This window comes from Oryzias latipes, chromosome 17 (genome assembly GCF_053564925.1).
Source record: "Oryzias latipes strain Hd-rR chromosome 17, Olatipes_Hd-rR_3.1".
In the NCBI taxonomy this organism is placed as follows: Eukaryota; Metazoa; Chordata; class Actinopteri; order Beloniformes; family Adrianichthyidae; genus Oryzias; species Oryzias latipes.
Genome location: NC_136253.1, coordinates 13,619,344 through 13,691,432, shown reverse-complemented (window position 1 = coordinate 13,691,432; position 72,089 = coordinate 13,619,344). Strand labels below are relative to the sequence as shown.

The 72,089-nt window shown below is 42.0% G+C and overlaps 1 protein-coding gene and 1 long non-coding RNA gene across 4 annotated transcripts; both read left to right on the top strand.

The window, feature by feature from the left end:
* The first annotated feature begins 41,408 nt into the window (after positions 1–41,408).
* LOC144986705 (uncharacterized) lies at positions 41,409–47,194 on the top strand. 3 transcript variants are annotated; one of them, XR_013650556.1, is made up of 5 exons: positions 42,121–42,606; positions 42,865–43,028; positions 43,163–43,305; positions 46,629–46,843; positions 46,925–47,194. It is a non-coding gene; the product is annotated as an uncharacterized LOC144986705 (long non-coding RNA). The 3 variants fall into 3 exon arrangements; XR_013650557.1 differs by lacking the exon at positions 42,121–42,606 and adding an exon at positions 41,409–41,533 and having other exon boundaries at positions 46,629–47,194; XR_013650555.1 differs by having other exon boundaries at positions 42,114–42,606; positions 46,629–47,194.
* A 927-nt stretch (positions 47,195–48,121) lies between these two features.
* On the top strand, positions 48,122–61,525 carry LOC144986704 (uncharacterized). Its single transcript, XM_078934479.1, is given in 14 exon segments — positions 48,122–48,388; positions 50,878–50,977; positions 51,114–51,217; positions 51,287–51,562; positions 51,671–51,764; positions 51,844–51,911; positions 52,017–52,235; positions 52,424–52,489; positions 52,568–52,690; positions 52,782–52,847; positions 52,956–53,036; positions 53,132–53,197; positions 53,413–57,977; positions 57,979–61,525. Coding segments are annotated over 13 exon segments (8,961 nt in total). The 5' UTR covers positions 48,122–48,388; the 3' UTR covers positions 61,112–61,525.
* The last annotated feature ends 10,564 nt before the right edge of the window (positions 61,526–72,089 follow it).

The window sequence follows — 72,089 nt, the reverse complement described above, 5'->3', positions numbered from 1 at the left end:
TCCATATTGTGTAAAAACGCGAAAATCTCAAAATGGCAGATTTTGGCACAAAATGGCCGCCAAACCGTAGGTCGTGTCGCCATCACGTAATGATTTCAAAACTTTGTTTGGATATACCCGACAAAGTTATCTGGGTTTCGCTAGCCGATTCTTAAAAAAGAAATCCGATTTATTTATTTTTTGCTGAGTTGGCACTTTTTTTTGCGATCGTTTTTTGTTTACCACGGCCACATTCCTTTATCGATTTTTTCGTATCTGACATCGTTTTGTTCAGTGTGGGCCAGGGAATCGCATATTTCATTTTCACGACATTCCGTTAAAATATGTGCAAGCTAGCTAAAATGGCGACGGTTGCGAATTCGCCACGCGCACGCGTTTCAAAATCTACAACTTCTAATTCCAACATTTTGTCCACAATTGATTGCCATTGATGCCCAAGAAGTTTAAAAAAGATCGATGAAAATTCCTAGGACGAGTTTTCGTTTGAATACCTTACTAAAGGTGCTTTTATTTGAAAATTCAAGATGGCCGCCTCTTCCCAAGGTCAAAGGTCAACGAATCTTCTCTGGTAGTTGTACAATCGTGCTAGTGGCATGTGTGTGCAATTTCGTAAAAATCGCTCAAACAAAAGTATCGTTTTCCCATATTGTCAAAAAACACGAAATTCGCCATTTCTCTGAGTTCGCCACAAAATGGCCGCCAAGCCGTAGGTCGTGTGGCCATCCCATAATGATTTTATAACTTCTTTGGGATATCTCCAACACGCGTGTTTTGGTTTTATACCTGTACTTCGAAATATTTTTTTTTGGCCCCATAAGCGATTTTCAGCCCATTCATTTTTTTTACGGGAACGCTCGCCGTGATGTCATCAACTTCGGGGGGGTGACGTTCTCTTTGCCGAAAATTCATTTCACATTTATCCTAGGTGTGTGCCAATTTTGGTGAGTTTTCGGGTATGTGGCGGGGGTCAAATTTGAGCTCAAACTGTCCGTTAGAAACCAGAAGAATAATAATAATAATAATAAAAAAACTTTCGAAAAACAATATAGAAGTTTTTGCAGTCAGGTGGCCTATGTATTTCAATGCGGCCTGTCTTTTACTATAGGCTGGGCATATCTTTTTGGCTTTAAACCCTTCCTTTGAGGGCTTTTTGAGGCGTTTTCGTGTCTTTGTCGTCATTTTTGCGACTACAATTTTGAGGTTTGTGCGGTGGTGTTGTGCGTGTGTGTGTATATTTTTGTTGCGTTACACAATTGTCGTGTCGTTTTGTGTTTTGGGCGACTTTTGACCCTGTTTTTTGGCGTTTTGACGCGTTTTTTTGACGTTTTGGACCTTTTTGAGTGTTCGACCCTCGTACCAGTTACAATATGGTCCTTGCACTCTGTGAGTGCTGCGGGCCATAATTAAAGCCGCAAGCGGCGTTGTATGGCCCGCAGACGCAACCCGCCTTCCACGCCCAACTCTACGCACCACCGCCCTCAACGCCCTCACCGCCCTCACCACCCTCACCGCTCAAAAATTAAAAGCTAGTCGAGGCTGCATTTGCTTATTATGTTAACTATGCTAACAATGCTAATGTCGCTTAAAGTGCTAGCATAGCGATCAGCATCATCAACCCTCTCAGAAAAACACATTGATCAAAATGCTAATTATGCTAACAATGCTAACTATGCTTATGTGGCTAAAAGTGCTAGCATAGCGATCAGCATCATCAACTGACTCAGAAAAACACATTACCTAAAATGCTTATTATGCTAACTATGCTAGCTATGCTAATGTGGCTAAAAGTGCTAGCATAGCGATCAGCATCATCAACTGACTCAGAAAAACACATTACCTAAAATGCTAATTATGCTAACTATGCTAGTTATGCTAACATAGCTAAAAGTGCTAGCATAGCAATCAGCATCATCAACTTATTCAGAAAAACACATTCCTCCATTGGTGAGAGCTATATGTCATGAGTTCATAAAAAACCCACTTTTTCCAAAATGGCGGCTTTTCTGTTGATTTTATCTCCATAGCAACCATTTTATGTTTTGGTCCCCTCGAGAAGACGAACAGATTGACGTCAGTTTCGGACAAATCGGTAAAAGTAAACTTTTTGTTGTCCTTAGCAACAGGGGTTTTATGCTAACCACGCCCACATTCCTTATATGTCCATATCCAGTGTTTTTCAATGTATTCAGTTTCAGGCATTAATGCATGCATTCAATTTTCACTGTATTGTATTGAAATGCATGGGAGTTATAACAGTGCGCCGTTTTTGCTAGCTTGCCACCCGCACGCCGTTCAAAATCTACAACTTCTAATTCCAACATTTCTTCCACAGTAGCTTACCATTGATGCCCAAAAAGTTTCGCGACGATCGATAAAAATTCCAACGACAAGTTTACGTTTGAATCCGGTGGCAAAGGTGTTTTTTATAGGAAATTTAAGATGGCCGCCTTTTCCCGAGGTCAAAGGTCGATGAAACTCCAGAGGTAATTGTAGACTTATGCTACGGACATGCGAGTCAAATTTCGTGAAAATCGCTCGAAAAAAAGTTCATTTTTCCATATTGTGTAAAAACGCGAAAAACGCAAAATGACAGATTTTGGCACAAAATGGCCGCCAAACCGTAGGTCGTGTCACCGTCCCGTAATGATTTCAAAACGTCCTTTGGATATCGCGGACAAGGGTATATTGGTTTCGTTAGTCCATTCTCAAAAAAAAAGTTCCGAATTTTTTCGTTTTTGCCGAGTCGGCACATTTTTTTGCGACGGTTTTTTGCTTACCACGGCCACATTCCTTTATCGATCTTGTCGTGCGTAGCATCGTTTTGTTCAGCGCGGGCCAAGGAATCGCATATTTCCTCTTCACGACATTCCGATGAAAAATGTGCGAGCTAGCCAAGATGGCAACGGTTGCTAGCTCGCCACGCGCACGCCGTTCAAAATCTACAACTTCTAATTCCAACATTTTGTCCAGAGTAGCTGGCCGTTGGTGCCCGAAAAGTTACGAGACGATTGATGAAAATTCCAACGACGAGTTTTCGTTTGTATCTGGTGCTAAAGGTACTTTTTTGAGAAAATTCCAGATGGCGGCCTTTGCCCAAGGTCAAAGGTCAACGACACTTCTGGGGTGTTTGTAGAGTGGAGCTGGCAGCAAGTGTGTGCAATTGCGTGAAAATCGCTCAAACAAAAGCGTCTTTTCCCCATATTGTGGGAAAACACGAAAATCGCCAATTCTCAGAGTTCGCCACAAAATGGCCGCCAAGCCGTAGGTCGTGTGGCCGTCCCATAATGATTTCAAAACATCTCTGGGATATCCCCGACACGTGTGTCTTGGTTTCGCGGCCGTATTTTGAAGTACATTTTGTTCGGCCCCATACGCGATTTTCGGCCCATTCATTTTTTTGACGGGATCGCTGGCCGTGATGTCATCGTCTTCGGGGGGGTGACGTTGACTTTGTGGAAAATTCATTTGCAATTTATCCCAGGTGTGTGCACGTTTTGGTGACTTTTCGAGCATGCGGCGGGGGTCAAATTCTCGCTGAAAGGCGGCGAAGTCGTCGTTCCAACTGCGAAAACAATATGGTCCTTGCAGTCAGTGACTGCTGCTGCGGGCCATAATAAGGTATGAGGAATAGCAGTGCGCGACTTTGCGAGCTCGCCACGCGGACGCCGTTCAAAATCTACAACTTCTGATTGCAACATTTTTTTCACAGTAGCTTGCCGTTGATGCCCAAAAAGTTTCAAGACGATCGCGGAAAATTCCAACGACAAGTTTACGATTGAATCCAGCGGTAAAGGCGTTTTTTATAGAAAATTCAAGATGGCGGCCTTTTCCCGAGGTCAAAGGTGGACGAAACTCCAGAGGTAGTTGTGGACTTGCTCTAGCAACATGCGAGTCAAATTTCGTGAAAATCGCTCGAAAAAAAGTTCATTTTTCCATATTGTGTAAAAACGCGAAAAACGCAAAATGACAGATTTTGGCACAAAATGGCCGCCAAACCGTAGGTCGTGTCACCGTCCCGTAATGATTTCAAAACGTCCTTTGGATATCGCGGACAAGGGTATATTGGTTTCGTTAGTCCATTCTCAAAAAAAAAGTTCCGAATTTTTTCGTTTTTGCCGAGTCGGCACATTTTTTTGCGACGGTTTTTTGCTTACCACGGCCACATTCCTTTATCGATCTTGTCGTGCGTAGCATCGTTTTGTTCAGCGCGGGCCAAGGAATCGCATATTTCCTCTTCACGACATTCCGATGAAAAATGTGCGAGCTAGCCAAGATGGCAACGGTTGCTAGCTCGCCACGCGCACGCCGTTCAAAATCTACAACTTCTAATTCCAACATTTTGTCCAGAGTAGCTGGCCGTTGGTGCCCGAAAAGTTACGAGACGATTGATGAAAATTCCAACGACGAGTTTTCGTTTGTATCTGGTGCTAAAGGTGCTTTTTTGAGAAAATTCCAGATGGCGGCCTTTGCCCAAGGTCAAAGGTCAACGACACTTCTGGGGTGTTTGTAGAGTGGAGCTGGCAGCAAGTGTGGACAATTGCGTGAAAATCGCTCAAACAAAAGCGTCTTTTCCCCATATTGTGGGAAAACACGAAAATCGGCAATTCTCAGAGTTCGCCACAAAATGGCCGCCAAGCCGTAGGTCGTGTGGCCGTCCCATAATGATTTCAAAACATCTCTGGGATATCCCCGACACGTGTGTCTTGGTTTCGCGGCCGTATTTTGAAGTACATTTTGTTCGGCCCCATACGCGATTTTCGGCCCATTCATTTTTTTGACGGGATCGCTGGCCGTGATGTCATCGTCTTCGGGGGGTGACGTTGACTTTGTGGAAAATTCATTTTCAATTTATCCCAGGTGTGTGCACGTTTTGGTGACTTTTCGAGCATGCGGCGGGGGTCAAATTCTCGCTGAAAGGCGGCGAAGTCGTCGTTCCAACTGCGAAAACAATATGGTCCTTGCAGTCAGTGACTGCTGCTGCGGGCCATAATAAGGTATGAGGAATAGCAGTGCGCGACTTTGCGAGCTCGCCACGCGGACGCCGTTCAAAATCTACAACTTCTGATTGCAACATTTTTTTCACAGTAGCTTGCCGTTGATGCCCAAAAAGTTTCAAGACGATCGCGGAAAATTCCAACGACAAGTTTACGATTGAATCCAGCGGTAAAGGCGTTTTTTATAGAAAATTCAAGATGGCGGCCTTTTCCCGAGGTCAAAGGTGGACGAAACTCCAGAGGTAGTTGTGGACTTGCTCTAGCAACATGCGAGTCAAATTTCGTGAAAATCGCTCGAAAAAAAGTTCATTTTTCCATATTGTGTAAAAACGCGAAAAACGCAAAATGACAGATTTTGGCACAAAATGGCCGCCAAACCGTAGGTCGTGTCACCGTCCCGTAATGATTTCAAAACGTCCTTTGGATATCGCGGACAAGGGTATATTGGTTTCGTTAGTCCATTCTCAAAAAAAAAGTTCCGAATTTTTTCGTTTTTGCCGAGTCGGCACATTTTTTTGCGACGGTTTTTTGCTTACCACGGCCACATTCCTTTATCGATCTTGTCGTGCGTAGCATCGTTTTGTTCAGCGCGGGCCAAGGAATCGCATATTTCCTCTTCACGACATTCCGATGAAAAATGTGCGAGCTAGCCAAGATGGCAACGGTTGCTAGCTCGCCACGCGCACGCCGTTCAAAATCTACAACTTCTAATTCCAACATTTTGTCCAGAGTAGCTGGCCGTTGGTGCCCGAAAAGTTACGAGACGATTGATGAAAATTCCAACGACGAGTTTTCGTTTGTATCTGGTGCTAAAGGTGCTTTTTTGAGAAAATTCCAGATGGCGGCCTTTGCCCAAGGTCAAAGGTCAACGACACTTCTGGGGTGTTTGTAGAGTGGAGCTGGCAGCAAGTGTGGACAATTGCGTGAAAATCGCTCAAACAAAAGCGTCTTTTCCCCATATTGTGGGAAAACACGAAAATCGGCAATTCTCAGAGTTCGCCACAAAATGGCCGCCAAGCCGTAGGTCGTGTGGCCGTCCCATAATGATTTCAAAACATCTCTGGGATATCCCCGACACGTGTGTCTTGGTTTCGCGGCCGTATTTTGAAGTACATTTTGTTCGGCCCCATACGCGATTTTCGGCCCATTCATTTTTTTGACGGGATCGCTGGCCGTGATGTCATCGTCTTCGGGGGGTGACGTTGACTTTGTGGAAAATTCATTTTCAATTTATCCCAGGTGTGTGCACGTTTTGGTGACTTTTCGAGCATGCGGCGGGGGTCAAATTCTCGCTGAAAGGCGGCGAAGTCGTCGTTCCAACTGCGAAAACAATATGGTCCTTGCAGTCAGTGACTGCTGCTGCGGGCCATAATAAGGTATGAGGAATAGCAGTGCGCGACTTTGCGAGCTCGCCACGCGGACGCCGTTCAAAATCTACAACTTCTGATTGCAACATTTTTTTCACAGTAGCTTGCCGTTGATGCCCAAAAAGTTTCAAGACGATCGCGGAAAATTCCAACGACAAGTTTACGATTGAATCCAGCGGTAAAGGCGTTTTTTATAGAAAATTCAAGATGGCGGCCTTTTCCCGAGGTCAAAGGTGGACGAAACTCCAGAGGTAGTTGTGGACTTGCTCTAGCAACATGCGAGTCAAATTTCGTGAAAATCGCTCGAAAAAAAGTTCATTTTTCCATATTGTGTAAAAACGCGAAAAACGCAAAATGACAGATTTTGGCACAAAATGGCCGCCAAACCGTAGGTCGTGTCACCGTCCCGTAATGATTTCAAAACGTCCTTTGGATATCGCGGACAAGGGTATATTGGTTTCGTTAGTCCATTCTCAAAAAAAAAGTTCCGAATTTTTTCGTTTTTGCCGAGTCGGCACATTTTTTTGCGACGGTTTTTTGCTTACCACGGCCACATTCCTTTATCGATCTTGTCGTGCGTAGCATCGTTTTGTTCAGCGCGGGCCAAGGAATCGCATATTTCCTCTTCACGACATTCCGATGAAAAATGTGCGAGCTAGCCAAGATGGCAACGGTTGCTAGCTCGCCACGCGCACGCCGTTCAAAATCTACAACTTCTAATTCCAACATTTTGTCCAGAGTAGCTGGCCGTTGGTGCCCGAAAAGTTACGAGACGATTGATGAAAATTCCAACGACGAGTTTTCGTTTGTATCTGGTGCTAAAGGTGCTTTTTTGAGAAAATTCCAGATGGCGGCCTTTTCCCAAGGTCAAAGGTCAACGACACTTCTGGGGTGTTTGTAGAGTGGAGCTGGCAGCCAGTGTGGACAATTGCGTGAAAATCGCTCAAACAAAAGCGTCTTTTCCCCATATTGTGGGAAAACACGAAAATCGCCAATTCTCAGAGTTCGCCACAAAATGGCCGCCAAGCCGTAGGTCGTGTGGCCGTCCCATAATGATTTCAAAACATCTCTGGGATATCCCCGACACGTGTGTCTTGGTTTCGCGGCCGTATTTTGAAGTACATTTTGTTCGGCCCCATACGCGATTTTCGGCCCATTCATTTTTTTGACGGGATCGCTGGCCGTGATGTCATCGTCTTCGGGGGGGTGACGTTGACTTTGTGGAAAATTCATTTGCAATTTATCCCAGGTGTGTGCACGTTTTGGTGACTTTTCGAGCATGCGGCGGGGGTCAAATTCTCGCTGAAAGGCGGCGAAGTCGTCGTTCCAACTGCGAAAACAATATGGTCCTTGCAGTCAGTGACTGCTGCTGCGGGCCATAATAAGGTATGAGGAATAGCAGTGCGCGACTTTGCGAGCTCGCCACGCGGACGCCGTTCAAAATCTACAACTTCTGATTGCAACATTTTTTTCACAGTAGCTTGCCGTTGATGCCCAAAAAGTTTCAAGACGATCGCGGAAAATTCCAACGACAAGTTTACGATTGAATCCAGCGGTAAAGGCGTTTTTTATAGAAAATTCAAGATGGCGGCCTTTTCCCGAGGTCAAAGGTGGACGAAACTCCAGAGGTAGTTGTGGACTTGCTCTAGCAACATGCGAGTCAAATTTCGTGAAAATCGCTCGAAAAAAAGTTCATTTTTCCATATTGTGTAAAAACGCGAAAAACGCAAAATGACAGATTTTGGCACAAAATGGCCGCCAAACCGTAGGTCGTGTCACCGTCCCGTAATGATTTCAAAACGTCCTTTGGATATCGCGGACAAGGGTATATTGGTTTCGTTAGTCCATTCTCAAAAAAAAAGTTCCGAATTTTTTCGTTTTTGCCGAGTCGGCACATTTTTTTGCGACGGTTTTTTGCTTACCACGGCCACATTCCTTTATCGATCTTGTCGTGCGTAGCATCGTTTTGTTCAGCGCGGGCCAAGGAATCGCATATTTCCTCTTCACGACATTCCGATGAAAAATGTGCGAGCTAGCCAAGATGGCAACGGTTGCTAGCTCGCCACGCGCACGCCGTTCAAAATCTACAACTTCTAATTCCAACATTTTGTCCAGAGTAGCTGGCCGTTGGTGCCCGAAAAGTTACGAGACGATTGATGAAAATTCCAACGACGAGTTTTCGTTTGTATCTGGTGCTAAAGGTGCTTTTTTGAGAAAATTCCAGATGGCGGCCTTTGCCCAAGGTCAAAGGTCAACGACACTTCTGGGGTGTTTGTAGAGTGGAGCTGGCAGCAAGTGTGGACAATTGCGTGAAAATCGCTCAAACAAAAGCGTCTTTTCCCCATATTGTGGGAAAACACGAAAATCGGCAATTCTCAGAGTTCGCCACAAAATGGCCGCCAAGCCGTAGGTCGTGTGGCCGTCCCATAATGATTTCAAAACATCTCTGGGATATCCCCGACACGTGTGTCTTGGTTTCGCGGCCGTATTTTGAAGTACATTTTGTTCGGCCCCATACGCGATTTTCGGCCCATTCATTTTTTTGACGGGATCGCTGGCCGTGATGTCATCGTCTTCGGGGGGGTGACGTTGACTTTGTGGAAAATTCATTTGCAATTTATCCCAGGTGTGTGCACGTTTTGGTGACTTTTCGAGCATGCGGCGGGGGTCAAATTCTCGCTGAAAGGCGGCGAAGTCGTCGTTCCAACTGCGAAAACAATATGGTCCTTGCAGTCAGTGACTGCTGCTGCGGGCCATAATAAGGTATGAGGAATAGCAGTGCGCGACTTTGCGAGCTCGCCACGCGGACGCCGTTCAAAATCTACAACTTCTGATTGCAACATTTTTTTCACAGTAGCTTGCCGTTGATGCCCAAAAAGTTTCAAGACGATCGCGGAAAATTCCAACGACAAGTTTACGATTGAATCCAGCGGTAAAGGCGTTTTTTATAGAAAATTCAAGATGGCGGCCTTTTCCCGAGGTCAAAGGTGGACGAAACTCCAGAGGTAGTTGTGGACTTGCTCTAGCAACATGCGAGTCAAATTTCGTGAAAATCGCTCGAAAAAAAGTTCATTTTTCCATATTGTGTAAAAACGCGAAAAACGCAAAATGACAGATTTTGGCACAAAATGGCCGCCAAACCGTAGGTCGTGTCACCGTCCCGTAATGATTTCAAAACGTCCTTTGGATATCGCGGACAAGGGTATATTGGTTTCGTTAGTCCATTCTCAAAAAAAAAGTTCCGAATTTTTTCGTTTTTGCCGAGTCGGCACATTTTTTTGCGACGGTTTTTTGCTTACCACGGCCACATTCCTTTATCGATCTTGTCGTGCGTAGCATCGTTTTGTTCAGCGCGGGCCAAGGAATCGCATATTTTCTCTTCACGACATTCCGATAAAAATGTGCGAGCTAGCCAAGATGGCAACGGTTGCTAGCTCGCCATGCGCACGCCGTTCAAAATCTACAACTTCTAATTCCAACATTTTGTCCAGAGTAGCTGGCCGTTGGTGCCCGAACAGTTACGAGACGATTGATGAAAATTCCAACGACGAGTTTTCGTTTGTATCTGGTGCTAAAGGTGCTTTTTTGAGAAAATTCCAGATGGCGGCCTTTGCCCAAGGTCAAAGGTCAACGACACTTCTGGGGTGTTTGTAGAGTGGAGCTGGCAGCAAGTGTGTGCAATTGCGTGAAAATCGCTCAAACAAAAGCGTCTTTTCCCCATATTGTGGGAAAACACGAAAATCGGCAATTCTCAGAGTTCGCCACAAAATGGCCGCCAAGCCGTAGGTCGTGTGGCCGTCCCATAATGATTTCAAAACATCTCTGGGATATCCCCGACACGTGTGTCTTGGTTTCGCGGCCGTATTTTGAAGTACATTTTGTTCGGCCCCATACGCGATTTTCGGCCCATTCATTTTTTTGACGGGATCGCTGGCCGTGATGTCATCGTCTTCGGGGGGGTGACGTTGACTTTGTGGAAAATTCATTTTCAATTTATCCCAGGTGTGTGCACGTTTTGGTGACTTTTCGAGCATGCGGCGGGGGTCAAATTCTCGCTGAAAGGCGGCGAAATCGTCGTTCCAACTGCGAAAACAATATGGTCCTTGCAGTCAGTGACTGCTGCTGCGGGCCATAATAATAATGAAACAAAGCAGAAACAATATAGAAGTTTTTGCAGTCAGGTGGCCTATGTATTTCAATGAGGCCTATCTTTTGCTATAGGCTGGGCATGTCTTTTTGGCTTTAAACCCGTTCTTTTGAGGGCTTTTTGGGGCTTTTTTGTGTTTTTGTCGTCATTTTTGCGACTACAAATTTGTCGTTTGTGTGGGGGTGTTGTGCGTGTGTGTGTGTATTTTTGTTGCGTTACACAATTGTCATCTCGTTGTGTGCTTTGGGCGACTTTTGACCCCATTTTTTGGCGTTTTGACGCGTTTTTTTGACGTTTTGGACTTTTTGAGTGTTCGACCCTCGTACCAGTTACAATATGGTCCTTGCAGTCTATGACTGCTGCGGGCCATAATTAAAGCCGCAAGCGGCGTTGTATGGCCCGCAGACGCAACCCGCCTTCCACGCCCAACTCTACGCACCACCGTCCTCACCGCCCACGTTGATAAAGGCTAGTATAAATTGCTCAATATGCTAATTATGCTAACTATGCTAGCTATGCTAATGTGGCTAAAAGTGCTAGCATTGCGATCAGCATCATTAACTGACTCAGAAAAACACATTTTTAAAAATGCTAATTATGCTAATTATGCTAGCTATGGAAAAGTGGCAAAAAGTGCTAGTATTGCGATCAGCATCATCAAATGACTCAGAAAAATACATTACCTAAAAAGCTAATCATGCTAACTATGCTAGCTATGCTAATGTGGCTAAAAGTGCTAGCATAGCGATCAGCATCATCAACTGACTCAGAAAAACACATTACCTAAAATGCTAATTATGCTAACTATGCTAGCTATGCTAATGTGGCTAAAAGTGCTAGCATAGCGATCAGCATCATCAACTGACTCAGAAAAACACATTCCTCCACTGGTGAGAGCTATAAGCCATAAGTTGATAAAAAACCCACTTTTTCCAAAATGGCGGCTTTTCTGTTGATTTTATCTCCATAGCAACCATTTTATGTTTTGGTCCCCTTGAGAAGACGAACAGATTGACGTCAGTTTCGGACAAATCGGTAAAAGTAAACTTTTTGTCGTCCCTAGCAACAGTGGTTTTATGCTAACCACGCCCACATTCCTTATATGTCCATATCCAGTGTTTTTCAATGTATGCAGTTTCAGGCATTATTGCATGCATTCAAATTTCACAGTGGTCCATTGAAAAACATAGGAGTTATAACAGTGCGCCACTTTGCTAGCTCGCCACAAGCACGCCGTTTAAAATCTACAACTTCTAATTCCAACATTTTTTCCACAGTAGCTTGCCATTGATACCCAAAAAGTTTCGAGACGATCGCTGAAAATTCCAACGACAAGTTTACGTTTGAATTTGGTGGTAAAGGTGTTTTTTATAGAAAATTCAAGATGGCCGCCTTTTCCCGAGGTCAAAGGTCGACGAAACTCCAGAGGTGATTGTAGACTTACGCTAGGGACATGCGCGTCAAATTTTGTGAAAATCGCTCGAAAAAAAGTTCATTTTTCCATATTGTGTAAAAACGCGAAAAACTCAAAATGGTAGATTTTGGCACAAAATGGCCGCCAAACCGTAGGTCGTGTCGCCATCACGTAATGATTTCAAAACTTTCTTTGGATATACCCGACAAAGTTATCTGGGTTTCGTTAGCCGATTCTTAAAAATAAAATCCGAAAAAACATTTTTTTGCCGAGTCAGCACTTTTTTTTGCGATGGTTTTTTGTTTACCACGGCCACATTCCTTTATCGATTTTGTCGTATGTGACATCATTTTGTTCAGTGTGGGCCAGGGTATCGCATATTTCAGTTTCAGGCTATTCCGATAAAATATGTGCGAGCTAGCTAAAATGGCGACGGTTGCGAATTCGCCACGCGCATGCGTTTCAAATTCTACAACTTCTAATTCCAACATTTTGTCCACAGTAGCTTGCCATTGATGCCCGAGAAGTTTCAAAAAGATTGATAAAAATCCCTAGGACGAGTTTTCGTTTGTATCCGTTACTAAAGGTGCTTTTTTATGAAAATTCAAGATGGCCGTCCCTTGCCAAGGTCAAAGGTCAACAAAACTTCTTTGGTAGTTGTAGAATCGTGTTTGTGGCATGTGTGTGCAATTTCGTGAAAATCGCTTGAACAAAAGTGTCGTTTTCCCATATTGTGAAAAAACACGAAAATCGCCATTTCTCTGAGTTCGCCACAAAATGGCCGCCAAGCCGTAGGTCGTGTGGCCATCCCATAATGATTTCATAAGTTCTTTGGGATATCTCCAACACGCGTGTTTTGGTTTCGTTGCTCTAATTTGAAATTTTTTTTTTTGGCCCCATAAGCGATTTTCGGCCCATTCATTTTTTTTACGGGAACGCTCGCCGTGATGTCATCGTCATGGGGTGGGTGACGTTCTCTTTGCCGAAAATTCATTTTCAATTTATCCCAGCTGTGTGGCAATTTTGGTGAGTTTTCGGGTATGTGGCGGGGGTCAAATTTGCGATCAACGGATCCGTAAGAAAGAAGAAACGTAATTAAAGCCGCAAGCGGCGTTGTATGGCCCGCAGACGCAACCCGCCGTCCACGCCCAACTCTACGCACCACCGCCCTCACCGCCCTCACCGCCATCACTGCCCACTTTTGATGAAGGCTAGTCAAAACTGCATATGCTAATTATGCTAACAATGCTAGCTATGCTAATGTGGCTAAAAGTGCTAGCATAGCGATCAGCATCATCAACTGACTCAGAAAAACACATTACCTAAAATGCTAATTATGCGAACTATGCTAGTTATGCTAACATAGCTAAAAGTGCTAGCATAGCGATCAGCATCATCAACTGACTCAGAAAAACACATTACCTAAAATGCTAATTATGCTAACTATGCTAGCTATGCTAACATAGCTAAAAGTGCTAGCATAGCGATCAGCATCATCAACTGACTCAGAAAAATATATTATCTAAAATGCTAATAATGCTAACTATGCTAGCTATGCTAATGTGGCTAAAAGTGCTAGCATTGCGATCAGCATCATCAACTCACTCGGAAAAACACATTACCTAAAATGCTAATTATGCTAACTATGCTAGCTATGCTAATGTGGTTAAAAGTGCTAGCATAGCGATCAGCATCATCAACTAATTCAGAAAAACACATTCCTCCATTGGTGAGAGCTACATGTCATAAGTTGATAAAAAAACCACTTTTTCCAAAATGGCCGCTTTTCTGTTGATTTTATCTCCATAGCAACCATTTTATGTTTTGGTCCCCTCGGGAGGACGAACAGATTGACGTCAGTTTCGGACAAATCGGTAAAAGTAAACTTTTTGTTGTCCTTAGCAACAGGGGTTTTATGCTAACCACGCCCACATTCCTTATATGTCCATATCCAGTGTTTTTCAATGTATTCTGTTTCAGGCATTAATGCATGCATTCAATTTTCACTGTATTGTATTGAAATGCATGGGAGTTATAACAGTGCGCCACTTTGCTAGCTTGCCACGCGCACGCCGTTCAAAATCTACAACTTCTAATTCCAACATTTTTTCCACAGTAGCTTGCCATTGATGCCCAAAAAATTTTGAGACGATTGATGAAAATTCCAACGACAAGTTTACGTTTGAATCCAATGGCAAAGGTGTTTTTTATAGAAAATTCAAGATGGCCGCCTTTTCCCGAGGTCAAAGGTCGACGAAACTCCAAAGGTGATTGTAGACTTACGCTAGGGACATGCCAGTCAAATTTCGTCAAAATCGCTTGAAAAAAAGTTCATTTTTCCATATTGTGTAAAATCGCGAAAAACTCAAAATGGCAGATTTTGGCACAAAATGGCCGCCAAACCGTAGGTCGTGTCGCCATCATGTAATGATTTCAAAACTTTATTTGGATATACCAGACAAAGTTATCTGGGTTTCCCTAGCCAATTCTTAAAAAAAAAATCCGAATTTTTTTTTTTTAGCCGAGTCAGCACTTTTTTTTGCGATCGTTTTTTGTTTACCACGGCCACATTCCTTTATCGATTTTGTCGTATCTGACATCATTTTGTTCAGTGTGGGCCAGGGAATCGTATATTTCATTTTCACGACATTCCGATAAAATATGTGCGAGCTAGCTAAAATGGCGACGGTTGCGAATTCGCCACGCGCACGCGTTTCAAATTCTACAACTTCTAATTCCAACATTTTGTCCACAGTAGCTTGCCATTGATGCCCGAGAAGTTTCAAAAAGATCGATAAAAATCCCTAGGACGAGTTTTCGTTTGTATCCGTTACTAAAGGTGCTTTTTTATGAAAATTTAAGATGGCCGCCCCTTCCCAAGGTCAAAGGTCAACGAAACTTCATTGGTAGTTGTAAAATCATGGTCTTGGCATGTGTGTGCAATTTCGTGAAAATCGCTCAAACAAAAGTATCGTTTTCCCATTTTGTCAAAAAACAAGAAAATCGCCATTTCTCTGTGTTCGCCACAAAATGGCCGCCAAGCCGTAGGTCGTGTGGCCATCCCATAATGATTTCATAACTTCTCTGGGATATATCCAACACGCGTGTTTTGGTTTCGTAACTGTATTTCAAAATATTTTTTTTTGGCCCCATAAGCGATTTTCGGCCCATTCATTTTTTTTACGGGAACGCTCGCTGTGATGTCATCGACTTCGGGGGGGTGACGTTCTCTTTGTCGAAAATTCATTTTCAATTTATCCCAGATGTGTGCCAATTTTGGTGAGTTTTCGGGTATGTGGCGGGGGTCAAAATTAAGCTCAAAGACGCCGTTAGTGTGCAAGAAGAATAATAATTAAAGCCGCAAGCGGCGTTGTATGGCCCGCAGACGCAACCCGCCTTCCACGCCCAACTCTACGCATGACCGCCGTCCTCACCTACCTCACCGACCACAAATGAAAAGCTAGTCAAGGCTGGATTTGCTAATTATGCTAACTATGCTAACTATGCTAATGTGGCTAAAAGTGCTAGCATAGCGATCAGCATCATCAACTGACTCAGAAAAACACATTTCCTAAAATGATAATTGTGCTAACTATGCTAGCTATGCTAATGTGGCTAAAAGTGCTAGCGTAGCGATCAGCATCATCAACTGACTCAGGAAAACACATTTCCTAAAATGCTAATTGTGCTAACTATGCAAGTTATGCTAACATAGCTAAATGTGCTAGCATAGCGATCAGCATCACCAACTGACTCAGAAAAACACATTCCTCCATTGGTGAGAGCTATATGTCATAAGTTGATAAAAAAAAAACACTTTTTCCAAAATGGCGGCTTTTCTGTTGATTTTATCTCCATAGCAACCATTTTGTGTTTTGGTCCCCTCGAGAGGACGAACAGATTGACGTCAGTTTCGGACAAATCGGTAAAAGTAAAATTTTTGTTGTCCTTAGCAACAGGGGTTTTATGCTAACCACGCCCACATTCCTTATATGTCCATATCCAGTGTTTTTCAATGTATTCAGTTTCAGGCATTTATGCATGCATTCAATATTCACTGTATTGTATTGAAATGCATGGGAGTTATAACAGTGCGCCACTTTGCTAGCTCGCCACGCGCACGCCGTTCAAAATCTACAACTTCTAATTCCAACATTTTTTCCACAGTAGCTTGCCATTGATGCCCAAAATGTTTCGAGACATTCGATGAAAATTCCAACGACAAGTTTACGTTTGAATCTGGTGGTAAATGTGTTTTTTATAGAAAATTCAAGATGGCCGCCTTTTCCAAAGGTCAAAGGTCGACGAAACTCCAGAGGTGATTGTAGACTTATTCTAGGGACATGCGCGTCAAATTTCATGAAAATCACTCGAAAAAAAGTTCATTTTTACATATTGTGTAAGAACGCGAAAAACGCAAAATGGCAGATTTTGGCACAAAATGGCCGCCAAACCGTAGGTCGTGTCGCCATCACATAATGATTTCAAAACTTTCTTTGGATATACCCGACAAAGTTATCTGGGTTTCGTTAGCCGATTCTTAAAAATAAAATCAGAAAAAAACTTTTTTTTGCCGAGTCAGCACTTTTTTTTGCGATCGTTTTTTGTCTACCACGGCCACATTCCTTTATCAATTTTGTCGTATGTGACATTGTTTTGTTCAGTGTGGGCCAGGGTATCGCATATTTCAGTTTCAGGCTATTCCGATAAAATATGTGCGAGCTAGCTAAAATAGCGACGGTTGCGAATTCGCCACGCGCACGCCGTTCAAAATCTACAACTTCTAATTCCAACATTTTGTCCACAGTAGCTTGCCATTGATGCCCTAGAAGTTTCAAAAAGATCGATAAAAATCCCTTGGACGAGTTTTCGTTTGTATCCATTACTAAAGGTGCTTTTTTTTGAAAATCCAAGATGGCCGCCCCTTGCCAAGGTCAAAGGTCAACAAAACTTCTTTGGTAGTTGTAGAATCGTGTTTGTGGCATGTGTGTGCAATTTCGTGAAAATCGCTTGAACAAAAGTGTCGTTTTCCCATATTGTGAAAAAACACGAAAATCGCCATTTCTCTGAGTTTGCCACAAAATGGCCGCCAAGCCGTAAGTCGTGTGGCCATCCCATAATAATTTCAGAACTTCTTTGGGATATCTCCAACACAAGTGTTTGGGTTTCGTAACTGTATTTCAAAAAAAATTTTTTTGGCCCCATAAGCGATTTTCGGCCCATTCATTTTTTTTACGGGAACGCTCGCTGTGATGTCATCGACTTCGGGGGGGTGACGTTCTCTTTGCCGAAAATTCATTTTCAATTTATCCCAGGTGTGTGCCAATTTTGGTGAGTTTTCGGGTATGTGGCGGGGGTCAAATTTGAGCTCAACGGATCCGTTAGAAACAAGAATAATAATTAAAGCCGCAAGCGGCGTTGTATGGCCCGCAGACGCAACCCGCCTCCACGCCCAACTCTACGCACCACCGCTGACCTCACCGCCCTCACAGCCCGCAAATTAAAAGCTAGTCAAGGCTGGATTTGCTAATTATGCTAACAATGCTAACTATGCTAATGTGGCTAAAAGTGCTAGCATTGCGATCAGCATCATCAACTGACTCAGAAAAACACATTATCTAAAATGCTAATTATGCTAACTATGCTAGCTACGCTAATGTGGCTAAAAGTGCTAGCATAGTGGTCAGCATCATCAACTGACTCAGAAAAACACATTACCTAAAATGCTAATTATGCTAACTATGCTAGCTATGCTAATGTGGCTAAAAGTGCTAGCATAGCGATCAGCATCATCAACTGACTTAGAAAAACACATTACCTAACAAGCTAATTATGCTAACTATGCTAGCTATGCTAATGTGGCTAAAAGTGCTAGCATAGTGATCAGCATCATCAACTGACTCAGAAAAACACATTACCTAAAATGCTAATTATGCTAACTATGCTAGCTATGCTAATGTGGCTAAAAGTGCTAGCATAGCGATCAGCATCATCAACTGACTCAGAAAAACACATTACCTAAAATGCTAATTATGCTAACTATGCTAGCTATGCTAATGTAGCTAAAAGTGCTAGCATAGCGATCAGCATCATCAACTCACTCAGAAAAACACATTCCTCCATTGGTGAGAGCTATATGCCATAAGTTGATTAAAAAAAACCACTTTTTCCAAAATGGCGGCTTTTTTGTTTATTTTATCTCCATAGCAACCATTTTATGTTTTGTTCCCCTTGAGAAGACGAACAGATTGACGTCAGTTTCGGACAAATCGGTAAAAGTAAAGTTTTTGTCGTCCTTAGCAACAGTGGTTTTATGCTAACCACGCCCACTTTCCTTATATGTCCATATCCAGTGTTTTTCAATGTATTCAGTTTCAGGCATGAATGCATGCATTCAATTTTCACTGTATTGTATTGAAAGGCATGGGAGTTAAAACAGTGCGCCACTTTGCTAGCTTGCCACACGCACGCCGTTCAAAATCTACAACTTCTAATTCCAACATTTTTTCCACAGTAGCTTGCCATTGATGCCCAAAAAGTTTTGAGACGATCGAAGAAAATTCCAACGACAAGTTTACGTTTGAATCTGGTGGTTAAGGTGTTTTTTATAGAAAATTCAAGATGGCCGCCTTTTCCCGAGGTCAAAGGTCGACGAAACTCCAAAGATGATTGTAGACTTACGCTAGGGACATGCGAGTCAAATTTCGTGAAAATCGCTCGAAAAAAAGTTCATTTTTCCATATCGTGTAAAAACGCGAAAAACTCAAAATGGCAGATTTTGGCACAAAATGGCCGCCAAACCGTAGGTCGTGTGGCCATCACGTAATGATTTCAAAACTTTCTTTGGATATACCCGACAAAGTTATCTGGGTTTCGTTAGCCGATTCTTAAAAATAAAATCCGAAAAATTTTTTTTTTGCCGAGTCAGCACTTTTTTTTGCGACGGTTTTTTGTTTACCACGGCCACATTCCTTTATCGATTTTGTCGTATGTGACATCGTTTTGTTCAGTGTGGGCCAGGGTATCGCATATTTCAGTTTCAGGCTATTCCGATAAAATATGTGCGAGCTAGCTAAAATGGCGACGGTTGCGAATTCGCCACGCGCACGCGTTTCAAATTCTAAAACTTCTAATTCCAACATTTTGTCCACAGTAGCTTACCATTGATGCCTGAGAAGTTTCAAAAAGATCGATAAAAATCCCTAGGACGAGTTTTCGTTTGTATACGTTACTAAAGGTGCTTTTTTATGAAAATTCAAGATGGCCGCCCCTTGCCAAGGTCAAAGGTCAACGAAACTTCTTTGGTAGTTGTAGAATCGTGCTAGTGGCATGTGTGTGCAATTTCGTGAAAATCGCTCAAACAAAAGTATCGTTTTCCCATATTGTCAAAAAACACGAAAATCGCCATTTCTCTGTGTTCGCCACAAAATGGCCGCCAAGCCGTAGGTCGTGTGGCCATCCCATAATGATTTCATAACTTCTTTGGGATATCTCCAACACACGTGTTTCGGTTTCGTAACTGTATTTCAAAATATTTTTTTTTGGCCCCATAAGCGATTTTAGGCCCATTCATTTTTTTGACGGGAACGCTCGCCGTGATGTCATCATCGTGGGGGGGGGTGATGTTCTCTTTGCCGAAAATTCATTTTCAATTTATCCTAGGTGTGTGCCAATTTTGGTGAGTTTTCGGGTATGTGGCGGGGGTCAAATTTGCGATCTACGGATCCGTTAGAAACGGGAAGAATAATAATAATGAAACGAAGCAGAAACAATATAGAAGTTTTTGCAGTCAGGTGGCCTATGTATTTCAATGCGGCCTGTCTTTTACTATAGGCTGGGCATGTCTTTTTGGCTTTAAACCCGTCTTTTGAGGGCTTTTTTGGGCTTTTTTGTGCTTTTGTCGTCATTTTTGCGACTACAATTTTTACGTTTTTGCGTTGGTGTTGTGCATGTGTGTGTGTATTTTTGTTGCGTTACACAATTGTCGTGTTGTTTTGTGCTTTGGGCGACTTTTGACCCCATTTTTTGGCGTTTTGACGCGTTTTTTTGACGTTTTGGACTTTTTGAGTGTTCGACCCTCGTACCAGTTACAATATGGTCCTTGCAGTCTATGACTGCTGCGGGCCATAATTAAAGCCGCAAGCGGCGTTGTATGGCCCGCAGGCGCTACCCGCCTTCCACGCCTTCCACGCCCAACTCTACGCACCACCGCCCTCACCGCCCTCACCGCCCTCACTGCCCACTTTTGATGAAGGCTAGTCAAAACTGCATATGCTAATTATGCTAACTATGCTAGCTATGCTAATGTGGCTAAAAGTGCTAGCATAGCGATCAGCATCATCAACTGACTCAGAAAAACACATTCCTCCATTGGTGAGAGCTATATGCCATAAGTTGATAAAAAACCCACTTTTTCCAAAATGGCGGCTTTTTGGTTTATTTTATCTCCATAGCAACCATTTTATGTTATGTTCCCCTTGAGAAGACGAACAGATTGACGTCAGTTTCGGACAAATCGTTAAAAGTAAACTTTTTATCGTCCTTAGCAACAGTGGTTTTATGCTAACCACGCCCATATTCCTTATATGTCCAGAACCAGTGTTTTTCAATGTATTCAGTTTCAGGCATGAATGCATGCATTCAATTTTCACTGTATTGTATTGAAATGCATGGGAGTTATAACAGTGCGCCACTTTGCTAGCTTGCCACGCGCACGCCGTTCAAAATCTACAACTTCTAATTCCAACATTTTTTCCACAGTAGCTTGCCATTGATGCCCAAAAAGTTTCGAGACGATCGATAAAAATTCCATAGACAAGTTTACGTTTGAATCCATTGGCAAAGGTGTTTTTTATAGAAAATTCAAGATGGCCACCTTTTCCCGAGGTCAAAGGTCGACGAAACGCCAGAGGTAATTGTAGACTTATGCTACGGACATGCGAGTCAAATTTCGTGAAAATCGCTCAAAAAAAAGTTCCTTTTTCCATAGTGTTTAAAATCGCGAAAAACTCAAAATGGCCGATTTTGGCACAAAATGGCCGCCAAACCGTAGGTCGTGTCGCCATCACGTAATGATTTCAAAAATTTGTTTGGATATACCCGACAAAGTTATCTGGGTTTCGCTAGCCGATTCATAAAAAAAAAATCCGAATTTTTTTTTTTTAGCCGAGTCAGCACTTTTTTTTGCGATCGTTTTTTGTTTGCCACGGCCACATTCCTTTATCGATTTTGTCGTATGTGACATCGTTTTGTTCAGTGTGGGCCAGGGAATCGTATATTTCATTTTCACGACATTCCGATAAAATATGTGCAAGCTAGCTAAAATGGCGACGGTTGCGAATTCGCCATGCGCACGCGTTTCAAAATCTACAACTTCTAATTCCAACATTTTGTCCACAATTGATTGCCATTGATGCCCAAGAAGTTTCAAAAAGATCGATGAAAATTCCTAGGACGAGTTTTCGTTTGAATACCTTACTAAAGGTGCTTTTTTTTGAAAATTCAAGATGGCCGCCACTTCCCAAGGTCAAAGGTCAACGAAACTTCTTTGGTTATTGTAGAATCGTGCTAGTGGCATGTATGTCCGAATTCGTGAAAATCGCTTGAACAAAAGTGTTGTTTTCCCATATTGTCAAAAAACACAAAAATCGCCATTTCTCAGAGTTCGCCACAAAATGGCTGCCAAGCCGTAGGTCGTGTGGCCATCCCATAATGATTTCAAAACTTCTTGGGGATATCTCCAACACGCGTGTTTTGGTTTCGTAACTGTATTCCGAAATATTTTTTTTTGGCCCCATAAGCGATTTTCGGCCCATTCATTTTTTTGACGGGAACGCTCGCAGTGATGTCATCATCGTGGGGGGGGTGACGTTCTCTTTGCCGAAAATTCATTTTCAATTTATCCTAGGTCTGTGCCAATTTTGGTGAGTTTTCGGGTATGTGGCAGGGGTCAAATTTGAGCTCAAAGTGGAAGAAAGAAAGTAGAAGAAAAATAATAATAATAATTAAAGCCGCAAGCGGCGTTGTATGGCCCGCAGGCGCTACCCGCCTTCCACGCCTTCCACGCCCAACTCTACGCACCACCGCCCTCACCGCCCTCACCGCCCTCACTGCCCACTTTTGATGAAGGCTAGTCAAAACTGCATATGCTAATTATGCTAACTATGCTAGCTATGCTAATGTGGCTAAAAGTGCTAGCATAGCGATCAGCATCATCAACTGACTCAGAAAAACACATTCCTCCATTGGTGAGAGCTATATGCCATAAGTTGATAAAAAACCCACTTTTTCCAAAATGGCGGCTTTTTGGTTTATTTTATCTCCATAGCAACCATTTTATGTTATGTTCCCCTTGAGAAGACGAACAGATTGACGTCAGTTTCGGACAAATCGTTAAAAGTAAACTTTTTATCGTCCTTAGCAACAGTGGTTTTATGCTAACCACGCCCATATTCCTTATATGTCCAGAACCAGTGTTTTTCAATGTATTCAGTTTCAGGCATGAATGCATGCATTCAATTTTCACTGTATTGTATTGAAATGCATGGGAGTTATAACAGTGCGCCACTTTGCTAGCTTGCCACGCGCACGCCGTTCAAAATCTACAACTTCTAATTCCAACATTTTTTCCACAGTAGCTTGCCATTGATGCCCAAAAAGTTTCGAGACGATCGATAAAAATTCCATAGACAAGTTTACGTTTGAATCCAGTGGCAAAGGTGTTTTTTATAGAAAATTCAAGATGGCCACCTTTTCCCGAGGTCAAAGGTCGACGAAACGCCAGAGGTAATTGTAGACTTATGCTACGGACATGCGAGTCAAATTTCGTGAAAATCGCTCAAAAAAAAGTTCCTTTTTCCATATTGTGTAAAAACGCGAAAAACTCAAAATGGCCGATTTTGGCACAAAATGGCCGCCAAACCGTAGGTCGTGTCGCCATCACGTAATGATTTCAAAAATTTGTTTGGATATACCCGACAAAGTTATCTGGGTTTCGCTAGCCGATTCATAAAAAAAAAATCCGAATTTTTTTTTTTTAGCCGAGTCAGCACTTTTTTTTGCGATCGTTTTTTGTTTGCCACGGCCACATTCCTTTATCGATTTTGTCGTATGTGACATCGTTTTGTTCAGTGTGGGCCAGGGAATCGTATATTTCATTTTCACGACATTCCGATAAAATATGTGCAAGCTAGCTAAAATGGCGACGGTTGCGAATTCGCCATGCGCACGCGTTTCAAAATCTACAACTTCTAATTCCAACATTTTGTCCACAATTGATTGCCATTGATGCCCAAGAAGTTTCAAAAAGATCGATGAAAATTCCTAGGACGAGTTTTCGTTTGAATACCTTACTAAAGGTGCTTTTTTTTGAAAATTCAAGATGGCCGCCACTTCCCAAGGTCAAAGGTCAACGAAACTTCTTTGGTTATTGTAGAATCGTGCTAGTGGCATGTATGTCCGAATTCGTGAAAATCGCTTGAACAAAAGTGTTGTTTTCCCATATTGTCAAAAAACACAAAAATCGCCATTTCTCAGAGTTCGCCACAAAATGGCTGCCAAGCCGTAGGTCGTGTGGCCATCCCATAATGATTTCAAAACTTCTTGGGGATATCTCCAACACGCGTGTTTTGGTTTCGTAACTGTATTCCGAAATATTTTTTTTTGGCCCCATAAGCGATTTTCGGCCCATTCATTTTTTTGACGGGAACGCTCGCAGTGATGTCATCATCGTGGGGGGGGTGACGTTCTCTTTGCCGAAAATTCATTTTCAATTTATCCTAGGTCTGTGCCAATTTTGGTGAGTTTTCGGGTATGTGGCAGGGGTCAAATTTGAGCTCAAAGTGGAAGAAAGAAAGTAGAAGAAAAATAATAATAATAATAATGAAACAAAGCAGAAACAATATAGAAGTTTTTGCAGTCAGGTGGCCTATGTATTTCAATGCGGCCTGTCTTTTACTATAGGCTGGGCATGTCTTTTTGGCTTTAAACCCGTTCTTTGAGGGCTTTTTGAGGCGTTTTCGTGTCTTTGTCGTCATTTTTGCGACTACAATTTTGTCGTTTGTGCGGTGGTGTTGTGCGTGTGTGTGTATATTTTTGTTGCGTTACACAATTGTCGTGTCGTTTTGTGCTTTGGGCGACTTTTGACCCCGTTTTTTGGCGTTTTGACGCGTTTTTTTGACGTTTTGGACCTTTTTGAGTGTTCGACCCTCGTACCAGTTACAATATGGTCCTTGCACTCTGTGAGTGCTGCGGGCCATAATTAAAGCCGCAAGCGGCGTTGTATGGCCCGCAGAGGCAACCCGCCTTCCACGCCCAACTCTACGCACCACCGCCCTCACTGCCCACTTTTTATAATGGCAAGTCAAAACTGCATATGCTAATTATGCTAACTATGCTAGCTATGCTAATGTGGCTACAAGTGCTAGCATATCGATCAGCATCATCAACTGACTAAGAAAAACACATTACCTGAAATGCTAATTATGCCAACTATGCTAGCTATGCTAACATAGCTAAAAGTGCTAGCATAGCGATCAGCATCATCAACTGACTCAGAAAAACACTTTACCTAAAATGCTAATTATGCTAACTATGCTAGCTATGCTAATGTGGCTAAAAGTGCTAGCATAGCGATCAGCATCATTAACTGACTCAGAAAAACACATTACCTAAAATGCTAATTATGCTAACTATGCTAGCTATGCTAACATAGCTAAAAGTGCTAGCATAGCGATCAGCATCATTAACTGACTCAGAAAAACACATTACCTAAAATGCTAATTATGCTAACTATGCTAGCTATGCTAACATAGCTAAAAGTGCTAGCATAGCGATCAGCATCATCAACTGACTCAGAAAAACACATTACCTAAAATGCTAATTATGCTAACTATGCTAACTATGCTAATGTGGCTAAAAGTGCTAGCTTAGCAATCAGCATCTTCAACTGACTCAGAAAAACACATTACCTAAAATGCTAATTATGCTAGCTATGCTAACATAGCTAAAAGTGCTAGCATAGCGATCAGCATCATCAACTGACTCAAAAAAACACATTTCCTAAAAGGCTAATTATGCTAACTATGCTAGCTATGCTAATGTGGCTAAAATTGCTAGCATAGCGATCAGCATCATCAACTGACTCAGAAAAACACATTCCTCCATTGGTGAGAGTTATATGTCATAAGTTGCTAAAAAGCCCACTTTTTCCAAAATGGCGGCTTTTCTGTTGATTTTATCTCCATAGCAACCATTTTATGTTTTGGTCCCCTCGGGAGGACGAACAGATTGACGTCAGTTTCGGACAAATCGGTAAAAGTAAACTTTTTGTCGTCCTTAGCAACAGTGGTTTTATGCTAACCACGCCCACATTCCTTATATGTCCATATGCAGTGTTTTTCAATGTATTCAGTTTCAGGCATTAATGCATGCATTCAATTTTCACTGTATTGTATTGAAATGCATGGGAGTTATAACAGTGCGCCACTTTGCTAGCTTGCCACGCGCACGCCGTTCAAAATCGACAACTTCTAATTCCAACATTTTTTACACAGTAGCTTGCCATTGATGCCCAAAAAGTTTTGAGACGATCGAAGAAAATTCCAACGACAAGTTTACGTTTGAATCTGGTGGTTAAGGTGTTTTTTATAGAAAATTCAAGATGGCCGCCTTTTCCCGAGGTCAAAGGTCGACGAAACTCCAGAGGTGATTATACACTTACGCTAGGGACATGCGAGTCTAATTTCGTCAAAATCGCTCGAAAAAAAGTTCATTTTTCCATATTGTGTAAAAACGCGAAAAACGCAAAATGGTAGATTTTGGCACAAAATGGCCGCCAAACCGTAGGTCGTGTCGCCATCACGTAATGATTTCAAAACTTTCTTTGGATATACCCGACAAAGTTATCTGAGTTTCGTTAGCCGATTCTTAAAAATAAAATCCGAAAAAAAATTTTTTAGCCGAGTCAGCACTTTTTTTTGCGACGGGTTTTTGTTTACCACGGCCACATTCCTTTATCGATTTTGTCGTGCGTGACATCGTTTTGTTCAGTGTGGGCCAGGGTATCGCATATTTCAGTTTCAGGCTATTCCGATAAAATATGTGCGAGCTAGCTAAAATGGCGACGGTTGCGAATTCGCCACGCGCACGCGTTTCAAATTCTACAACTTCTAATTCCAACATTTTGTCCACAGTAGCTTGCCATTGATGCCCGAGAAGTTTCAAAAAGATCGATAAAAATCCCTAGGACGAGTTTTCGTTTGTATCCGTCAATAAAGGTGCTTTTTTATGAAAATTCAAGATGGCCGCCCCTTCCCAAGGTCAAAGGTCAACAAAACTTCTTTGGTAGTTGTAGAACCATGTTTGTGGCATGTGTATGAAATTTCGTGAAAATCGCTTGAACAAAAGTGTAGTTTTCCCATATTGTCAAAAAACACGAAAATCGCCATTTCTCTGAGTTCGCCACAAAATGGCCGCCAAGCCGTAGGTCGTGTGGCCATCCCATAATGATTTCATAACTTCTTTGGGATATCTCCAACACGCGTGTTTTGGTTTCGTAACTGTATTTCAAAATATTTTTTTTTGGCCCCATAAGCGATTTTCGGCCCATTCATTTTTTTTACGGGATCGCTCGCCGTGATGTCATCGACTTCGGGGGGGTGGCGTTCTCTTTGCCGAAAATTCATTTTCAATTTATCCCAGGTGTGTGCCAATTTTGGTGAGTTTTCGGGTATGTGGCGGGGGTCAAAATTAAGCTCAAAGACGCCGTTAGTGTGCAAGAAGAATAATAATTAAAGCCGCAAGCGGCGTTGTATGGCCCGCAGACGCAACCCACCTTCCTCGCCCAACTCTACGCACCACCGCCCTCACCGCCCTCACTGCCCACTTTTGATAATGGCTAGTCAAAACGGCATATGCTAATTATGCTAACTATGCTAGCTATGCTAATGTGGCTAAAAGTGCTAGCATTGCGATCAGCATCATCAACTGACTCAGAAAAACACACTACTTAAAATGCTAATTATGCTAACTATGCTAGCTATGCTAATGTGGCTAAAAGTGCTAGCATTGTGATCAGCACCATCAACTGACTCAGAAAAACACATTACCTAAAATGCTAATTATGCTAACAATGCTAGCTATGCTAATGTGGCCAAAAGTGCTAGCATAGCGATCAGCATCATCAACTGACTCAGAAAAACACATTACCTAAAATGCTTATTATGCTAACTATGCTAGTTATGCTAACATAGCTAAAAGTGCTAGCATAGCGATCAGCGTCTTCAACTGACTCAGAAAAACACATTCCTCCATTGGCGAGAGCTATATTTCATAAGTTGATAAAAAAAACCACTTTTTCCAAAATGGCGGCTTTTCTGTTGATTTTATCTCCATAGCAACCATTTTATGTTTTGGTCCCCTCGGGAGGACGAACAGATTGACGTCAGTTTCGGACAAATCAGTAAAAGTAAACTTTTTGTTGTCCTTAGCAACAGTAGTTTTATGGTAACCACGCCCACATTCCTTATATGTCCATATCCAGTGTTTTTCAATGTATTCAGTTTCCGGCTTTAATGCATGCATTCAATTTTCACTGTATTGTATTGAAATGCATGGGAGTTATAACAGTGCGCCACTTTGCTAGCTTGTCACGCGCACGCCGTTCAAAATCTACAACTTCTAATTCCAACATTTTTTACACAGTAGCTTGCCATTGATGCCCAAAAAGTTTTGAGACGATCGAAGAAAATTCCAACGACAAGTTTAAGTTTGAATCTGGTGGTTAAGGTGTTTTTTATATAAAATTCAAGATGGCCGCCTTTTCCCGAGGTCAAAGGTCGACGAAACTCCAAAGGTGATTGTAGACTTACGCTAGGGACATGCGAGTCAAATTTCGTGAAAATCGCTCGAAAAAAAGTTCATTTTTCCATATCGTGTAAAAACGCGAAAAACTCAAAATGGCAGATTTTGGCACAAAATGGCCGCCAAACCGTAGGTCGTGTCGCCATCACGTAATGATTTCAAAACTTTCTTTGGATATACCCGACAAAGTTATGTGGGTTTCGTTAGCCGATTCTTAAAAATAAAAACCGAAAAAAATGTTTTTTGCCGAGTCAGCACTTTTTTTTGCGACGGTTTTTTGTTTACCACGGCCACATTCCTTTATTGATTTTGTCGTATGTGACATCGTTTTGTTCAGTGTGGGCCAGGGTATCGCATATTTCAGTTTCAGGCTATTCCGATAAAATATGTGCGAGCTAGCTAAAATGGCGACGGTTGCGAATTCGCCACGCGCACGTGTTTCAAATTCTACAACTTCTAATTCCAACATTTTGTCCACAGTAGCTTGCCATTGATGCCTGAGAAGTTTCAAAAAGATCGATAAAAATCCCTAGGACGAGTTTTCGTTTGTATACGTTACTAAAGGTGCTTTTTTATCAAAATTCAAGATGGCCGCCCCTTCCCAAGGTCAAAGGTCAACGAAACTTCTTTGGTTATTGTAGAATCAGGGTCTTGGCATGTGTGTGCAATTTCGTGACAATCGCATAAACAAAAGTGTCGTTTTCCCATATTGTCAAAAAACACGAAAATCGCCATTTCTCTGAGTTCGCCACAAAATGGCCGCCAAGCTGTAGGTCGTGTGGCCATCCCATAATGATTTCAAATCTTCTTTGGGATATCTCCAACACGCGTGTTTTGGGTTCGTAACTGTATTCCAAAATATTTTTTTTTGGCCCCATAAGCGATTTTCGGCCCATTCATTTTTTTTACGAGAACGCTCGCCGTGATGTCATCGTCGTGGGGGGGTTGACGTTTTCTTTGCCGAAAATTCATTTTCAATTTATCCCAGATGTGTGCCAATTTTGGTGAGTTTTCGGGTATGTGGCGGGGGTCAAATTTGAGCTCAAAGACGCCGTTAGAAACGAGAAGAATAATTAAAGCCGCAAGCGGCGTTGTATGGCCCGCAGACGCAACCCGCCTTCCACGCCCAACTCTACGCACTACCGCGGCCCTCTCCGCCCTCACCGCCCACAAATTAAAAGCTAATCAAGGCTGGATTTGCTCATAATGCTAACTATGCTAACTATGCTATTGTGACTAAAAGTCCTAGCATAGCGATCAGCATAATCAACTCTCTCAGAAAAACACATTTCCTAAAATGCTAATTATGCTAACTATGCTAGCTATGCTAATGTGGCTAAAAGTGCTAGCATAGCGATCAGCATCATCAACTGACTCAGAAAAACACATTACCTAAAATGCTAATTATGCTAACTATGCTAACTATGCAAATGTGGCTAAAAGTGCTAGCATAGCAATCAGCATCTTCAACTGACTCAGAAAAACACATTACCTAAAATGCTAATTATGCTAACTATGCTAGCTATGCTAACATAGCTAAAAGTGCTAGCATAGCGATCAGCATCATCAACTGACTCAAAAAAACACATTTCCTAAAATGCTAATTATGCTAACTATGCTAGCTATGCTAATGTGGCTAAAATTGCTAGCATAGCGATCAGCATCATCAACTGACTCAGAAAAACACATTCCTCCATTGGTGAGAGTTATATGTCATAAGTTGCTAAAAAGCCCACTTTTTCCAAAATGGCGGCTTTTCTGTTGATTTTATCTCCATAGCAACCATTTTATGTTTTGGTCCCCTCGGGAGGACGAACAGATTGACGTCAGTTTCGGACAAATCGGTAAAAGTAAACTTTTTGTCGTCCTTAGCAACAGTGGTTTTATGCTAACCACGCCCACATTCCTTATATGTCCATATCCAGTGTTTTTCAATGTATTCAGTTTCAGGCATGAATGCATGCATTCAATTTTCACTGTATTGTATTGAAATGCATGGGAGTTATAACAGTGCGCCACTTTGCTAGCTTGCCACGCGCACGCCGTTCAAAATCTACAACTTCTAATTCCAACATTTTTTACACAGTAGCTTGCCATTGATGCCCAAAAAGTTTTGAGACGATCGAAGAAAATTCCAACGACAAGTTTACGTTTGAATCTGGTGGTTAAGGTGTTTTTTATAGAAAATTCAAGATGGCCGCCTTTTCCCGAGGTCAAAGGTCGACGAAACTCCAAAGGTGATTGTAGACTTACGCTAGGGACATGCGAGTCAAATTTCGTGAAAATCGCTCGAAAAAAAGTTCATTTTTCCATATCGTGTAAAAACGCGAAAAACTCAAAATGGCAGATTTTGGCACAAAATGGCCGCCAAACCGTAGGTCGTGTGGCCATCACGTAATGATTTCAAAACTTTCTTTGGATATACCCGACAAAGTTATCTGGGTTTTGTTAGCCGATTCTTAAAAATAAAATCCGAAAAAAATTTTTTTTGCCGAGTCAGCACTTTTTTTTGCGACGGTTTTTTGTTTACCACGGCCACATTCCTTTATCGATTTTGTCGTATGTGACATCGTTTTGTTCATTGTGGGCCAGGGTATCGCATATTTCAGTTTCAGGCTATTCCGATAAAATATGTGCGAGCTAGCTAAAATGGCGACGGTTGCGAATTCGCCATGCGCACGCGTTTCAAATTCTACAACTTCTAATTCCAACATTTTGTCCACAGTAGCTTGCCATTGATGCCTGAGAAGTTTCAAAAAGATCGATAAAAATCCCTAGGACGAGTTTTCGTTTGTATACGTTACTAAAGGTGCTTTTTTATGAAAATTCAAGATGGCCGCCCCTTCCCAAGGTCAAAGGTCAACAAAACTTCTTTGGTAGTTGTAGAATCGTGTTTGTGGCATGTGTATGAAATTTCGTGAAAATCGCTTAAACAAAAGTGTAGTTTTCCCATATTGTCAAAAAACACGAAAATCGCCATTTCTCTGAGTTCGCCACAAAATGGCCGCCAAGCCGTAGGTCGTGTGGGCATCCCATAATGATTTCATAACTTCTTTGGGATATCTCCAACACACGTGTTTTGGTTTCGTAACTGTATTTCAAAATATATTTTTTTGGCCCCATAAGCGATTTTCGGCCCATTCATTTTTTTAACGGGATCGCTCGCCGTGATGTCATCGACTTCGGGGGGGTGGCGTTCTCTTTGCCAAAAATTCATTTTCAATTTATCCCAGGTGTGTGCCAATTTTGGTGAGTTTTCGGGTATGTGGCGGGGGTCAAATTTGAGCTCAAAGTGGAAGAAAGAAAGTAGAAGAAAAATTAAAGCCGCAAGCGGCGTTGTATGGCCCGCAGACGCAACCCGCCTTCCACGCCCAACTCTACGCACTACCGCGGCCCTCTCCGCCCTCACCGCCCACAAATTAAAAGCTAATCAAGGCTGGATTTGCTCATAATGCTAACTATGCTAACTATGCTATTGTGACTAAAAGTCCTAGCATAGCGATCAGCATAATCAACTCTCTCAGAAAAACACATTTCCTAAAATGCTAATTATGCTAACTATGCTAGCTATGCTAATGTGGCTAAAAGTGCTAGCATAGCGATCAGCATCATCAACTGACTCAGAAAAACACATTACCTAAAATGCTAATTATGCTAACTATGCTAACTATGCAAATGTGGCTAAAAGTGCTAGCATAGCAATCAGCATCTTCAACTGACTCAGAAAAACACATTACCTAAAATGCTAATTATGCTAACTATGCTAGCTATGCTAACATAGCTAAAAGTGCTAGCATAGCGATCAGCATCATCAACTGACTCAAAAAAACACATTTCCTAAAATGCTAATTATGCTAACTATGCTAGCTATGCTAATGTGGCTAAAATTGCTAGCATAGCGATCAGCATCATCAACTGACTCAGAAAAACACATTCCTCCATTGGTGAGAGTTATATGTCATAAGTTGCTAAAAAGCCCACTTTTTCCAAAATGGCGGCTTTTCTGTTGATTTTATCTCCATAGCAACCATTTTATGTTTTGGTCCCCTCGGGAGGACGAACAGATTGACGTCAGTTTCGGACAAATCGGTAAAAGTAAACTTTTTGTCGTCCTTAGCAACAGTGGTTTTATGCTAACCACGCCCACATTCCTTATATGTCCATATCCAGTGTTTTTCAATGTATTCAGTTTCAGGCATGAATGCATGCATTCAATTTTCACTGTATTGTATTGAAATGCATGGGAGTTATAACAGTGCGCCACTTTGCTAGCTTGCCACGCGCACGCCGTTCAAAATCTACAACTTCTAATTCCAACATTTTTTACACAGTAGCTTGCCATTGATGCCCAAAAAGTTTTGAGACGATCGAAGAAAATTCCAACGACAAGTTTACGTTTGAATCTGGTGGTTAAGGTGTTTTTTATAGAAAATTCAAGATGGCCGCCTTTTCCCGAGGTCAAAGGTCGACGAAACTCCAAAGGTGATTGTAGACTTACGCTAGGGACATGCGAGTCAAATTTCGTGAAAATCGCTCGAAAAAAAGTTCATTTTTCCATATCGTGTAAAAACGCGAAAAACTCAAAATGGCAGATTTTGGCACAAAATGGCCGCCAAACCGTAGGTCGTGTGGCCATCACGTAATGATTTCAAAACTTTCTTTGGATATACCCGACAAAGTTATCTGGGTTTTGTTAGCCGATTCTTAAAAATAAAATCCGAAAAAAAAATTTTTTGCCGAGTCAGCACTTTTTTTTGCGACGGTTTTTTGTTTACCACGGCCACATTCCTTTATCGATTTTGTCGTATGTGACATCGTTTTGTTCATTGTGGGCCAGGGTATCGCATATTTCAGTTTCAGGCTATTCCGATAAAATATGTGCGAGCTAGCTAAAATGGCGACGGTTGCGAATTCGCCATGCGCACGCGTTTCAAATTCTACAACTTCTAATTCCAACATTTTGTCCACAGTAGCTTGCCATTGATGCCTGAGAAGTTTCAAAAAGATCGATAAAAATCCCTAGGACGAGTTTTCGTTTGTATACGTTACTAAAGGTGCTTTTTTATGAAAATTCAAGATGGCCGCCCCTTCCCAAGGTCAAAGGTCAACAAAACTTCTTTGGTAGTTGTAGAATCGTGTTTGTGGCATGTGTATGAAATTTCGTGAAAATCGCTTAAACAAAAGTGTAGTTTTCCCATATTGTCAAAAAACACGAAAATCGCCATTTCTCTGAGTTCGCCACAAAATGGCCGCCAAGCCGTAGGTCGTGTGGGCATCCCATAATGATTTCATAACTTCTTTGGGATATCTCCAACACACGTGTTTTGGTTTCGTAACTGTATTTCAAAATATTTTTTTTTGGCCCCATAAGCGATTTTCGGCCCATTCATTTTTTTAACGGGATCGCTCGCCGTGATGTCATCGACTTCGGGGGGGTGGCGTTCTCTTTGCCAAAAATTCATTTTCAATTTATCCCAGGTGTGTGCCAATTTTGGTGAGTTTTCGGGTATGTGGCGGGGGTCAAATTTGAGCTCAAAGTGGAAGAAAGAAAGTAGAAGAAAAATAATAATAATAATTAAAGCCGCAAGCGGCGTTGTATGGCCCGCAGACGCAACCCGCCTTCCACGCCCAACTCTACGCACTACCGCGGCCCTCTCCGCCCTCACCGCCCACAAATTAAAAGCTAATCAAGGCTGGATTTGCTCATAATGCTAACTATGCTAACTATGCTAATGTGACTAAAAGTCCTAGCATAGCGATCAGCATAATCAACTCTCTCAGAAAAACACATTTCCTAAAATGCTAATTATGCTTACTATGCTAGCTATGCTAATGTGCCTAAATGAGCTAGCATTGCGATTAGCATCATCAACTGACTCAAAAAAACACATTTCCTAAAATGCTAATTATGCTAACTATGCTAGCTATGCTAATGTGGCTAAAAGTGCTAGCATAGCGATCAGCATCATCAACTGACTCAGAAAAACACATTACCTAAAATGCTAATTATGCTAACTATGCTAACTATGCTAATGTGGCTAAAAGTGCTAGCATAGCAATCAGCATCTTCAACTGACTCAGAAAAACACATTTTTAAAACTGCTAATTATGCTAACTATGCTAGCTATGCTAATGTGGCTAAAAGTGCTAGCATAGCGATCAGCATCATCAACTAACTCAGAAAAACACATTACCTAAAATGCTAATTATGCTAACTATGCTAGTTATGCTAACTTAGCTAAAAGTGCTAGTTTAGCGATCAGCATCATCAACTGACTCAGAAAAACAAATTCCTCCATTGGTAAGAGTTATATGTCATAAGTTGCTAAAAAAAACACTTTTTCCAAAATGGCGGCTTTTCTTTTGATTTTATCTCCGTAGCAACCATTTTATGTTTTGGTCCCCTCGGGAGGACGAACAGATTGACGTCAGTTTCGGACAAATCGGTAAAAGTAAACTTTTTGTCGTCCTTAGCAACAGTGGTTTTATGCTAACCACGCCCACATTCCTTATATGTCCATATCCAGTGTTTTTCAATGTAATCTGTTTCAGGCATGAGTGCATGCATTCAATTTTCACTGTATTGTATTGAAATGCATGAGAGTTATAACAGTGCGCCACTTTGCTAGCTTGCCACGCACACGCCGTTCAAAATCTACAACTTCTAATTCCAACATTTTTTCCACAGTAGCTTGCCATTGATGCCCAAAAAGTTTCGAGACGATTGATGAAAATTCCAACGACAAGTTTACGTTTGAATCCGGTGGTAAAGGTGTTTTTTATAGAAAATTCAAGATGGCCGCCTTTTCCCGAGGTCAAAGGTCGACGAAACTCCAGAGGTGATTATACACTTACGCTAGGGACATGCGAGTCAAATTTCGTCAAAATCGCTCGAAAAAAAGTTCATTTTTCCATATTGTGTAAAAACGCGAAAAACGCAAAATGGTAGATTTTGGCACAAAATGGCCGCCAAACCGTAGGTCGTGTCGCCATCACGTAATGATTTCAAAACTTTCTTTGGATATACCTGACAAAGTTATCTGAGTTTCGTTAGCCGATTCTTAAAAATAAAATCCGAAAAAATTTTTTTTAGCCGAGTCAGCACTTTTTTTTGCGACGGTTTTTTGTTTACCACGGCCACATTCCTTTATCGATTTTGTCATGCGTGACATCGTTTTGTTCAGTGTGGGCCAGGGTATCGCATATTTCAGTTTCAGGCTATTCCGATAAAATATGTGCGAGCTAGCTAAAATGGCGACGGTTGCGAATTCGCCACGCGCACGCGTTTCAAATTCTACAACTTCTAATTCCAACATTTTGTCCACAGTAGCTTGCCATTGATGCCCGAGAAGTTTCAAAAAGATCGATAAAAATCCCTAGGACGAGTTTTCGTTTGTATCCGTCAATAAAGGTGCTTTTTTATGAAAATTCAAGATGGCCGCCCCTTCCCAAGGTCAAAGGTCAACAAAACTTCTTTGGTAGTTGTAGAATCGTGTTTGTGGCATGTGTATGAAATTTCGTGAAAATCGCTTGAACAAAAGTGTAGTTTTCCCATATTGTCAAAAAACACGAAAATCGCCATTTCTCTGAGTTCGCCACAAAATGGCCGCCAAGCCGTAGGTCGTGTGGCCATCCCATAATGATTTCATAACTTCTTTGGGATATCTCCAACACGCGTGTTTTGGTTTCGTAACTGTATTTCAAAATATTTTTTTTTGGCCCCATAAGCGATTTTCGGCCCATTCATTTTTTTTACGGGATCGCTCGCCGTGATGTCATCGACTTCGGGGGGGTGGCGTTCTCTTTGCCGAAAATTCATTTTCAATTTATCCCAGGTGTGTGCCAATTTTGGTGAGTTTTCGGGTATGTGGCGGGGGTCAAAATTAAGCTCAAAGACGCCGTTAGTGTGCAAGAAGAATAATAATTAAAGCCGCAAGCGGCGTTGTATGGCCCGCAGACGCAACCCGCCTTCCACGCCCAATTCTACGCAACACCGCGGCCCTCTCCGCCCTCACCGCCCACAAATTAAAAGCTAGTCAAGGCTGGATTTGCTAATAATGCTAACTATGCTAACTATGCTAATGTGACTAAAAGTCCTAGCATAGCGATCTGCATAATCAACTCTCTCAGAAAAACACATTACCTAAAATGCTAATTATGCTAACTATGCTAGCTATGCTAATGTGGCTAAAAGTGCTAGCATAGCGATCTGCATCATCAACTGACTCAGAAAAACACATTACCTAAAATGCTAATTATGCTAACTATGCTAGTAATGCTAACATAGCTAAAATTGCTAGCAAAGCGATCTGCATCATCAACTGACTCAGAAAAACACATTCCTCCATTGGTGAGAGCTACATGTCATAAGTTGATAAAAAAACCACTTTTTCCAAAATGGCCGCTTTTCTGTTGATTTTATCTCCATAGCAACCATTTTATGTTTTGGTCCCCTCGGGAGGACGAACAGATTGACGTCAGTTTCGGACAAATCGGTAAAAGTAAACTTTTTGTTGTCCTTAGCAACAGGGGTTTTATGCTAACCACGCCCACATTCCTTATATGTCCATATCCAGTGTTTTTCAATGTATTCTGTTTCAGGCATTAATGCATGCATTCAATTTTCACTGTATTGTATTGAAATGCATGGGAGTTATAACACTGCGCCACTTTGCTAGCTTGCCACGCGCACGCCGTTCAAAATCTACACCTTCTAATTCCAACATTTTTTCCACAGTAGCTTGCCATTGATGCCCAAAAAATTTTGAGACGATTGATGAAAATTCCAACGACAAGTTTACGTTTGAATCCGGTGGTAAAGGTGTTTTTTATAGAAAATTCAAGATGGCCGCCTTTTCCCGAGGTCAAAGGTCGACGAAACTCCAGAGGTGAATGTAAACTTACGCTAGGGACATGCGAGTCAAATTTCGTGAAAATCGCTCGAAAAAAAGTTCATTTTTCCATATTGTGTAAAAACGCGAAAAACTCAAAATGGCAGATTTTGGCACAAAATGGCCGCCAAACCGTAGGTCGTGTCGCCATCACGTAATGATTTCAAAACTTTCTTTGGATATACCCGACAAAGTTATCTGGGTTTCGTTAGCCGATTCTTAAAAATAAAATCCGAAAAAATTTTTTTTTGCAGAGTCAGCACTTTTTTTTGCGATCGTTTTTTGTTTACCACGGCCACATTCCTTTATCGATTTTGTCGTATGTGACATCGTTTTGTTCAGTGTGGGCCAGGGTATCGCATATTTCAGTTTCAGGCTATTCCGATAAAATATGTGCGAGCTAGCTAAAATGGCGACGGTTGCGAATTCGCCACGCGCACGCGTTTACAATTCTACAACTTCTAATTCCAACATTTTGTCCACAGTAGATTGCCATTGATGCCCGAGAAGTTTCAAAAAGATCGATAAAAATCCCTAGGACGAGTTTTCGTTTGTATCCATTACTAAAGGTGCTTTTTTATGAAAATTCTAGATGGCCGCCCCTTGCCAAGGTCAAAGGTCAACGAAACTTCTTTAGTTATTGTAGAATCAGGGTCTTGGCATATGTGTGCAATTTCGTGAAAATCGCTTAAACAAAAGGGTCGTTTTCCCATTTTGTCAAAAAACATGAAAATCGCCATTTCTCTGTGTTCGCCACAAAATGGCCGCCAAGCCGTAGGTCGTGTGGCCATCCCATAATGATTTCATAACTTCTCTGGGATATATCCAACACGCGTGTTTTGGTTTCGTAACTGTATTTCAAAATATTTTTTTTTGTCCCCATAAGCGATTTTCGGCCCATTCATTTTTTTTACGGGAACGCTCGCTGTGATGTCATCGACTTCGGGGGGGTGACGTTCTCTTTGTCGAAAATTCATTTTCAATTTATCCCAGATGTGTGCCAATTTTGGTGAGTTTTCGGGTATGTGGCGGGGGTCAAAATTAAGCTCAAAGACGCCGTTAGTGTGCAAGAAGAATAATAATTAAAGCCGCAAGCGGCGTTGTATGGCCCGCAGACGCAACCCGCATTCCACGCCCAATTCTACGCAACACCGCGGCTCTCTCCGCCCTTCACCGCCCTCACCGCCCACAAATTAAAAGATAGTCAAGGCTGGATTTGTTAATATTGCTAACTATGCTAACTATGCTAATGTGACTAAAAGTCCTAGCATAGCGATTACCATAATCAACTCTCTCAGAAAAACACATTACCTAAAATGCTAACTATGCTAACTATGCTAGCTATGCTAATGTGGCTAAAAGTGCTAGCATTGCGATCAGCATCTTCAACCTACTCAGAAAAAAACATTTCCTAAAATGCAAATTATGTTAACTATGCTAGTTATGCTAACATAGCTAAAAGTGCTAGCATAGCGATCAGCATCATCAACTGACTCAGAAAAACACATTACCTGAAATGCTAATTATGCTAACTATGCTAGCCATGCTAATGTGGCTAAAAGTGCTAGCATAGCGATCAGCATCATCAACTGACTCAGAAAAACACATTACCTAAAATGCTAATTATGCTAAGTATGCTAGTTATGCTAACATAGCTAAAAGTGCTAGCATAGCGATCAGCATCATCAACGGACTCAGAAAAACACATTCCTCCATTGGTGAGAGCTACATGTCATAAGTTGCTAAAAAACCCACTTTTTCCAAAATGGCGGCTTTTCTGTTGATTTTATCTCCATAGCAACCATTTTATGTTTTGGTCCCCTCGGGAGGACGAACAGATTGACGTCAGTTTCGGACAAATCGGTTAAAGTAAACTTTTTGTCGCCCTTAGCAACAGTGGTTTTATGCTAACCACGCCCACATTCCTTATATGTCCATATCCAGTGTTTTTCAATGTAATCTGTTTCAGGCATGAATGCATGCATTCAATTTTCACTGTATTGTATTGAAATGCATGGGAGTTATAACAGTGCGCCACTTTGCTAGCATGCCACGCGCACGCCGTTCAAAATCTACAACTTCTAATTCCAACATTTTTTCCACAGTAGCTTGCCATTGATGCCCAAAAAGTTTCGAGATGATTGATGAAAATTCCAACGACAAGTTTAAGTTTGAATCCAGTGGTAATGGTGTTTTTTATATAAAATTCAAGATGGCCGCCTTTTCCCGAGGTCAAAGGTCGACGAAACTCCAAAGGTGATTGTAGACTTACGCTAGGGACATGCGAGTCAAATTTCGTCAAAATCGCTCGAAAAAAAGTTCATTTTTCCATATTGTGTAAAATCGCGAAAAACTCAAAATGGCAGATTTTGGCACAAAATGGCCGCCAAACCGTAGGTCGTGTCGCCATCACGTAATGATTTCAAAACTTTCTTTGGATATACCCGACAAAGTTATCTGGGTTTCGTTAGCCGATTCTTAAAAATAAAATCCGATTTCTTTTTTTTTTTGCCGAGTCAGCACTTTTTTTTGCGATCGTTTTTTGTTTACCACGGCCACATTCCTTTATCGATTTTGTCGTATGTGATATCGTTTTGTTCAGTGTGGGCCAGGGTATCGCATATTTCAGTTTTAGGCTATTCCGATAAAATATGTGCGAGCTAGCTAAAATGGCGACGGTTGCGAATTCGCCACGCGCACGCGTTTCAAAATCTACAACTTCTAATTCCAACATTTTGTCCACAATTGATTGCCATTGATGCCCAAGAAGTTTCAAAAAGATCGATGAAAATTCCTAGGACGAGTTTTCGTTTGAATACCTTACTAAAGGTGCTTTTTTTTGAAAATTCAAGATGGCCGCCTCTTCCCAAGGTCAAAGGTCAACGAAACTTCTTTGGTAGTTGTAGAATCGTGCTAGTGGCATGTATGTGCAATTTCGTGAAGATCGCTCAAACAAAAGTATCGTTTTCCCATATTGTGAAAAAACACAAAAATCGCCATTTCTCTGAGTTCGCCACAAAATGGCCGCCAAGCCGTAGGTCGTATGGCCATCCCATAATGATTTCATAACTTCTTTGGGATATTTCCAACACGCGTGTTTTGGTTTCGTACCTGTATTTCAAAATATTTTTTTTTGGCCCCATAAGCGATTTTCGGCCCATTCATTTTTTTTACGGGAACGCTCGCCGTGATGTCATCGACTTCGGGGGGTTGACGTTTTCTTTGCCGAAAATTCATTTTCAATTTATCCTAGGTGTGTGCCAATTTTGGTGAGTTTTCGGGTATGTGGCGGGGGTCAAATTTGAGCTCAAAGGCGCAGATAGAAAGCGGAATAATAATTAAAGCCGCAAGCGGCGTTGTATGGCCCGCAGGCGCTACCCGCCCCTTCCCTCGCTGCCCACCTCTACGCACCATTCGCTCCCAGCCCCCGCCTCTACGTCCCACCCGCCCTCGCTTCCCACGTCTACGCACCACCCGCCCTCGCTCCCTGGTTCTACGCACCCCCCCCCCCTCCTTCCCTGCCTCTACACCCCACCCGCCCCTGCTGCCCTGGTGTAGGCACCACCAGTGCTCTCACCACCCACCGTTAACCAGACCCCTCTTGCTAAGCAGCCACTTCATACCCCTGACCCCCCCCTTCTCTTCCTGTAAGTCTGATTGCATGTGCATGTGATATAAGTGAAGTCCAGGGTGAGCCTTAGCCCAACAGTAGCCAGACTCTTGCAGCTCTGTGTCCCCACAAAGGATCAAACTGGTGAAGGATATGAATGGCTGGATATAAACTTGACTTTCTAGGTTAAACATCCTCAGCAGGTCACATTTTTCTTGTGTTGTTGCACTGTAAACTTGGTAGCTCCTTAGTATGAAAGTATGAAGAGTTTGTTTGAATTTATGAACCCATTTTTCAGTATGTGTTACTGTCCAGCAGTGAAAGTTTTCACATATTTGACAAGAATGTGTCTTTGAGTCAAAGCTTTTTAAATGAAGGGCCAGAACTTGAGTGAAGAGATGAATGCATGAATCTTCCATTCAGATAACAGTTCATTTGACTATAGCTCATAGAATCAATGTTATTTTAGGTCTTATGCTAATATGTGAAAACAGACATGAAAAACACCTGTTCATTTCTCCATTGTGAAGAGACTTTTATTTCTGCAACACAGTTATTTATAAGATTTTTACTTTCATGACTGACACAATCTGAAACCACTATGAACAAAAAAGCCTTGTAAACACAAACGTCAGTGTGAATGTATGTGTGTGTGTGATTGTGAGGATGTGCAGACTTCTGTCTTGCTGGTCCTTGGAGGAGCATGAAGAGTCCATCAGCGTCTTCATCACTGCAGCTTCTGCTTTCCATCAACTGATGTAGAAAAGAGAACTCCCTTTAGAACAAAGCAGGAATTTTATCTGTTCAATGAGTTTACATCAGGGTTCCTGGAAGTTTCTTCTAGTTCAATTGAAGACTTTTTGAGACCTTTTTAGAAAATTCAGACCAATGTCTCAGCCTGTTTCCCAGGACCTCTGACAAAGAAAAGGAAATCCTGCAGTGTCCCATCAGAAAATTCTTAAACAAACAAAACCACAGCACTTGTGAAAGAGGAAGAAAATCCACTTGGGGGGTCAACAGCATGTTTGTAGTCCAGCCAGGGGTCTAACCTGGGTACCACCTCCATGTTGTATGATGTCATCACGACCAGCTCATATCACCGTCGTCATTTCTTCATGTCAGGTGAGTCTTCATGTCAGGTGAGTTTGCAAACTAATTTTCTGCATTTATAACCTTTAACAGTTGGTCACTGTAAGCTGTAGAGTTACTTTAAAGCTATACCAAACCGTGAGTCACCAGAGAGGCAGAGGTCAGCGGTTTATAATCACTATTTATATTGAACTGCTATTAGCATGCCGTGTAGCATTAGCAAGTTCGCCCGAGCAAAGATCACACACATTGATTCTAGTTAAAATGCATTCGCTTTTCTTGTATTTGTGTGGTCTGTTTCTACTAACTGCAACGCTGACTGTTTTTGGTAAATACATAAGAGCATTTGTAACGTTGGGAGCTTTTTAAATTATAAATAATTTAAAATATAGTGGTGAAATAAGTCCCATTTTTTAAAATGACTTCTCTCATTTTTGCTTCCAAGATTAGTTGTAAAATGATCCAACAGAAACAGTGATGTTAGTTTACTGCTCAATTAACCAGAAAGTTGACAAAAAACCTTTAGAGCTCAACATTCATGATTATTCAATATTATTTCTTTCTTTCAATGTTATGGTTTATTCATATACTTATTATTTGTTGGTTTGTATTTCTTGTTTAAAAAATTATAATCGATTATTTTAGATGCATTGTTTTAATTTTCATACATCCGGTTCAAAGACAAACACCAGCATAACATTTAACTGCTAAGAAATGTGGTTTGATCTGTGAATTGTTGATCTTGGTTCCTGAATTGAATCAGATATTTGTTTCTATGTGTTGATTACCAGCTACCAGAAACTAACTGGATTCACCTTCAGTTAACACAATTTCCAATTGAACAAACATTGTCTAGAAATGACTTAAAATGAGTGTAGTGATGTATAGATGTGGGGCTTTCTGCTCTTTCTTCAGGGAAGTGCAGGTGGACTGTGTCTGTGTCTAGTAACTTCAATGGTTCTGGGTGCTGAGCAACATTCACCTTTAAATGACAGCTATTAAGTCCTCCAAAGACAATGGAAGTCATTTTTATAGCAAATTGTTTTACAGAAGCATGTGTCAGTGGTTCAGGACATGAAGCTGGATCCTGCTCACATGTTGAGACTTTATCTGAATATTCCATCATATTTCACTGACCTGAAATCTCTGGATGTGTCTGCTGAGCTCCTCATCAAACGCACAGCTGAGTCTGAGCTGACTGATCAGAAGATTCAGACTGAAGAAACTTCCTTTGTAAAATTGATAGATGTTACATTTGTTCTTTAATTTCCTGACATAAAGCTGAAACTGATTGAACAAAGGATATAAAAATAAGATTTTTCCTGAATCAGAAAATCCAACTTTAGGTTCAAAGTACATTTTGGGGCTTCTTTTAAATACCTAATGTAATTCTAACATCCTTGTTGTGTTTTTTAGCAGGACTCAGTGACAGAAAAATGTTTAGACACACCTGAAATGTGTGTATTTGATAAATGTGTTTGTCTTTTCCAGTCATCATGAACCTGCAGCTGCTGGATTCTCTCAGTCGACTTTTCCAGAGTGAGGATGCAGGATTTGAACAATTGGTCTAGACGCTACACACAGACGTTCAGCTCCATCCAGGACCCACAGTCAGCACCATCCTCAGCAAACATTGTTCCAGCTCCAGAGGACAGGTACACTCTGCTGTTCTCTGTTCATTGATAGGAAATGATATTTGGAGGAGATTTTTGTTTTTCATGATGTGTGTTTCTGTCTCTAAGAATCTTCAAAGGGGGGGGGGGGGGGGTGAGGAGGCTCCATCTGCCAGGTGCTGCACTTTGGACTGCATCCCTTCCTCTTCCAACACGGTCCATGAAGACATGGAGGACAGAGTCTGTGGGATGACCTGGACTGACCTGCACAGAGTCTGAACTGGATGGACGACACTTCAGTTCATGTGAGTCAAGGCAGGTGAGCGTATACTTTTGGTACTATAGTGTACATGTGAGTACATCACAGAGGTGCTCTGCAAAGTTCCTAAGCAGCTGGGGGGAGATAAATTCTGATCCTGCTGCTTCCCTGCTCTTCAGTGGCCTGGAGTGAGAAACCTGATGTGGTTTATTGCTGCATGAAGGTCTCTGTGGATGTTTTCTTTTCTAAAGTTCTGTCCTTGTTCTGAGCAGAACAAAGGAGCAGGATCTTCCAGAAATAATTTTAATATTTTATTTACAAGTATTTACAAATACATTTATATTAACAGATATATTTAAAAATTTACATATTTATTCGCTCATGAATAAAATAGAAATAATTTATTTTGATCCACAATTATAATTCGCTATGTTCACTCTGAGTGTAGTACATTTTTTTTGTCCACTAGATGATGCCAAGAGTGGTGGACAAAATAGTTGGTACTCCTCAGTTAAAGAAAGTCCCCAATGCTCACTGAAATGACTTGAAACGTTCAAAAGTAACAATAAATAAAACATTTTTGAAAGTTAAATAATCACAATCAGCCATTACTTTTGAGTTGTTGATTAACAGAATTAAAAAAAAAAAAAACTAATGAAATAGGGCCAAGAGACCAAGCTTTCTGACACTATGCAGCACATTTCTACCCGGAATGCCTTGATAATCTGGAGATTTAATTTGACCTTGCTCAACTTCCAGACTCCCTGTGCCAGATGCAGCAAAGCAGCCCCAAAACAGAACTGAGCCTCCTCCATGTTTCACAGTAGGGACAATGTTCTTTTGGTTGTATGCTTTATTTTTGAGTCTACCAACATAGAGCTGATGTTTCTTACCAAAAAGCTCCAGTTTGGTCTCATCTGTCCAAAGGACATATTCCCAGAAGCTTTGTGGTTTGTTAACATGCATTTTTGCTAATTCCAGTCTGGCTTTTGTATGATTTCCTTTCAACAGTGGTGTCCTCCTTGGTCGTCTCCTATGAAGTCCACTCTGGTTGAAAGAACCACGAATGGTGCGATCTGACACTGATGTACTTTGATCTAGGAGTTTACTTTTGATGTCTTTAGAGCAGTGTTTTTCAACCAGTGTGCCGCGGCACACTAGTGTGCCGTGGGAGATGGTCAAGTGTGCCGTGGAAAATTTCCCTCATTAACTGATCTAAAAACATTTCCCCTCTCCAGGAAATCAGCTCTTTGTTCATCCAAACAGGCCCTGATAAAACACTGAGTAGTTAGGAATATGAAAGATCATAAAATACTTTTTTCTTTGTGTTTATTTGATTCTATTAAAGACATTTTGATAAGAATTACGGTAACGCGATTTAGCTGCAGCTATAACTGTTTTCTGAAAAGTCCCGCAGCTTTTACTGTCTCCACGACTCCACCAATCATTCTTAAAGGCTAAATCACATGTCATCAGTCTGACCAATCAGAAGTGTTTAAAGTCTTGACTTCCTTGTTCCGATTCTTCTCATAAAGTCTCTCAGTTCCAACAAAAACACCAGCTAAAGCTCGTCTTTAGCGGTGCAGCTTTCCACAGAATCCGGTATCAGACCGTGGAACAAATGAACAAAACAATGAAGCTCAGAGACGCGAGTCTTTCTGCTGTTCTCGCAGTATTCACACTACATCTCCCATGATGCATTGGCTTAAAGGGACAGCGCCTCAGCGTACAATGAGTCGTTCTTGTTACACGTGTTGAAACCACAACGAACATACCGTTTGTATGTAACTTAACTTTTATTACATCTTTTAGAAAAAACATCTGCAACTTCCTGCTTTTTCTGCCACAATTATCACAAAAATGCACGTCAGATTGCGGGGGGGGGGGGGGGGGGGTAGATCAAAACAGACTGAGTTTCTGCTTTTTTGTTTTGGGATACTGGTGTGCCGCGGGATTTTTGTCAAGGTTAAAGTGTGCCGTGGCTCCGAAGAGGTTGAACAAAACTGCTTTAGAGGTTGTTCTAGGTCAGGGGTATTCAATTAAAATTCAAAAAGTTCCAATTACTAAAATTTTCTCCCAGCAAAGGTCCGGATCTTATGTTGTCACTTAACATAATGTACCTTCATGTTAATAAAATCAATAACGCACATACATTTCTATATAATTTATTGTTACATTTCAACTGTTTTCAAAGTAATATGCTTTTATCATACCGAAAAGTCTGAACTTGAATGGCACTTGAATGGAAAACAACACTGAAATTATTCTGAATAAAATAAATAAAAGTGCAAACACAGCTTTGAGCAGCCTGAACTTAGGGCCTATTTCAAGTAATGTAAAACAGTCAGAATCTTTTGAATAAAATAAAAGTGCTTTTAATCTTTAAGAAAAAAATTTAAAAAGACATTTGAGCGCCCACCTTTTTAAAACATGAACTACATTTCAAATAAAATAACACAGGAAGCTTTTCAAGTAAAATAGAACAGGGCAGAATTTACTGAATAAAAAAGTGCAGAACTTTGAGCAGCTCCCCTTTTCATCTCTCCTTCCAAACTTTCCTTACTCCCTTTCAATCTATTTTTCCTAGTGAGAGAAATGGGCATGTAACTGTCCTGCCAGCAGTTTCTGCAGCCGCATTAAAGCACTCCTTTACAACTGTCACATCGCTGAATGCTTTCTTGTGTTGCGCCAAAATCCACGCGATCTTTAACGAACATTTGCACGTTGCTGCCCGGTAAATGCATGCATGATGACACGAGCAGACCTGTCATCCTGTGCTTTCAATTCCATGATTTGACTTGCCCTCACTCACTACGGACTTCTGCGCGTACATTTCCTCAAACGACCCGTGTTTGGTCTCATAGTGACGCTTAACGTTGCCACTTTGATTAACGCCACATTTTCACAGCATATGAGACACAAAGGTTTAGAACTGGCTGCAGGCAGAATAAACATGTATTTGTCCGTCCATTCATCTTTAAAAGTTCGGTTTTCAGCACTACTTTTCTCATTTTTGAGCAAGCCGTTTTCTCTCATCTCCTCTCTATCTCTCTCTCAAACTCGCCGTTGCTGAAAGGTAAACAATCGATTTGATTGGCTTGGCTATTGATGACGCTCCTGTCACAATTACTAGATTAGTTGCGCATGAACAAATTATTAATATTTTTTTCAATATCAAATCCGGTCCGGGCAGAGTCGTCACTCGGTCCGGACTCGGACCGCGGTCCGCCATTTGACGATGCCCGTTCTAGGTTCTTTGGATACAGTTACAACTATCCGTCTCCTCAGTTTGTCATCAATGTTCCTCTTCCATCGTCCAGTGAGGTTGGCTACTGTCCCGTGGGTCTTAAACTTCTGAATAATATGTGCCACTGTTGTCACAGGAACTTCAAGCTGCTTAGAGATGCGGAGCAGATGTCGCCTGTGACGTCTGCACTGGAAAATACGACTCGCCCTGAAGTCCTGTCTGACCTGCTTTGCTCCTTCCTGTGAGGAACACCTTCAGCCTCATTTGAAAGCAGCTGCATTGAAGAAACACAAGCTGGTGGGACCCTCCAAGAACCTGCAGGAGAACTTCTGCTCCTCCAGTCATGATGAGGTGATGAGGATGTTCTGTCACACTGATCACAATCTGTTCTCTCTGCTCTGTGGAAGAACATAACACTGTCTCATCTCACAGCTGCTTCAACAGCAGGTGGAGGAGAGTCTGGAGGTCTTCACTGAGATTATCCGTCTCATCCAGAAGAGAAGAGGTGAAGTGAAGAACAGGATCAGATTCCAACAGCTAACTGAAGTGAGGCGGGTCAAAGGTCTTCAGAAGGAGCTGGAGCAGGACATGACTGAGCTGATGAGGAGATGCTGTGAGCGTCAGCAGAGACGGGATAGAAAAGCAATTATCTGTCACTGAAACCTGTGTTCTTTATGATATGAATAAATCAAGTTAACGTGGTATTCTGTCATTTTCTCACTGAGTGAAGATGCTTGAATGCTTCCCATAACCTACAATGATTGACATGTAACACTCACAAAAGCTCATCTAGCTTACATACTGATGTGGTAGCAATTTTAACTTTTTTAAGAATTCAAACAACTTTATGTGTGTGAACATGTTAAAAAAATCATGTTAGGCCAGAATTAAAGAAAACCATCAGTCTTTAAAGGAGAAATGGAGCAGTTCAAACCTCATTGAATGTGGACAGGTGGGTATTTCTTTTTTCTGATGAGATAAAGATGCTTTGTACTTAAAAATAGGCTACCAAATTTCAGGGGAACAAATGTAACCAAAAAAAATCTATAATCATTTTTAAATACAAAGGTGTTTTTTTTATTTAAATTGAAAATAGTAATCAGGTTTTAGGGGGGGGGGGGGGGACATTGATACAGACATGCTCATAAGTCATCACCAATAAAAAAAACTGCTATCTGCTAACAAAGTATGATTAAAAAAAACATCTTGTCCATTCACAAAGGTGTATTTTATGTCAAATTAGTTTGTATTGCCTAGAAATGTCACAAAAGAGTCATTTATAAAAAATACATTATATATTAAACGTTTTTATTCCACCAGGGAGCCGCCATTTTGTGAAGCTGCTGTGTTAGACAAATTTTGAAAGGAATTAAATAAATGCTGATACTATTTTATATAAAAGCATTGTCACTGTTGTAATTCACAGATTCACTCTTTTTTTCTGTAAACAGTAAGTAATGCTGAGTCGGTGCTTAAAACGTTGTGAATAATAAAGTATTATGATTTTGTAGTTGCAAAAGTCCTACAAATGGTTTTGCCCGTTTTCTATCCAATCACGTAAAAAAATTGGGGTGTGGCTGTCTGTGATTGGTCCAAGCTGGTAGAACCTTCTGGAACGGTGGTGAATTCGTCCCTTTTCACACGGGACTTCTGAGTGATCGGACGTGTCTGTCAGAGCTCTGTGAGAAAAGGTTTTCCTTGGTTTCTGTATCCAGAGGATCGGCTGATTTTCGCCAGAGAAGCATCTCTACTGCCTGTTACTTCGACCAAAAGAGGATTTAACTCCATCTTTTCCCCCAGAGTTTTTATTCTCCACCCATCCCCCCGTTTTTTCTTTTCTACTCTCTCTTGTAGGACTCCATTTTTTTGCCCCGGCCCACTTTTTAGGACGAGAAGGTAAGCGTTTTATAAATATCTCAGACGTATTTGAGAGTAAAATGCTTGTGCTTTATATTTCTGCTGTTGTAAAAAAGAGTGTTGCATTTTAGTAGTCACTTTGTTTGCTGTGTGTCGAAGTTTAGCCGAACTTCAAAGCATTGCCGTTTTAAGCTAGCTAACTAGCGTTAGCAAGCCAGAACATTGAAAGACCCAAATTTAAAAGTATTTGAGTAAAATGCTTGGTTTATTTTTCTGCTGTTGTGAAGATGAGTGTTGCATTTGTGTAATTTTATCGGTGACTTTGCCTCGTGTTGAAGTTAGCTTAACTTCAAAAGGATAACATTTTGAAGCTAGCTAGCTAGCGCGTTAGCTAGCTAGTCCAGACCCAAACTTGAAAGTATTTGAGAGTAAAATGCTTGATTTATTTTTCTGCTGTTGTAAATATAAAACATGAGTGTTGCATTTGTGTGATTTTTATCAGTGACCTTGCCTCGTGTTGAAGTTATCTTAACATCAAGTGGATGTTTTTTCTGAAGCAAGCTAGTTTGTGTTAGCTTTGTCAGTATGGAATTACCCAAAGTTAAAGTATTGAGAGCAAAATGCTCGTGTTTCATATTTTTGCTGTTGTGAGTGTTGCATTTGTGTAATTTATTAGTGGCTTAGCTTCGACTTGGCTTTAGCTTTAACTTCAGAGGACAGTCGGTGTGTTTGATGTTGCCGGAATGGGGTGTGTGTGTGTGTGTGTGTGTGTGTGTGGGGGGGGGGGTGTCGGTCGGTGTTCACTCATCTGTTAATGCGGTTTGCTGCTTTATTGCTGTGGCATTGTCTAATTTTATTGTTATTGCTTGGTGATTTTATATATATTTTACTGTTATTCAATTCAGTGCTGATTGTATTGCTTTCATTCAGTTTAGAACTAAAAATGTCTTAAAATGCATTAAAAGTTGCATTTAAAAAACAATCTAACTGCACATGAAAAAATTCAGCTATGTTCTAAATATTTTGTCAAAGAGGTAAATCATTTATTGAACGTTCTTTTGTTAAGTCATGAGAGTTTATTAAAACATATGACATTTTTAAATTGGGGTATTTATTTTGTGTTTAAAATGTTCCAAGTTCACATAGATTTGTAAGATCATTACAAATAGAACCTGCTAGGATTCTTTTTTTTTTTTTTTTTGTTCATTTTACCTGAAATGTGACACACACTGGGTTACATTTGCATGTAGGTAGATGCTATTATGTATTAGTTACTGTCTTCGCAGTGACTGTTACTGTGGACTCCTGGATGTTGTGATTGATAATGTTATTTGGTAGATTTAATTTGAATGCTGTGATTTTTAGTGTGAATTTACCTATGGATAGTTTGGGCTTGCTGGTGCAGCTGGTTTCTTCTAATCTAAATGATCACTCATGGAGCTGCATGTTGTTTTGATGCAAGTTTGTGAGCTTGTGTAACCTGAGCCAAATGATGAAGTTGAATTTAGTCAGATCTGTGGATTTATGGCTGAGGATCTCCTGAAACTGTAAAGTTTATCTGCTGGCTTGATGCGAAATTAAAGGCCTGTTTGTGATCTTTGTATCCTCTGGAGGAAAATATTGGTAAAAAGTTAGATTTTCTTTAAGATCTGTTTGTTAAAACAAAAAAGATTTAAAGCACATTATTTCATTCTGTAGAAGTGTTTTGGAAAATATTAATAGAAGTAATGAATAAAGAACTGATGGCTCACCAAAATAGACTTCATATATGTAGCAGAAGAAGCCATTTTGAACTAGTAATGTTACTTTTCAAAGGGTATCTTATTAAAAACAGGTGTGCTTTTCTCCAAAGGGTAAAAAACCTCTGGAAAAAATATGCTTTCTAGTATTTCAACTATTTTTTTTTTTAAATGAAATGACAGTTCAGATAAAAATCTTAATTGTAATAAATGTAACTTGCAGCTGCAGTCAGAAGTCAGACGGGGTTTTCTGCTGCAAACATTTTGAACATGCTGGTTGCTGCACTAAATCAGTTTTCCTGACATGAAAGAGGCCTGTTAATGCACCTGGCTGATTTTTGTTTTTATTATTTTGTCGTTTTGGTCATTTCCTGCTGCTTGGCCAGATTTATCTTATTCCTGGGCTGACTGTCCATGTGAATTTTAGCATGTCCTGCTTCTGCTGCTGCAGTGGTCAGCAAAAAGTTATATTTTCTTTAAGATCTGTTTTTTAAAACAAAAAAGATATATAGCACACTATTTCATTCTGTGTTTTGGAATCGATTAATAGAAATACTGAATAAGACTGACTGCTCATCAACAGTGGCAACTATTTTTGCTTGCTGTAAATCTTTTTCTAAAGTTTATTCTGAAAGTAACATACAATGCTTTTTAAACGTACTGCTATTTATATTGTCAAGGAAAATTAGTTTTAATGTATATTGGACAAAATGATCTTATATTATAAAAGTACTGGTTGTGCTAAAAGTGTTTTTTGTGTCTTTTTGTGTGTTTATGATCTTTGTGTAGATGCCACGGGGCAAGGACCACCGCAGAGCCCGTGCCAGGAACTTCGCGCCCATGGACCTGGGACCGACTGGCCATCCAAGCCCGAGTGCTCAGAGTTCACGTAAGTAACTGAGATTTTTTTTCTCTCTCCATTATTGCATCAGTTTTATTCTGCTCCCTAATCTTTTATGAATTGATGCACGTGTATGTGCTGTTGGCTAAAAAGAGAACACACCCTAACGTGTTGTGTTTCCCAGGCTCCGGCACTGGGTTTAGGCACCCCGTGCGAAGATGGCCAGTGTCTTCTGCCACCGGGAAGAGCCACAAGTGCCTTGTGCCGCCAGAGTCTCCCGGGGAGAAGGTAAAGTACCTGTGACTGACTGTTACCCAGTGTAAGTTATGGCTATGACAACAACTGCATGTGTTCCAGTTCGTCCTGGTGGTAGGAGACTCCCACCTTCGCGCCCTGGTGGACGGGATCGTCCGGATGCCTGGGGGTGGGGGCATGACCTTCGGGTTCATGTCCACCCCTGGCGCCAGTGCAACCGAGCTGTACAAAGAGGTAAGGCACGCAAACATTCCACGTACCCCCGATCTTGTGTGTCTTCTCGCCCCCAGCAACAACCTGACGGCCAGCCGGACGCTCCCCGAGGCAGCTGTGGACTTCAGGCGGCTCCTGGCTCTGCTCCAGTCCAAGTGGTCCAAGGTAAGTGTGTTTTCATCGTTGCACGTTGAAGAGAAGCAGAGGGGGATGCAGCAGCAGAAAGTGTAATTACTGAAGCTGGTTTGTGTGTTTGTGGGATTGTTTTACCAGCTCTTCGTCCTGGACTTCCCGCCTCGCCTGACTGTGGCCCCGGACCTGCAGACGTTCCTCCGCCAGGACTTCAACCGAGTGGCGGCGCAGATGGGTATAACATCATGTCCTTGTTGGTTGTCATGTAGATGATTGTCTGGGGGAACAGTTCACTAACTTTCATTCCTGTGCAGGCATTAAGTACCTGTCTGTTGCTGAGCACTTCAGCTTGGACCACTTGGCGCTGTGGGCCCGCGATGGGGTAGGTTGATGGTTCTGGTTGTTTTTGATGCAGACAGCTATTCTCAGTACAATAAGGCTCAAATAAAAGCTCTTGGGGTTTTCTTGTTTTTTTTGTGTCTCTCAGGTCCACCTGAGTGACGATGGAGGGATGGTCCTTCTGGCTTCCCTGCTGTGGAACTACTCTGCTCTGCAGCTGGTGGAGCCAGAGGTCCAGGCGCCTCCTCCTGCGTCGCCCCAGCCTGCCGTGCGGCGAGTCACTCCTAAGGTGGTTGTGAGGGAGCACCCTGTGTCCCCTCCTCCAACCAACCCTTTTGAGTGGGCTTGCAAGGTAGGGAAGGCAAAGGTAAGCGTCAGCTCATTTCATACAAATGAAATGATTTTTCCTGGTTTAAACTTGTCCATGTGTTCAAGGTGAATCCAGCTTCCTGAAAGCCAGACCAGAAGTGGCGTGTGCAGAGCAGGTCTGTGGTCCATGGAAGAGGCTAGTTTAAGTGTCTAAATAGTTTTCTCTTTCTTTCTCACTCTCTACAGAAAGCCAGTCCTTCGGGTGCAGACCGCTCTCCTCTGGCATCCTGGCACGGGCGGGGATTGGAGCAGGTGAGTTGCAGGAAAAATAAAACTGCAGTGTGTGTGTTGTGTCCACATGATAACATTTCTGTGTTTTCTATTCCACAGGCTGCTCCTCTCCCGGTGTCGCCCGTGCGCTTCAGCCCTGCTATTCTGGATCTGATGGACAAATTTTACCCGTCAGATCTGGACTGTGCTGGAGCTGCTGCGCCTGTTCCCGCTGGGAACAAGGTAACTGTTTTGTCTTGATGCTCAGAGTTCAGAATAGCTTTATAACTGCTCTTAAATACCTTTTTTTCTGGTGTTTGTCATTATTCCTCAGACGTCTCGTGCTAGACGTCGCCGGAGGGCTGTGGCTGCATCCCAGAGGGCTGCCCCCAGGCCCCAGGTAAGAAGACGACACATTTCAGTGTTATGTGTTGCAGAGGTCAAAATAGATTTTTAAAGTGAGATATTTAATGGTGTGTATTTCTGTGTTCTTTTGTTTTTCACTAAGGCGGAGGTCCCTGAGCACGTGGAGGTGAAACCCCGGCCTTCACCTGCCAGGCGTGCCAGGAAGGAGAGGGTTCCGGCCCAGGTATAATGACTTTGTAGTTTCATTTAGTCAGAATGCTGCAGCACCTAGTTCATGGTAAAAGTGTGACATTAAATACATTTCATGTTTGTATGCAGGACCGTGTGGGGGTGACACCTAGGTCACCTACCAAGGATGTGACGGTGGAGCGGCCTGTGGACCAGGTGAGAGAAGAACAGAAAAAAGCTCAATATTGATAATGGTTTTTATTTATTTATAGTCATTTTAAGTTTGACATGTTTGTTTGTGTTCCTACTTAAGCTTTTGTTGTGTGCTCTTGTAGTAGCAGACATGATTCTTGGGCAAGTATGATCAAAATGCTTCCTAAGCCTTGTATCCTTTTAAAGTAATGTCTTTCTTTTCTCCTCTTTTCCTAAAGGACCAGCAGCAGCGTGGACGGCCTGCTGCAGGAGGTAAGAAGAGCAGCAAAGGTAAGAGCTGTTCTCCTTCCTGCATCTGCTGTGTGGTTCAGCCATGTTCAGATCCCATCATCTCGTTTGGTCCCTCTGAATGTAACAGTGAGGTGGTTCCTGCTCCTGCCAGTTGTAGTGTTGAGGCTGTGTCAGACTCTAGTTCAGTTGACATGGAGGTTGGTGTAACGTTTGGCTCCTCGGATGATGAGCTGGTAACCTCTGAGGTCCAGGAGCCTGGTCCTGTTCCTGCTGCTGGTACGTTAAAGTTCCCCAGCATCAGAGGATCGTTTCACCAGGGCAGTGAGCTGTTTGGGAGCAACAGTGGGCGGCAGTGCATGGCCATCTCTTTGGTGGCTGCTGCCAAGCACACTGTTAAAGGTGTGTTTCAGTGGGACAGTTGTGAGTTGGATTCTGTGCTGCTTGCTGGAGATCAGGTTTACTCGGACCTGCAGAGACAGAACAAAATCACTGACTCTGCAGGTTTTCTGAGAGCGACTGATCTTCCAAGTCAAGTAGTGGTAGATGGGGTTGAACTGTCCTGCTTTTTTGGGGAAGTTGTTAGTGGGGATGCTAAAATCAATTCGGGTGAGTTTGTTGATGTGGGTGCGTTGGTTCCCCTGAAGGAGGGGTTGGCTAGGATGACGGCAAAGTACAACACATGTCTGCTGACACTGTGTGAGAACACGTGTGCCGTCATTGCTGAGAATGGACGCTGGGCTATTGTAGACTCCCATTCTCGCAGTCCTGAAGGGATGAGGGTCCCTGATGGATCCAGTGTAGTTTTGTTTTTTGACTCTGTGGGTGAAGTTCACGACTACCTGCAGAGGTCAGTCGAGGGCATTGTCCTCACAGAGTTTGAAATGGTTGGTGTTGTTTTTTCTGCTTCCAATACATTTGACCCTTTCTTAGGGAGTCCTGCAGAAAGTAACTCCCTGAACCTCTGCAAAGAGAGCCTCTTCCATGACACTTCGTTAGATGTCAATGTAGAACCCCAAAAGACAGCAACAAAACGTAAAATGGATTCAAAAATTGATTTTGCAGGCCCTTCAAGTGAAAACTTAAAGAAAGTGAAATTAGATGATGTTGCTGTGGAGGAACAGAAAGTAATTTTTAGTGAGCCTGAGCAGGAAATTTTCTATTTTAACCCTTTAAATCGGCATGTCTGCCAGGCTCTGTGCTCAATGTTAAATATTGAGTTCCAAAATTTTAATGCCCCACCTGCTCCTCCCATTGGTTTGTTGGGGCCCCCCTGCACCAACGAAAAAATCATTGGAGATGGAAATTGTTACTTTAGGGCCATCTCTCAGGCTGTGAGCGGATCCCAAAACAGCCACAGAAAAATTCGCTTAGCCATCGTTAAACAATTGGAAACGAACCCCGATCTGTATAGCTGGGTAATTGGGCGTGAGTACTCCTCTGTGGCTGAGTACATAACCAAATCTAGGATGCGGTTTGTCGGTGTTTGGGCCACAGACGTCGAAATTCAAGCAACGGCTGATTTATTAGGAGTAAATGTTTTTGTATTGTTTGATGGCAGGTGGCTTCGGCACCAGAGCAGCGGTCAACAATTATCTGAAAACGCCATTTATATAGAAAATTGTGGTGGAACACATTTTGAGACTGTTGTGTGCGTTAAAGATCCACAACAGGACCGCTGTGCTGGTTGTTGTCCCTCTGCCAACAAACAACCAAAAACATATTACACGCGTTCACATGAAAAAGATGACATGAAGTCAACAAACGTAAAAAGTAATGTAATGATTGACAACAAGAGCCCTTCCAGAAAACTGAGTTCCAAATACTTTCTTTTCCAAAGAAGACGAAAAATGGCAAAAAAGTATCGAGGTAAAATTTATCGAGACTGTAAGAATGAAAGCTTCAGGCACACCATCCACAAGAAGTATTTAGATAATGCAAGTTACAGACAAAAGGTTAAAGCAATAAATAGGACACGACTAAAACTTAAATACATAGATAATGAGGATCATAGAAATATGTTAAAGTCAAAAGCAAAAACAATATATTCAGATACAATGGAGAAAGTTAAAACAAAGAGAAAAATTAAATATGCTGAGGATGCAGCACATCGGACCATGATGAAAGCTCTGAGCATACAAAAGTATAGGACAGATTTGGCGCACAGGACCATGATGAAAGCTCTGAACATACAAAAGTATAGGACAGATTTGGCGCACAGGACCATGATGAAAGCTCTGAGCATACAAAAGTATAGGACAGATTCGGCACACAGGACCAAAGTGAAAGCTTTGAGCATTGGCAAATATAAAAAAGATAATACACAAAAACTTAAATTAAAGACTGCAAATAAAAAGCGATACAGGGAAAATCCTGCATTTAGAAAGAGTGTTATAATTAATGTTCATCGAAAGAGGCAGTTGAATAAAAAGAAAGCGGAGAGTTTTCAGGAAGTCATGCAGGACTTCCTAAAAAAGGTGGAAAAGGGTCCAGAGTTTGTTTGCTGTGTGTGCAACAGACTTCTGTTTCATCACCAGGTTTTGCTGTGCGTCAGGGAGACGTACAGCAAATCTGCGAAGATGGCAGAGATTGCAGATGTGTGCATTAGTCAGGACTACCTGCACCGCTGCAACATGGACTGTGAGAGCCCATGTTTGTTTTTAGGGACGGCGAGGAGCGCTCTGTGGATTTGCCACTGCTGTGACTCCAAGTTAAAAAGAGGTCAGACCCCGCCTGAGTGGGTCGGTAATAACCTCGAGGTTTGTCCTGTCCCACCTGAGTTGGCTTGTTTAAATAGTTTAGAGCAGCATCTGATTGCACTGCATATACCTTTCATGAAGATGCTTGCTCTGCCTAAAGGTGGGCAGAATGGTGTTCACGGCCCAATCACGTGTGTTCCTGCCAACTTGGTGCAAACGACCAATGTGCTGCCTCGGTCTGACATGGAAGGGTCTCTGTTGCGCGTCAAATTAAAGCGTAAACTGACTTACAAAGGTCATTATGAGTATCAGTTTGTGGATACCATGCACATTAGGCGAGCCTTGCAGTATTTGAAACGCAACAATAAGTATTACAAAGACATAGAGTTTAATGAAGCTTGGCTCAATGACTTTTGTAAGGAAGAATTGGAAGAAGAAAATCGAAACGAACCAGAAAATCGGACGGACAAAAAAAATGAAAAACAGGATGAGGCCGATGATGGAGAAGATGAGCTTCTCCATGACAGACAGAATCACTGCATGTTCCAAGATTCTGCTCTGTTCCCAGTGGACATTGGCCAAGAAGTCTTGGACCAGTATTTTGAGGATATTTTGAATTTGGCCCCGGCGGAAGGAAATAATCCGGTCCGACTATTGACAAATCGCGAAAATGAAGCTAAATGTTTTCCTGTCATCTTTCCAGATGGTAAAAACGTTTACCATGAAAACAGAAGGTTCAAATTAACACTCTCGCGTTACTTCAACAACAGGATCCTCCATGCTGATGGTAGGTTTGCACAGAACGTCGAGTACATCTTCTTTGCACAGTACATGTCGGAGGTGGAGAAGGTTGTTTCGAGTGTGTCAGTGGCTCTCAGAAAAGAAAAATCAGGAAGTGCATCTGAAGGTGTAAGTGCCGATGCATGTACTGAGAAAACCCTGAAGAAGCTGCTGGAAGCAGATCAGGGCTTTTGTTTTCTCCGGCCTATTCGAGGCACTCCGGCATTCTGGCAGGCAACACAGAAGGACCTGTTGGCCTGTGTTCGTCAGCTGGGTATTCCAACGTGGTTCTGTTCTTTTTCTGCAGCCGACATGCGTTGGAAAAATCTCCTCGACACTGTCTTAAGACAGGAGGGGAGAACCCAGACAGCTGACCAGTTGGATTGGGCTGAAAGATGTGAATTGTTGCGCAGGAACAGTGTCACAGCGGCACGCATGTTTGACTTCCGATGGCACTGTTTCCTGAGGGTGGTCCTGATGTCTCCGGCTAATCCTATAGGGAAAATTGTGGATTTCTTTTATAGGATTGAGTTCCAGCAGCGTGGGTCCCCTCATGTGCACGTTTTGTTTTGGATTGAGGGGGCTCCACGGATAGGGAAAGAGTCAGAAGAGGAGGTTGCGGCGTTTATTGATAAATACATCACCTGCGAGATTCCTGATGATGATGAGGTGTTGAAAGAAATTGTTCTGGCTGTCCAGCAGCACTCTAGGAACCACACCAAGTCATGTAAGAAGGGGGGGACCAAATGTCGCTTCAACTTTCCAAAAACAGCATCCGGCCGCACATTTGTAATCGAAGACGAAAAGATTGTAAAATGCCCCAAATGTACAGACCCGAACGTTAAAGCCGGCGAAGTATCCAAATTAGAATGCATCTGCTGGAAGATTGACATGAAGAAGCAGATTGCTGCCGAGGCATTTGACTTTTTGACCGAAATTAATCGCGTTGTTAATGACGACAAATCAGAATTCGAAACCCTGGAGCAGATCTTTGAGTATTTCCAAATTGACCAGGAAATATACGAGAAACTGTTCAGGGCCTGCCATCGGAGAAGCCAGGTCGTCCTAAAAAGAAACAAATGAAATCTGGATCAACCCCTACAACAAGTCCCTGTTAAAATGTTGGAATGCAAACATGGACATTCAGTACATCGTTGATGCGTTCGCTTGCGTCGTGTACATCATCTCGTACATTTCAAAAGAAGAGCGCGAAATTGGCCTGTTGTTGCGAAACACCCAAAAAGAAGCGGAAAAGGGAAACACCAGTGCAAAAGAGACACTGAAGAAATTAGGCACCGTATATTTACATAATCGGCATGTGTCGGCTCAAGAAGCAGTGTATAGATTGGCTAATATGCACCTAAAAGAATGCTCCAGAAAAGTTGTGTTCATTCCAACCGGGGACAACATCATTAGGATGAGCAAACCGCTTGCTGTTCTGCAGCAGCAAGATGAGTCCGGGTCCCAGTGGATGCTAAACATCGTGGACCGGTACAAAAATAGGCCACACGATCAGGAATTTGACGACCTGTGCATTGCTACTTTCGCGTCCGAATATCGGCTATTGTCAAAAAACGAAAGCTCCAAAAATGCGATAGAGCTCCAAAATAATTGTGGTCTGGTCGTAAAACGCACACGCACCAAACCTGCAGTCGTCCGTTATGCGCGCTTCTCCGAGCACAAAAATCCGGAGCGGTTTCATTTGAGTATTCTCCAATTATTCCTCCCGTATCGCACGGACGACGACCTGAAACCGCAGGATTTCAAATTCTATCAGGATTATTATAAGAATGGTACAGTGCGTCTTCGTAGCGGTGAACACACTGTTGAAAGTGTTGTCGATCGTAACCGGGAGAAGTTCGAGCGTGAGGCTGATGCGTTAGAGCTGGCCCAGGCTGAGCTGACGGATGCAGAGTTTTTGGAGGCTGCATGGGACATTTTGGTCCCAGGGGCACAGTTGGAGCAGCGGGAGAGTGAGATGGAGCAGCGAGAGCAGCTGGTAGAGAGAGGGACAGAGGGTGAACATCAGGAGGACATTCCAGATCTGGATGTTCTCCGTGGAGAAGCTGCTCGACTGGAGAAGAGTCCCGGTCTCAGTAGGGAGGAGGGGCTGTTGCTCATCAGCTCTCTGAATGAGCTGCAGCTCTCCACCTTCCTACATGTCAGAGAGTGGTGTTTACGGAAGGTCTCAGGTCAGAACCCAGATCCTCTGCACATGTTTGTTACAGGCGGTGCAGGGACTGGAAAGAGCCACCTGATCAGAGCGATCCAGTACGAGGCTACGAGGTTGCTGTCACCTCTGTGTCTTCAGCCGGACGCCGTGTCGGTTCTGCTGACCGCCCCCACAGGGATTGCTGCCTACAGTCTGAAGGCAGCAACCATTCACACTACATTTGGAATCGGTACAGAATTCCGTCTGCCGTACTCTCCTTTGGGCGAGGAGAAACTTAATTCTATGCGCGTTAAGTACCACGATTTGCAGATTTTGATCATTGATGAGATTTCCATGGTGGACCACAGACTATTGATCTACATCCACGGCAGACTGCGACAAATTAAACAAACAGGTGACTTTTCCCCATTTGGAAAAGTGTCAATTATCGCTGTTGGAGATTTCTATCAGTTGCCTCCCGTTAAAGGGAAACCACTTTATGCAGAAAAATCTGAGCTAAATTTGTGGTCCATGTGCTTCAAAGTGGTTGAACTGACAGACATCGTCCGACAGAAAGACCAAGCATTTGCACAGATGTTAAACAGGCTTAGGACGCGTACAAAAGACACCAAATTGTTGCCCAGTGACGTGCAAATGCTGAAGCAGTGTGAAACGGGCGAGGACAGCACGGCTTTGCACATTTTCCCCACCAATGCCCAAGTGTTTCAACACAACTTGGAGCAGCTGAAAATTACATGTGAAAATTATTGTGAAATTGTTGCAGAAGACTTCATCCCGAGTAAAGAGACGGGTAAATTGCAACTGATGAGTGGGCATCACAAAAAAGTGAAGAACAGCTGTTTGGAAGAGAGGCTGTTATTGGGAGTCAACGCTCGAGTGATGCTATGCAAAAATTTAGACATCACAGATGGATTGGTAAATGGGGCATGCGGCATAGTCACCCACATTGAATCATACACAGAGGGGGGTTTTCCAAAACATGTTTATGTGAAATTTGATGATGAGGAAATTGGGAAAATAGCTCGGAGAGCGTGTGCCAAAGCTGACTTGCCTGGTTCCACTGCTATAGGGCCCGAGGAAGAGCGGGTGAGCCAAAAGGGGGGGATGAGGAGACAGTTCCCACTCAAGCTGGCATGGGCTTGTACCGTCCACAAGGTACAAGGCCTGACTGTGGACAAAGCTGTGGTCTCCTTTAACAAGATCTTTGCTGCTGGACAGGTATATGTTGCTGTGAGTCGGGTCAGGACCATAGAGGGGTTAATCATTCGGGATTTTAAGGAAAAGGCCATTTACTGCAATAAACATGCGAAGGCTGCTCTGGAGAAGATGCCCCCCCTCCTGAGTGATGAAAGAAGATTTGACCAGTCTTCTTTCAGAGTTTTCCTGCTGAATGTTCAGGGATTGTGCAGACATGTCTCCTATCTGGCCCACTGTACACAGCAGCTGCAGCCTAACTGCATTGCTGTGACAGAGACATGGCTGACCCCTAGCTCTGCCTTAGAAGCTGTCCAAATGGACGGCTTCAGTTTCCACAGCCGTCCGAGAGGGCTTTCCTACAGTGGAACCAACCCAGCATTAGTTGGCCTGAAGAGCCAGCAACATGGTGGTGTTGGAATCTACTGTACGGACGGAGGAGACTACCAAATTCTGGAGAAGCCAGACCTTAATTTAGAGTGTGTTGTTTACAGGAGTCTGGCTCTAAATTTAGTGTTAGCTGTAGTGTATCGGCCCCCCTCCTATCCTGTAGTGCTGTTTAGGTCCCACCTACAGGATTTAGTACTTTGGTTAGAAACTCAAAGTGAATCAGTAGTAGTGATGGGAGATTTTAATGAAGACATCCTGAAGTCCTCTTCCATTTTTAATCTGATGACTGACAGAGGCTTCAGGCAGCATGTCACTTCTCCCACAACAGAGAGGGGGGAAACCATCATAGATCATGTCTATGTTAAAACATCCAAATTCACTGTCAAGGCCGTGGTCAGTCAAATTTACTTCAGTGACCACGAGGGGATCCTCTGTTCATTTAGTGCATCCTAGAGGGGGGAGTTTTCTGCTAGAGACAGCCTGGTGTTTATTGTAGGGTGGGGTTTTGTCGTTCGATTTGGTGGAAAATTTGGAGGGAGGGGGGTCTAAACCCATCGTAGTAAATTGTCTGGTAAACAGTTTTTATAGCTTTCTTTGATATTAAATGGCATTTGTATTTTAAAAGGTAAGTGCTTGATTTTATTTTTATTTTTTTGTTCTCTTTTAATGCATGTGTTCATGTTCATTTTTGAAATGTACGGTTTCTTTTACTGTATTTCAACAAGCATGTGACACAAAAACATGTAATTTCTGATAGCTTTTTAAAGCAATTAGATTAACATTCACTGCTAGTGTGTTTGATCAATTGAAGTCGCATGCTGGTTGGAATACAGGTTTTGCTTCCATGTTCAGTCAAAAAAGCAAAAGGCACTGGTAGTTGGTACTCTGGCTTCAGCCAGACGGGGTTCAACTCCCTGCAGTGTCCTTGAAAATTCTTTGACTTTGACATGAAACATTAGAGTAAGTAATACAATATTATTCTAAATTTGTACAGATTGTTATATGTTGGTAAAGTATCTTTCAGATTTGATAAATATACCAATACTAAATGTATATCAACTTTTCATCAGGTTAGCGGATGACACAACAGTGGTTGTTGAGACCCACCACTGCATCTTAGAGACCACCTACAGAAGGGAGGTGAGCAGGCTGGCTCTGTGGTGCAAAGACAACAATCTCCACCTGAATGTGGAAAAGACAAAGGAGATGGTTATGGACTTCAGGAGCATTCAAGCATGCTATACTGATCATCAATGGTGCTGATGTGGAAAGGGGGAGATTCAAAGTTCCTCGGGGTGCGCATCTGCAAGAACGTGACTTGTAACCACAACACTGCATCACAAAAAAGCCCAACAATGCCTGTACTTACACCGCAAAATGAATAGGGCCAGAGCTCCTCCCCCCAACCCTCAGACCGTCTACAGGGGGGCCATTGAGAGCATCCTTACCAGCTGCATCACCGTGTGTTACGCGGCATGACAGAAGACTGCAGCACATTGTAAAACAGCTAAGAAAATCATCTGAGTCCCTCTCACTGCCCTCTGGGACATTTATCACTCCTGCCTCACCCGCAAAGCCATCAGGATTGCTGGGTACCCCTCACACCCATAACAGAAACACTTTAGACTGCTGCCATCAGGGAGGGGATTGCCAAGCCCAGAACCAGCAAACTCATTCATTCATTTTCTGTTCCGTTTTTCCGTTTCAGGGGTCACGGGGCTGCTGGAGCCTATCCCGGCCACTTATGGGCGAAGGCAGGGGATGCCCTGGACAGCTCGCCAGTCTGTCACAGGGTAGAATATCCACACATCCATTCACTCGCACCTAGGTACAATTTTTAGATTTGCCAATTAACCTATGAAGCATGTTTTTGGATGGTGGGAGGAAGCCGGAGATCCCGCAGAGAACCCATGCATACACGGGGAGAACATGCAAACTCCACACAGAAAGGACCCCCATTGATGTTCTGTTTCAGGTCCACCAGCTGGGACTTGAACTGAGGGCATTCTTGCTGTGAGGCAAGTGCGCTAACCACTGCGCCACAGTGCAGCCACCAGCAGATTCGCCGAGAGTTTATACACTGAAATAGTTTCACACCTGATTCAGAACATCATCTCCACCAAAGACTACCATCACCGACTCATGTACTTACTGTTCTTAGCAATGTTGTCAATCTAAACTTCACTATATTTTATTATTGTATAAGCTGATTGCACTGTGGGGCGAGAGGGAGGTAATTTCATCTGTACTGTATGTCATGTGTATTTCAGCCCATTTGACAATAAAGCTGACTTTGACTAAATGTGTTATTTTTTATTCAATTGGTTTCATTGGTTTTATGAAATTGGTGTCAGCCTGACACTTTTTTGTCCCTTAAGTTTCAGAAATGAGAAGTTAGCTGCTGCGGCTTTCCTGGAATTCTCTTTTCATGTGAAACGAGATTATGCAGCAGCTGAAAAATGCTTTAACTTCATATTCCAGAAAGGTTTAACCTGTCATCTGCTAATCCCTGGGCTCCAGAGTTCATGCACATTCATGTTAAAGACATAAGGGCTCTCTCAATTGAGCACGGAATTCATGATCCACCATGGAAAGTGAAAGCGGTGGGAAAAGTGTGGCATATTTCACAGAGGCGACATTGGAGGTCTTAGTGAATGCATATAAAGAATTCAAAACTGTATTTTCTACTAAAAGCAACATAGCTGAATCACTAAGGGAAAGAGGGTCAGCTTGGCCAAAAAAGAACAGAGTAAATGCATGAGTTCCTAACAATTACACTTTAATTCTGTAATAATAATAAACAGGCAATTCAGGGCATTTAAAATGTCTATTCAGTTGCCATTTTATTGTATAGCTGAACAAGCGTGACTTTATCTCCTGGCACCAATTACCCATGCTATAAGTTGACTCAAAATATATTGTGTTGTAGATGAAATGCTTTTGGAACCTGAAAAACACAGTCAAGTGAAGATTAAACAAAATGTTCTAAGCAGGTAACAGTGAAATCAGGTAATCACTGGAGTCATAAAGGGCTTTTAAGTAACTTTTAAGTCATTGTGCCTGTCTGTAGCTACAAGATGAAGCCTGAGGAAGTCTGACTGGTGGGTCCACCATCATTTCCAGTCATTCCTACAGCTACGTAATTGCAGCGTATCGCTCATGACCAAATGTACATAGTGGGTTTAAAGGTGTATTATTGTATAACTATTTTTACACAATGTGTCTAAATGATGCGACCGGCATCATCAAGTTACTCAGGAAAACACATTAAGATGCTAATTATGCTAGTGATGCTAATGTGGGTAAAGGTGCTAGCTTAGCAATCAACATCATGGACTGACTCAGAAACACACATTGATTAAGATGCTAATTATCCTAAATATAATAGCTATGTTGATATAGCTAAAAGTGCTAGCATAGCGATGAACATCATCAACTCTCTCAGTAAAACATATTGCTCAAAATGGTAATTATGCTAATTTTGATAGTTATGCTAATGTGGCTAAAAGTGCTAGCATAGTAGCGATCAGCATCATCAACTGACTCAGGAAAACACATCATTTAACATGCTAATTATGGTAACTATGCTAGTTATGCTAACATAGTTAAAAGTGCTAGCATAGCGATCAGCATCATCAACTGGCTCAGAAAAACACATAACCCAAAATGCTAATTATGCTAACTATGCTAGTTATGCTAACATAGCTAAAAGTGCTAGCATAACGATCAGCATCATCAACTGACTCAGAAAAACACATTCCTCCATTGGTAAGAGCTATATGTCATAAGTTGATAAAAAACCCACTTTTTCCAAAATGGCGGCTTTTCTGTTGATTTTATCTCCATAGCAACCATTTTATGTTTTGGTCCCCTCGGGAGGACGAACAGATTGACGTCAGTTTCGGACAAATCGGCAAAAGTAAACTTTTTGTTGTCCTTAGCAACAAGGGTTTTATGCTAACCACGCCCACATTCCTTATATGTCCATATCCAGTGTTTTTTAATGTATTCAGTTTCAGGCATGAATGCATGCATTCAATTTTCATTGTATTGTATTGAAATGCATGGGAGTTATAACACTGCGCCACTTTGCTTCCTTGCCACACGCACGCCATTTAAAATCTACAACTTCTAATTCCAACATTTTTTCCACAGTAGCTTGTCATTGATGCCCAAAAAGTTTTGAGACAATCGTTGAAAATTCCAACGACAAGTTTACGTTTGAATCTGCCAATAAAGGTAATATTTATAGAAAATTCAAGATGGCCGCCTTTTCCTGAGGTCAAAGGTCGACGAAACTCCAGAGGTAATTGTAGACTTATGCTACGGACAAGCGCGTCAAATTTCGTGAAAATCGCTCGAAAAAAAGTTCATTTTTCCATATTGTGTAAAATCGCGAAAAACTCAAAATGGCAGATTTTGGCACAAAATGGCCGCCAAACCGTAGGTCGTGTCGCCATCACGTAATGATTTCAAAACTTTCTTTGGATATACCCGACAAAGTTATCTGGGTTTCGTTAGCCGATTCTTAAAAATAAAATCCGATTTCTTTTTTTTTTGCCGAGTCAGCACTTTTTTTTGCGATCGTTTTTTGTTTACCACGGCCACATTCCTTTATCGATTTTGTCGTATGTGATATCGTTTTGTTCAGTGTGGGCCAGGGTATCGCATATTTCAGTTTCAGGCTATTCCGATAAAATATGTGCGAGCTAGCTAAAATGGCGACGGTTGCGAATTCGCCACGCGCACGCGTTTCAAAATCTACAACTTCTAATTCCAACATTTTGTCCACAATTGATTGCCATTGATGCCCAAGAAGTTTCAAAAAGATCGATGAAAATTCCTAGGACGAGTTTTCGTTTGAATACCTTACTAAAGGTGCTTTTTTTTGAAAATTCAAGATGGCCGCCTCTTCCCAAGGTCAAAGGTCAACGAAACTTCTTTGGTAGTTGTAGAATCGTGCTAGTGGCATGTATGTGCAATTTCGTGAAAATCGCTCAAACAAAAGTGTAGTTTTCCCATATTGTGAAAAAACACAAAAATCGCCATTTCTCTGAGTTCGCCACAAAATGGCCGCCAAGCCGTAGGTCGTATGGCCATCCCATAATGATTTCATAACTTCTTTGGGATATTTCCAACACGCGTGTTTTGGTTTCGTACCTGTATTTCAAAATATTTTTTTTTGGCCCCATAAGCGATTTTCGGCCCATTCATTTTTTTTACGGGAACGCTCGCCGTGATGTCATCGACTTCGGGGGGTTGACGTTTTCTTTGCCGAAAATTCATTTTCAATTTATCCTAGGTGTGTGCCAATTTTGGTGAGTTTTCGGGTATGTGGCGGGGGTCAAATTTGAGCTCAAAGGCGCAGATAGAAAGCGGAATAATAATAATAATAATGAAACAAAGCAGAAACAATATAGAAGTTTTTGCAGTCAGGTGGCCTATGTATTTCAATGTGGCCTGTCTTTTACTATAGGCTGGGCATGTCTTTTTGGCTTTAAACCCGTCTTTTGAGGGCTTTTTTGGGCTTTTTTGTGCTTTTGTCGTCATTTTTGCGACTACAATTTTTACGTTTTTGCATTGGTGTTGTGCGTGTGTGTGTGTATTTTTGTTGCGTTACACAATTGTCGTGTTGTTTTGTGCTTTGGCCGACTTTTGACCCCATTTTTTGGCGTTTTGACGCGTTTTTTTGACGTTTTGGACTTTTTGAGTGTTCGACCCTCGTACCAGTTACAATATGGTCCTTGCACTCTGTGAGTGCTGCGGGCCATAATAATGAAACAAAGCAGAAACAATATAGAAGTTTTTGCAGTCAGGTGGCCTATGTATTTCAATGCGGCCTGTCTTTTACTATAGGCTGGGCATGTCTGTTTGGCTTTAAACCCGTTCTTTGAGGGCTTTTTGGGGCTTTTTTGGCTTTTTGTCGTCATTTTTGCGACTACAATTTTGACGTTTGTGCATTGGTGTTGTGCGTGTGTGTGTGTATTTTTGTTGCGTTACACAATTGTCGTGTCGTTGTGTGCTTTGGGCGACTTTTGACCCCATTTTTTGGCGTTTTGACGCGTTTTTTTGACGTTTTGGACTTTTTGAGTGTTCGACCCTCGTACCAGTTACAATATGGTCCTTGCAGTCTATGACTGCTGCGGGCCATAATAATTAAAGCCGCAAGCGGCGTTGTATGGCCCGCAGGCGCTACCCGCCTTCCACGCCTTCCACGCCCAACTCTACGCACCACCGCCCTCACCGCCCTCACCGTCCTCACTGCCCACTTTTGATGAAGGCTAGTCAAAACTGCATATGCTAATTATGCTAACTATGCTAGCTATGCTAATGTGGCTAAAAGTGCTAGCATAGCGATCAGCATCATCAACTGACTCAGAAAAACACATTCCTCCATTGGTGAGAGCTATATGCCATAAGTTGATAAAAAACCCACTTTTTCCAAAATGGCGGCTTTTTGGTTTATTTTATCTCCATAGCAACCATTTTATGTTATGTTCCCCTTGAGAAGACGAACAGATTGACGTCAGTTTCGGACAAATCGTTAAAAGTAAACTTTTTATCGTCCTTAGCAACAGTGGTTTTATGCTAACCACGCCCATATTCCTTATATGTCCAGAACCAGTGTTTTTCAATGTATTCAGTTTCAGGCATGAATGCATGCATTCAATTTTCACTGTATTGTATTGAAATGCATGGGAGTTATAACAGTGCGCCACTTTGCTAGCTTGCCACGCGCACGCCGTTCAAAATCTACAACTTCTAATTCCAACATTTTTTCCACAGTAGCTTGCCATTGATGCCCAAAAAGTTTCGAGACGATCGATAAAAATTCCATAGACAAGTTTACGTTTGAATCCAGTGGCAAAGGTGTTTTTTATAGAAAATTCAAGATGGCCACCTTTTCCCGAGGTCAAAGGTCGACGAAACGCCAGAGGTAATTGTAGACTTATGCTACGGACATGCGAGTCAAATTTCGTGAAAATCGCTCGAAAAAAAGTTCATTTTTCCATATTGTGTAAAAACGCGAAAAACTCAAAATGGCCGATTTTGGCACAAAATGGCCGCCAAACCGTAGGTCGTGTCGCCATCACGTAATGATTTCAAAAATTTGTTTGGATATACCCGACAAAGTTATCTGGGTTTCGCTAGCCGATTCATAAAAAAAAAATCCGAATTTTTTTTTTTTAGCCGAGTCAGCACTTTTTTTTGCGATCGTTTTTTGTTTGCCACGGCCACATTCCTTTATCGATTTTGTCGTATGTGACATCGTTTTGTTCAGTGTGGGCCAGGGAATCGTATATTTCATTTTCACGACATTCCGATAAAATATGTGCAAGCTAGCTAAAATGGCGACGGTTGCGAATTCGCCATGCGCACGCGTTTCAAAATCTACAACTTCTAATTCCAACATTTTGTCCACAATTGATTGCCATTGATGCCCAAGAAGTTTCAAAAAGATCGATGAAAATTCCTAGGACGAGTTTTCGTTTGAATACCTTACTAAAGGTGCTTTTTTTTGAAAATTCAAGATGGCCGCCACTTCCCAAGGTCAAAGGTCAACGAAACTTCTTTGGTTATTGTAGAATCGTGCTAGTGGCATGTATGTCCGAATTCGTGAAAATCGCTTGAACAAAAGTGTTGTTTTCCCATATTGTCAAAAAACACAAAAATCGCCATTTCTCAGAGTTCGCCACAAAATGGCTGCCAAGCCGTAGGTCGTGTGGCCATCCCATAATGATTTCAAAACTTCTTGGGGATATCTCCAACACGCGTGTTTTGGTTTCGTAACTGTATTCCGAAATATTTTTTTTTGGCCCCATAAGCGATTTTCGGCCCATTCATTTTTTTGACGGGAACGCTCGCAGTGATGTCATCATCGTGGGGGGGGTGACGTTCTCTTTGCCGAAAATTCATTTTCAATTTATCCTAGGTCTGTGCCAATTTTGGTGAGTTTTCGGGTATGTGGCAGGGGTCAAATTTGAGCTCAAAGTGGAAGAAAGAAAGTAGAAGAAAAATAATAATAATAATTAAAGCCGCAAGCGGCGTTGTATGGCCCGCAGGCGCTACCCGCCTTCCACGCCCAACTCTACGCACCACCGCCCTCACCGCCCTCACCGCCCTCACTGCCCACTTTTGATGAAGGCTAGTCAAAACTGCATATGCTAATTATGCTAACTATGCTAGCTATGCTAATGTGGCTAAAAGTGCTAGCATAGCGATCAGCATCATCAACTGACTCAGAAAAACACATTCCTCCATTGGTGAGAGCTATATGCCATAAGTTGATAAAAAACCCACTTTTTCCAAAATGGCGGCTTTTTGGTTTATTTTATCTCCATAGCAACCATTTTATGTTATGTTCCCCTTGAGAAGACGAACAGATTGACGTCAGTTTCGGACAAATCGTTAAAAGTAAACTTTTTATCGTCCTTAGCAACAGTGGTTTTATGCTAACCACGCCCATATTCCTTATATGTCCAGAACCAGTGTTTTTCAATGTATTCAGTTTCAGGCATGAATGCATGCATTCAATTTTCACTGTATTGTATTGAAATGCATGGGAGTTATAACAGTGCGCCACTTTGCTAGCTTGCCACGCGCACGCCGTTCAAAATCTACAACTTCTAATTCCAACATTTTTTCCACAGTAGCTTGCCATTGATGCCCAAAAAGTTTCGAGACGATCGATAAAAATTCCATAGACAAGTTTACGTTTGAATCCAGTGGCAAAGGTGTTTTTTATAGAAAATTCAAGATGGCCACCTTTTCCCGAGGTCAAAGGTCGACGAAACGCCAGAGGTAATTGTAGACTTATGCTACGGACATGCGAGTCAAATTTCGTGAAAATCGCTCAAAAAAAAGTTCCTTTTTCCATATTGTGTAAAAACGCGAAAAACTCAAAATGGCCGATTTTGGCACAAAATGGCCGCCAAACCGTAGGTCGTGTCGCCATCACGTAATGATTTCAAAAATTTGTTTGGATATACCCGACAAAGTTATCTGGGTTTCGCTAGCCGATTCATAAAAAAAAAATCCGAATTTTTTTTTTTTAGCCGAGTCAGCACTTTTTTTTGCGATCGTTTTTTGTTTGCCACGGCCACATTCCTTTATCGATTTTGTCGTATGTGACATCGTTTTGTTCAGTGTGGGCCAGGGTATCGCATATTTCAGTTTCAGGCTATTCCGATAAAATATGTGCGAGCTAGCTAAAATGGCGACGGTTGCGAATTCGCCACGCGCACGCGTTTCAAATTCTACAACTTCTAATTCCAACATTTTGTCCACAATTGATTGCCATTGATGCCCAAGAAGTTTCAAAAAGATCGATAAAAATCCCTAGGACGAGTTTTCGTTTGTATCCGTCAATAAAGGTGCTTTTTTATGAAAATTCAAGATGGCCGCCCCTTCCCAAGGTCAAAGGTCAACAAAACTTCTTTGGTAGTTGTAGAACCATGTTTGTGGCATGTGTATGAAATTTCGTGAAAATCGCTTGAACAAAAGTGTAGTTTTCCCATATTGTCAAAAAACACGAAAATCGCCATTTCTCTGAGTTCGCCACAAAATGGCCGCCAAGCCGTAGGTCGTGTGGCCATCCCATAATGATTTCATAACTTCTTTGGGATATCTCCAACACGCGTGTTTTGGTTTCGTAACTGTATTTCAAAATATTTTTTTTTGGCCCCATAAGCGATTTTCGGCCCATTCATTTTTTTTACGGGATCGCTCGCCGTGATGTCATCGACTTCGGGGGGGTGGCGTTCTCTTTGCCGAAAATTCATTTTCAATTTATCCCAGGTGTGTGCCAATTTTGGTGAGTTTTCGGGTATGTGGCGGGGGTCAAAATTAAGCTCAAAGACGCCGTTAGTGTGCAAGAAGAATAATAATTAAAGCCGCAAGCGGCGTTGTATGGCCCGCAGACGCAACCCACCTTCCTCGCCCAACTCTACGCACCACCGCCCTCACCGCCCTCACTGCCCACTTTTGATAATGGCTAGTCAAAACGGCATATGCTAATTATGCTAACTATGCTAGCTATGCTAATGTGGCTAAAAGTGCTAGCATTGCGATCAGCATCATCAACTGACTCAGAAAAACACACTACTTAAAATGCTAATTATGCTAACTATGCTAGCTATGCTAATGTGGCTAAAAGTGCTAGCATTGTGATCAGCACCATCAACTGACTCAGAAAAACACATTACCTAAAATGCTAATTATGCTAACTATGCTAGCTATGCTAATGTGGCCAAAAGTGCTAGCATAGCGATCAGCATCATCAACTGACTCAGAAAAACACATTACCTAAAATGCTTATTATGCTAACTATGCTAGTTATGCTAACATAGCTAAAAGTGCTAGCATAGCGATCAGCGTCTTCAACTGACTCAGAAAAACACATTCCTCCATTGGCGAGAGCTATATTTCATAAGTTGATAAAAAAAACCACTTTTTCCAAAATGGCGGCTTTTCTGTTGATTTTATCTCCATAGCAACCATTTTATGTTTTGGTCCCCTCGGGAGGACGAACAGATTGACGTCAGTTTCGGACAAATCAGTAAAAGTAAACTTTTTGTTGTCCTTAGCAACAGTAGTTTTATGGTAACCACGCCCACATTCCTTATATGTCCATATCCAGTGTTTTTCAATGTATTCAGTTTCCGGCTTTAATGCATGCATTCAATTTTCACTGTATTGTATTGAAATGCATGGGAGTTATAACAGTGCGCCACTTTGCTAGCTTGTCACGCGCACGCCGTTCAAAATCTACAACTTCTAATTCCAACATTTTTTACACAGTAGCTTGCCATTGATGCCCAAAAAGTTTTGAGACGATCGAAGAAAATTCCAACGACAAGTTTAAGTTTGAATCTGGTGGTTAAGGTGTTTTTTATATAAAATTCAAGATGGCCGCCTTTTCCCGAGGTCAAAGGTCGACGAAACTCCAAAGGTGATTGTAGACTTACGCTAGGGACATGCGAGTCAAATTTCGTGAAAATCGCTCGAAAAAAAGTTCATTTTTCCATATCGTGTAAAAACGCGAAAAACTCAAAATGGCAGATTTTGGCACAAAATGGCCGCCAAACCGTAGGTCGTGTCGCCATCACGTAATGATTTCAAAACTTTCTTTGGATATACCCGACAAAGTTATCTGGGTTTTGTTAGCCGATTCTTAAAAATAAAATCCGAAAAAAATTTTTTTTGCCGAGTCAGCACTTTTTTTTGCGACGGTTTTTTGTTTACCACGGCCACATTCCTTTATTGATTTTTTCGTATGTGACATCGTTTTGTTCAGTGTGGGCCAGGGTATCGCATATTTCAGTTTCAGGCTATTCCGATAAAATATGTGCGAGCTAGCTAAAATGGCGACGGTTGCGAATTCGCCACGCGCACGTGTTTCAAATTCTACAACTTCTAATTCCAACATTTT